Source organism: Taudactylus pleione, unplaced genomic scaffold (genome assembly GCF_031769625.1).
Source record: "Taudactylus pleione unplaced genomic scaffold, aTauple2 ptg000121l, whole genome shotgun sequence".
Lineage (NCBI taxonomy): Eukaryota > Metazoa > Chordata > Amphibia > Anura > Myobatrachidae > Taudactylus > Taudactylus pleione.
The window spans coordinates 14,213,399-14,285,487 of NW_028284523.1; the positions used below are offsets into that span (position 1 = coordinate 14,213,399).

Consider the following 72,089-nt stretch of genomic DNA (forward strand, 5'->3'; position numbering starts at 1 on the left):
GACAATTACATTAAGTTTGTGTTAAGAGTCAATATTTGTAGTGTTGACCCTTCTTTTCAAGGCCTCTGTAATTCGCCCTGGCATGCTGTCAATCAACTTCTGGGCCACATACTGACTGATGGCTGCCCATTCTTGCCTAATCAATGCTTGGAGTTTGTCAAAATTTGTATGTTTTTGTTTGCGCACCCGCCTCTTGAGGATTGACCACAAGTTCTCAATGGGATTAAGGTCTGGGGAGTTTCCTGGCCATGGACTCAAATTTCGATGTTTTGTTCCCCCGAGCCACTTAGTTATCACTTTTGCCTTATGGCAAGGTTCTCCATCATGCTGGAAAAGGCATTGTTCGTCACCAAACATGCATTAAAAGATATATATTTCTCAAAGAGCAATAAATTATAATATTTTTTTAAAGATTTAAAAATAACACATAATAAAAATACCATCATTGGAAAACATTAATGTTAAAACAATGTTAAAACAATGTTCAATACATAACAAACTCCCTTAGTAGTGTTATTAGGAGTACAGAGAAATAATGTATAAGTACTGTATCAATTCATCACATCACTTGCAGCGGCTGTAATCAGCGGCTGAAAAAAAACAGAGGAAAATTCCAATATAGTTAAAAAAAGAAGAATCCGTACTTCTGATCATATAATAATGTGATTAGTAGATTGGGTAAGTACACTTTGTAATTAAGATGCCTGCACGGTCTCAGGGCCTGATTCTGTAAGGATCGTAATTGCACAGCTGCACTCAGGCTATAGATATATGATGTATGCACTCAGGCAGCTTTGCAATTGCCACCCTTAGCAGCTATTGTAATGCACAGGTAGCATCATGCCCCCTGTGCATTACTTAACCGAGCTGTGTTGTTCAACACATCATCCGTTAATCTGTGTACCATCGGCCGGCTGCGGTGACCCATAGGTTTAGAGAAAGAGGCCAGGAAATCTCCGTCACACGACGGAGATCCTGGCCTCTTCCCTCCCCCCAACGGCGGTGACACGCCTCCGTTTCAGGTAACAAAGGCTGTCGCCGCCCCCTCCCTGTCCCTAAACAGCAGCAGACTGTCAATTACTGACAGTCTGCTGCCAGTTTACAAGCGGACTCGCAGACCCATTCTGCACATGTGCAGAACGGCTCTGGTGCCTGCGCAGATTCCCAAACCTCTACCTCCCCCACCCTGTGCCACTGTTCCTTTACCAAGCTGATTCCACATGGTAGGCAAAATGCCAAGATATAACCCCAGACTGGGACCGACAGCCACAAGTGTTCCTTTATAATCGGCAGTGGGGGAGGGAGCGTGCCACCGTCTGAGGTGAATATGAAGAGCAGGATTAGCAGTAAATTAATATTTGGTATATATGAATTTAATATTATGTATACTGTCTAGCGAGTCTAGCCCTTAAGATTTCTTTTTTTTTTTTTTAAAGAAAAACAAAAGTATTGTTCTCATGATCACCAGAAGTACTCATTCACCACCATCTGGGGTTATATCTTGGCGCTGTGCCTACCATCTGGAATCAGCTAGGTGAAAGAACAGCGGCATAGGATGGGGGAGGTAGAGGTAAGCGCTGGCCACTGATATAAGAACTGAGACCGTGCAGGCATCTTAATTACAAAGTGTACTTACCCAAGGAGCAACTTTACTAATCGCATTATTATATTATCAGGAGTACAGATTCTTCTTTTTTCAACTATATTGGAATTTTCCTATGCTTTTTCAGCCGCTAATTACAGTCGCTTCAAGTGATGTGATGAATTGATACAGTACTGATACATTATTTCTCTGTGCTCCTAATAACACTACTAAGGGAGTTTGTCTTATATATGTATTTAAAATTGTTTTAACTTTAATGTTTCCCAATGATGGTATTTTTATTACGTGTCATTTTTAAATCTTTAAATAAATATTATAATTAAGCGCTCTCTTTGAGAAATATAGAACTCTCAGTAGACTCTCTGCCGCTTTGTGTGACATGACACCAAAGCCTGTAGGTGCTCTATTGACATGTATCATATATTTCTATGCACCATAATGGAGGAAGAGTAGGAAAGAGGCTGAAATTGTTCAAATTGTCCTCAGCCAGACATTACACTGGTCACAACATTACTTTTCCTTTAAATGCTCATAATTAATTACCTGTTATCATAGTATATCATATGGCTTAACCATTAGATTCATGTCTTTCAATGTTTAAAATAAATTTAGCCTGTAGAACGCTTTAAAATGATTTATTTGTTCTCACTTATGTCCATTACAAATTTACTTCTTTTAAATTCAGCATAGAAAAGCAAGTGCTATTATTTATGTTAAGTTAATCTCATTAATTTTTAATCACAGTACCAGAAAAGACATATCTTAGTATAAAAACATTTAGGGGCACATTTACTAAAGTGAGAGTTTTTAGAAGTGAGTTTTAGAAGAGATGTTGCCTATAGCAACCAATCAGATTCTAGCTATTATCTTCTAGAAGGTGCTAGTTGAATGTTAAGTAGAATCTGATCGGTTGCTATGGGCAACGTCACTTTTAAAACTCACTTCTAAAAACTCTCAGTTTAGTAAATTTACCCCTAAGTATACACAAAACCATACATTTTGTGAAGTTTTCCTTTAAGACATTGTGCCTGCTGCTGAGGTCTCATGGTCAGGCTTTAATGCTGGCAGAAGCACAGTATCCCACACGTCTGAATCTATGATCTTAGCTGAAAGTGAGCCAACTCTGTACAATTACACACGCGACCATTTACCATCTCTCTCCTTTCAAACAATGTGTCCCTGGCTTGTTTGAGCTGAGTAGACATAACATATCATTTCCACTGACGTAACCATACAAATGAATATTTCATGTGTGGATTTGATACATTAGAAAGTGTTCATTGGAGATTCCAAATGCTATCTTGTTACTGCAAGAACTGACCTTTATTCTGTTCTGTTTCTTTCATTTTGGAACTATTGCTAACAATTATTTACTACTATCACTTATTATTCACTGAACTTATAATTTCTAGGAGGTAAACAAACCCAATGATATTTGTTCTATTTTGACGTCAAATAGGTGGCTATTATTTTTGGTTTTGGTACAGCTCTAACATTGATGCATGCTGAGATTAGCAATAGTAAGCTGTTTCTGTATTTTAATTGGGTTAAAATGTTGTGCTTTAAAAACTAGAACTAGACCAGGGGTTCCCAACCACGGTCCTCAAGGCACACTAACAGTCCAGGTTTTAAGGATAACCATACTTAAGCACAGGTGACTTAATTAGTACCTCAGTTATTTTGATTTAACCATCTGTGCTCAACCATGAATATCACTAAAACCAGGACTGCTAGTGTGCCTTGAGGACCGAGGTTGGGAATCACTGGTCTAGACCTAACCTTATCTTGATAGGCCAGAGGTTCCAAATGTGGTCCTCAAGGCAACCTAACAGTCCAGGTTTTAGAGCTATCCATGGTTGAGCACAGGCGGTTAAATCAAATTGACTGAGGCACTAATTAATTCACCTGTGGTCAAGCATGGACCTCCTTTAAAACCTGGACTGTTAGGGTGCCTAGAGGACCAAGTTTGGGAACCTTTGCTATAAGCAACAATGTTCTGACATATCTAGCATCAGGACCAGTCCCATCTGCTGTATGTTGCAGTACATAGCCCTCAGACATTAAAATATGATAAAATATATAAACCCCAGAACATTTTACAAAGAAGGTAAATTGTGGCTGTAGTCAAAACAATAATTGTCACTTATTACCTGACCACAATTACCTTCTCTTAGATTAGTTTAGCTGGGTGTTGGGTAGTGATAAATTCCCATCCCTCAGACTATGGGGTATATGTAATAGCCTGCAGACATCAGCGAGTCACGTATGAGACTACCCAATGTTTTAAAGTAGCAGTCATTTACAAGGCAAAACCAGGTTGATTTAGCCTTTTAAATGACTGCTACTTTAAAACATAGGGCAGTCTAGTATGGTACTCGCCGATGTCTGCAGGCTATTACATATACCCCCAGGTTTGGATAGGCAGTTTACACTAGATAGTATAAGTCTTGGGTAGTTTAGATTCCATTTAGTCAGGGCTTTCTGTTTGTGTGTACTGTGTACACTTATTTATTTGCATTATTGTGTTTATCCTCCTCGTCAATAACCTTCTATCGGATACTGGTGAACACCTTTGCTGACTTCCGTCCCTATAGAAGGTAGTATCAGTACTGACAGGAGTCTGCTCCTCAGTATTTATTTTCTGTTGCTATTAGGATAAATGATGTTTATCATTCATTTGTGATAGTTTATACATCATTCCAGTAAACACAGGGTTGTCATAAACCATTGTTGTGTTCTCTACCACCTCCTCCTGATCTGTGTCCATTGTTTTGTTCTTACGCCCTCCTCCTCATCTGTGACCATTATTGTGTTCTCCCACTCCTCCTCATCTGTATCCACTATTGTGCCCCAAATCTCATCCTCCTCAACTGTATTATCTACCACTCATCTGTGTCCATTATTTTCTGTTCTGCTCCCTCCATCCCAGTAGATTACTTACCTTCTCTCTTCATGTGTTCCTCTTTCTTCTCAGCTCCTTCTCCAGTTTCATACTCTCGGGTTGCACCGTGGGTTTACTATCCACTCCAAGGCATTCATGTCACATCCCCGACATTTCCGGGAAGTGGAACAGATGGCAATGACAGTGACATGTGGTCAATGGGGGCCAGCTATGGCGGTGCCAACGTGGAACCCTTAATACAGCATTCCCTGATTCTAGCGCGGCATGGGTGCCACCATGTTGCCTCTGGTGACATGACCATTTTGCACCTATCCAATACTGTATTCATTCCATGTGACCACAGCAGCCTATCCGTTCCCACGACTGCCTATTTAAACCCTTTCCTCCCATCAGCACATGGTCAGATCGTCTTCACTTGTAGTTCCTGTTTACAGTTGTCTGCAAACATCTCCAGTGGTTTCTGAGTCTCAACGCTGCTGGGAATTCACCTGACACTCTGCAGCTATGCTCCTTGCTCACTGCATTACTGTGAGCTTTCTTCAATAACCTGCTACTGTTCAGAGTACCTGTAGCTCAGCACTGCTGTAGGTTTTCCTCATTACCTGCTATTGTTCCTGTGTACCTGTGTTCTAGTACAACTGGGATCCATTCTCTAATCTGCAGCTCCACCTGGGCCTCAAAGCCTCAGTGCTGCTGTGGGCTGCAGCTCACCATCTAAAGACATTCCCTGTATTTTCAGTGATGCACATAACTTCTCCTCTTATTGGGCTACTCACCTGTGGTGCTTAGGCAATTCTAAATACCAGTGTGCTCTTGCCTGCTTCTGTCAAGTTCTACTGGAAGCTCTTTCTTTCACTGCTAATCAGCCAGCAGCATTCATTCCCCTGGGACAAGTACATGCATTCCTTCTGCGGACATCCTGATATCCTGTATGTAGTTAAACCTTAATTACCCTAGTCTGCTCTATGTTCAAGTCTCACATTATCATCACAAGTCCCTGTACTGCAAGCACAGTATAGTAGTTCTACTGATTTACCTGATCTCACCAGCAGGGGCGCATGTCATAGCGTGTTCTTTTACAGTATTATGAACAGTCTGACTGGCTGAATTCTGCCTGAGCTAGGATACAGCAATATGTGGTGCTTAATACTGTGATATAATTTATGTCATAGTATTAAGCACCACATATTGCTGTATCATCTCACCTGCTCATTACAGCTCCCTGCCTAAGTTCCCAGTTGCATCTCTTCAGCTACCATAGCCTCACTGAGTTCCAGTATTCTGCATCCAGATACTCCAGATCAGTCCCACTCCAGCTCAGCCTATATACTCCAGTCCGGTCCCATTCTGGTTCAGCCTGTGTAGCATACTTGCCGACTTAGTATTTCTTCTTCCTGGGAGAAGCCAGGGGAGGATAAGCAGGTGCATGGAGTTGGGGGTGGGGCCAGCCGCAATCACGTAAGCCTCACCTCTAACGTGAATTCACTGCGGCAACACATATTTTAATTAAGGGGCGGGGCTAAATTACATGATTTTCATGCCTAGCTCACTAGTGCCTACCCTTCCAGGGGTGCGGGGAAGGTACGCATGGAGGTGGGGTTTCTGTACCCAGAACCCCCCCCCTGCCAGCCGATCACTAAGTGTACTGCTGACCGCAGTGAGTGCGACCTGCACTACACACTAACAAACACACCGCTGCCAGCACCGGGTAGTATGCTCGTACTACCCGGCGGCAATGTGTTTAATTTCGCAGCCAATGAGAGTCAGACAGACTGCTGCATCCACGGAGGGAGCCGGCTGGAGCTCACTCATGAGCTCTGCCTTCCGGCTTCTGCTGCAGCGAGAGATGGGAGAGACTTCATGACGTCTCCCATAGTGCAGAGTAGGCCCGGAGGAGCGGACAGCGGCAGTCGTGCCAGGAGTGGGGATTCAGGTAAATTGTGTTTATTTTTGTGTGTGTGTAAGGGCCATGCACACTGGCACTGCATAGGAGGGCGCTACTGGGGGCACTGTATAGGGGGATGGCCGCTACTAGGGGCACTGTATAGAGGGGGTGGCTGCTATTGGGGGCACTGAATATTGGGACTACTACTTGGGACATTATATAAGGGGCACTACTGGGGCACTATATAAGGGGCACTACTACTGTGGGGACTAATACTGGGGGACTACTACTGGAGGCACTATATAAGGGGCACTGCATAGGGTGAACTACTACTGGGGGCACTATATAAGGGGCTCTACTGGGGGCACTGCATAGGGGGACTACTACTGGGGGCACTAAAAGTGGCACTAAAAGGGGCACTGCAAAGGTGGGACTACTACTGGGGGTAATATATAAGGGGCACTACTGCAGGCACTGCATTGGGGGGACTACTACTAGGGGCACTATATAAGGGGTACTACTAGGCCCACTGCATAGGCGGGACTACTACTGGGGGCACTATATATGGGACACTACTGGGGCCACTGAATAAGTGGGACTACTACTGGGGGCACTGCAAAGGGGGGGCCACTACTGGGGGGAGGGGGGTCTTTAATACATCATGCTGGCTGTATTTATTTGCCTGCTGCATTCTTGTTTTTTAGTGATAGGGGTGTGTGCAGGGGTGTTTCTAGAGAAGAGGGGGCCCATGCGCAGTCTCCGACATGGGCCCCCTCCTCTCTGTCTGGCAGCCAGCAGCGCTCTGAGCTGTGCATGGCCAATGCTGGACTTATAGACTCTGGGCAATAGAGTGCGCCCAGAGTCTATAGAGTAGGCACAGGTCACCGGGAAAAGAATTAAAACAAGAACTTACAGCTAGCTTCATCCCTGTTGACAACCAGGAGAAAACAACAAGAATAAAATCCAAAGGATTCCACAACAGCCTCAAATGCAAGGGGTGCAAAACAGCAAACAAAAAAACAACAAAAAACACATCAAAATTAAAAAGGAAACCAAACAAACAAAAAATATGTCAAATAACTTGTGAAACCGAAGGAGTCATATACCTTTTAAAGTGTCCATGTGGCCTCTAATACATTAGACAAACGAAAAGAAAAATTAAAACCTGTATAGCCAAACATATCTACAATATTAAAAGAGGACTCTCCACACACAATGTGTAATACATTACTTGAATATACATGACAAGAACCCAGATGAACTGAGATTCATCGGAATCCAAAAAGTGACCCCACATTGGAGAGGGGGGAACCTGGTAACAGAATTAAAAAATATTGAAACTAAGTGGATATACGAATGAAAACTCCTTGAAACCCAAAGGACTAAATATAGACATCGAGCTCAACGCCTTCCTATGAAAAATTATTTCTATAAGGTTCACAAACCCAACATCAGATTTTTTTCCTATCAATTTTCACACTTTAAAGATCATTTTTATATATTGCTTATTTATTTGTTATTCATTTACTTATTTTTTAATTATTTTCTTATTTATTTTTATCAATTATTTGTTTTTAATTTATTCAAATTTTATTCATTTTTATTCATTTTATTTTGAGGGCAATGCTGGATATCTAGAATACAAGCACCCAAACATGTGCTTGCCACTTCTTTAAACAGAAGACCCGGCAGAGGACTTCCATTTTTTAAGCAGACCTGATAACGTATTTTCAATCTCCCTGGTATAGAAAGGGACTACCCACAAGGTAAACCATCCTTGACAAAGTGCATTACAAGCGCTCTTTTCAGTACTTAAATTTATCAAAATCCATAAGAGCTGCTCCTCATACTTAGCGCAGCCTACATAATCACATTTCAATGGGAGCTTGCACATGGAGGACCTCATTCAGAGGCGGTCGCTCGTGAGCGATCGGTCGCACCCAAAGTGATCGAGAATATGCAAAACGAGTGCTCAATCGCAACGCACATCGTAATCGCGGAAACACCCACAACAATGAAAGCACACCTCCTATCTCTACGGCCTAATTCAGAATCGGTCACAGGCGGCAACCTACGTCAGCACGATTAACACCTGTTACAGTGTTAATTGCCTACAGACATCGGTTGAGGCAGAAACCATCGCCTGCACTCACAATGCTTAAGGTAGACCCTGGGCCACCTTTAGCACTACGAGCAGTAGCATCGTTATTGCAACGAGATGACGTGTGTGATGACTCGTTCACTAATATATGCACGCCCTTAAAACGCCCTTTTTAAGGTCAACCACGCCTGCGTCCGCACCACCATACCCCCGTTCACAAGCACCTTCCCCTGTAACCACCCACAAACGGCACGAAATGTCAATCACAGCTACGACCTCGTAGTGACTAATGAGCAAGAGGATTGCAGTCGGAAAGACAGGCTTGCGCACGCGCACTGCCATGTACACGCATGCGCAGTTGAAAAAAACATCACTCGCTACGACCAAACGCTCTGTGCGACCACCTCTGAATGAGGTCCAGAGTGCGTGTTCCAGCTTGCCTTTGTGATGACCTTTCACAGGGCTTTTTGCATCCGTGAGGTGGTAGCTCGATCTAAAATGATCCTTCCCCAGTTATTGCTTTACCATGTGTTTATAGTCTATTTTATTTTGTGCTGGATTCTTCACTCTAATACTGATCAGCTGGGGCATGGCCATTGGTTTCTCTGCATCCCTGTGCTGACTCCCGGATGTGCTCGGTGCGCCTGTCACAGGCATATGTGCTGGCCCGGCCACCAGTTGAGGCTGATGCATATCGATGGCTCCCCGGTTACTGTCTTTTAGTTTCAATGGGTCTTTGAGTTCATCTGGTTGCTCGCTTTGTCCCACCAAGATTACAGTATGTATTCGTTCAGGATAGGCGCTGCCACTGCTGTTGTTTCTTGCAGGCTTTCACTGTCCTAGATCCAGGCTCTTGGCCGTTGGAAGTCCAATGTGTACAAAGACTATGTATGTTGATTCAGGGGGATTTTGTTTGCTTCTTCTTCATTGTATATTTGATTTGGGTGCATTATTACTGTTAGCCACTGTTCCTGGTGGGGGCCCCGAAGGGATTTTGACCTTTTTGCCCTAGCTAAAGTAGGAGACTGGCTATTGGGCTCCAGGCAGGTTTTTACCTTGGGCCATCTACCCCCGCCCCCCCTCCTTCTAGGTTAGCTGTTTTCTTTCTTGTTTTGTTAATGCCTTTCTTATTTTGTTCATGATTTGGAGTTGGTCACTCAGTGGAGGCCTTGGTACTCACTGATTTGGAGGCTAATTCAGCAGTGCACACATGTGCAAAACCCATTCTGCTAACATGCACGGTAGCCCTTGAGGGGCGGGGTGGGGGCAGCCTGCATTCCCAGAAACTAGGCACATCTGCCCTGTTTTCCGGGAGTGGACAGCCCAGAGACTGCGTGGACTACACAGTCTGCTGGGCTCATAAGCCAGCCAGCCTGAGTAAGCTGAGGCTTACTCAGCTTGCCGGCCACCCGGCACCGTCCACCATCGAGACCATCATCCATCGCAGTGCTGGAATTGCAAATGCAGCAGGGGGTGTCATACACCTCTAGCTGCATTTGCTTGATTGCAAGGATTGCATTGCAAAGCTACCTGTGTGCATTGAAACTCTTTTTATATGACTTGAATTATGGCAGCCTTGATCATTGAAGTGTCATTGTGTACTCAGTTGGAGCCAATAAAATGTGTTGCAGCACTGTTATGTGTACTTCTTAAATAGCAGCAATATAGTAAATAATTATAGCTTAATAATGATTGTATCTCACCAACTCTGTAGAAAACAGACTACATGTAGCTCCCCCTCTGAAACAATGGACATAGCTTCATTGGAATACTTGCACAAGTCATAGCTCCATTCTGGATTTTGTCAATGGATACTGTAATACTAGTGCACTTTCCCAGCAACTTATCTCTGTCCAGTTCTGTAGGCTCTTACTATGTCACATTTGTGTTAGGGAGATCTCCTACTTAGGATCTGGAAGTCAAGGTCCTGGGTTGGAAAATGAACCAGAGTTGAGGGGCCTGGATATATGTCATCCTCATCCACAAGTACCGGATGTTGGCGAGACCTGACCAAAGGCACGGAGTCTAACCTGCCGGGAGGTGTTCACCAGTGACCCCTCCAATTGGGATTTGGGTTTAAGCTGCACCCAGCAGACAGGTTGCGGCCCTTTGGTCAGGTATCCGGTACAATTGGGAAATGGAGGAACACAATCACAGGTGAGACACAAGAGAATAGTACTAGTTAAACTAAGCTGCGTATAGAGTGCGCTTGGTGTAGACCCTGAGGCAACGCTAGCACAGGAGAGGAGTATCGAGAGATGCTACTTTATGAAGGTACTCGATACACTCGCTGTGGCTTTAGACTCACTGTCACTGAAGGATGGTATCATGAGATGGTACTTGTTGTGACACATTACAGTGATACTTTATGACTCTGCGGGTATCACACAAATATATACTTACTGTACTTGATTTGTGTTTGCAAACCCCTTCCTTCCCTCCACCTTTACAGTCTTTCCAAGCATAACGAGGTGCAAGTGCCTAATCTGCATATGCAGAACAAATGTGCATAACATATGCTAAACAAATAGATGTATACAAGATTCCGGAGCACACAAAGAGGAACACAGTGCACAACACATATTGTAACAGTTCCCCATTCCATTCTGAAAGGGCTAAATTATTATTATTGTTAGATTATTCAAGGTACAGTAGTTATCTTACCTTAACATTCAGCAGACAGGCACCAGGATCCATGCATATATAAATAACTTCTATAATGACACAATGTGCTATAAGGGAACCCGTACTGTCATGGCATTATGTAGTTTAAAGACTCTCAAAGGAATGCTGTGATAATCCTGTGTTGCATACTGTATATGATTTATACAAAGAGTCACATTTTTAGTTGTTGTTCCTACCTAAAGTTGCAAGCATTAGTTGTCTTTAATAAGAAATACTGTGAAAATCCATGCCCAGAAGTAAGTGGAAACCTCAAAAATAGGAGGAAATTGATAGCCTGTCAATGACAAGAGCTCTATTATCTCTGCATTCCAAAGTAATCCTGCTCCACAGTATCATGGGAATAAAATATTTCACAAGACAACAGTCAAAGAACACAAAGTCACTGCAAAGGAAAGGAACAGTAATGAGCTTCTGTGCAACATAAGTGAGTCACTAAAGATCAACAACCTGCAGACCTACAAGTGCTAAAAAAAAATCACTCTATAACCTATAACCACTATGCAGTAAATTAAGACAAAGCTGGTGACATGTCCAATTAGCTCTAAGAGGTAAATTTACAAAGAATCATGTTGGTCACAAAACACAGGAATTTACTATGGAAAAAAAAGGGGTATTTTCTGTGTCTTTAGAGGTGACCATGGATGATTTTTAAGGAAAAATGCACCTGAAAATACAACTAGAAATGAATACACCATCCTCTGAACACTGCAGTACTTTCCCTAGACAGGAATACAACACGGGAATTTACCAAAAATCTTAATTAGAATCACGTTTTGAAAATAGAACTTACAAATAGATCCTCTCCTGAGTAGCGTGTCTAGCAGAAACATACACAGATCCGTGTGATCTGTGTATGTTTCTGCCTTTTGGGGTTCAATAAATGGATTAATTTAAAAAAAAAATATGTACACACACACACACACACACACCTACCTTGAAGCATAACCAGCCCGGGATCCTGAGCCACTCCTGGTTCTAAAAATATGGGGAGAAAAATGTGTAGGTTCCCCCATATTTTTTTTTTATTGCAATTTTACAATAGACAAAACATCTTGGACAGGCTGTCAAACCTATATATTACAATGATATGTCAGGGGTTGGTTTTTTGGGACCCGGGGTGGATACAGGAGGGGACACAGAATTAGAATTGTAGAAAAACTTGGGTTGTTTAATGAATGGAATGGTAGACATGAAAAAAACAAGTCCAGGGCAAAAGTGGAGATGGGTCAGAGTCAAATTATAAGTCCAGCAGCAAACAATAAAATCCGGAATGAAGGTAACAGGAGTGGAGCGATAATGTTTAGGTATTTCCAGAGGGAAACAAACTGTAGACAGGGCTCAATGCGGTAAGAAGGTAGTCTGGCTGGTGAATGGGATTACAACAGTAGCAGGAGGAGGAGTTGCTGGTAGGTGCTGGGAATCCTGAAGCTACTTGAAAATGGCAGGGAGCTAGGCAGAACCGAAGTCAGCTGCATAGAGGAGCTCAGATAAGTGTGACCAGACTCAGCTGTACATGTTGCACTGGCAAAGTAAGGAAGCTGTGAACTCTCTTAAATCCCCAACAGCCAAGCGTGATTGGCCGGACAAAACAGCTGACCTTTAGGGGATTGGTTCCCTAGGTCACATGGCCCAATGCAAGATGGCGGCACCCATAGAACTGCAGCTTGGAAAAACTGTGCCACACTCCTATGCTGGGATGGCCTACCAACAAGGAACCACCAGATGCACTCTGTGCCAGTCTCCATACTCCAGCACTGCCTCCGGATCACCCACGCCAGAGTGCCCTAACTAGCAAAGACTGACGACTTACCGGTAAGGAACCCCTGGTTGTGACAGTACCCCACTCCTTTCGGGTGGCCTCAAGACACCTTCTGGACTTGTCGGGATCGTCCCGGTGAAAACTATGCACAAGAGCAGGAGCATGGATGTCATCCACTCTGATTCAGCAGTGCTCGTCTGGGCCATAACCCCTCCAATCCAGAAGGTACTGCAAATGTCTGTGCCGGAAGTGAGAGTCCACCCCATGGTACCCCATGGTCAGACACTATCTCCGTTGGGAGCTCATGCAAATGGAAGATGTGGAGGATAAAAAGACGAGCCAGCTTCGGAGCCGAAGTGGTTTATAATGGACCATTTTAGAGAACTGGTCAACCACCACCCAGATGGTGGTATACCCATTGGAAGGAGGCAAGTCCATCACAAAATCCATGGATAGGTGAGACCAAGGACGGGAGGGAACCAGAAGAGGTATCAATTCTCCAGCAGGTGCGTGATGAGGAGTCTTGTGCTGGGCACACTGGGTACATGAAGTGATGAACTCTGCCACTTCAGATCTCATAGAAGGCCACCAGAAGGAACATTGCAAGAACTCCAGGGTCTTATGAGTGCCCGGATGTCCAGCAAAGCGAGATGAATGTGCCCAGTTTAGAAGATGTTTTCGCAACTCAGGAGCTATGTATGTTTTCCTGGTAGGAGGCTGCAATTTAATTGTGGCAAAAACATTAGAATTCAGAATGGGGGTCTCCCGGAGTAGATCCAGATTATTGTGTGTAGGAAAGGAATGGGGGAGTGCATCTGCTTTCTGGTTGATGGATCCAGTACGATAGGTAAGGGTAAACTTGGAGCAGGCAAAGAAGATTGCCCAACGAGCCAAGCGAGGGCTAACACACTGTATGTTCTTCAGGAAGCGTAGATTTCAATGGTCCGTGAAGACAATGAAGAGATGTTTGGCACCTTCTAATAAGTATCGCCGCTCTTCAAATGCCAATTTGACTGTAAGCAATTCTTGTTCTCCGACGGCGTAGTTTCTCTCTGCAGGTGAAAATTTATTTGAGAAAAACCCACATGGGTGGATCTTACCATCTTTGAATCTCTGGGAGAGAACAGCACCAATGGCCTCTGATGAGGCATCAACCTCCAAAAGAAATGATCTGTCAATGTCAGGGTGTTTCAAAACCGAAGCGGATACAAAGGCTTGTTACAGAAGCTGGAAGGCAGACTCAGCCTTGGGAGGCCATCGGAATGGATTAGCACCTTTGCATGTCAAAGCGGTAATTGGGGTAATCAATGAGGAGAATCCCTTGGTGAAGCTTCTATAATAGTTGGCAAACCCGAGGAGTCTCTAGATGGCTTTCAAGGAGATAGGTCGGGACCAATCCAGGATTGCTTGGACCTTCTGAGGGTTCATCTCAAACCATAACCAGAAATAATGTATCCCAAGAAAGTAATACTGGATACACTCTTTCAGTTTACAGTAAATATGATTCTGTCTCAGTTGCCACAAGACTTCCTTGACATGACTGTGATGTTCCTGAAGAGAGGATGAAAAAAATTAAAATGTCGTCCAGATAAACCACCACCAAAACATACAACAGATCTCTAAAAATCTCGTTCACGAACCCTTGGAAAATGGCAGGTGCATTGCAGAGCCCAAAGGGCATAACTAGGTATTCGAAGTACCCATCACGTGTATTGAACGCAGTTTTCCATTTTTCTCTGGCCTACATTCTAATAAGATTGTAGGCTCCTGTCAGGTCTAATTTAGAAAATATTATTTATCCTTTAACTCTATCAAAGAGCTCAGTGATGAGGGGTAGAGAATATCTGTTCTTAATTGTAACGTCATTCAGTCCTCTATAGTCAATGCAAGGTCTGAGAGACCCATATTGGAAAAAAAAAAGAATCCAGTATCGGCAGGTGATATAGAAGGTCTTATAAAGCCTTTTCTCAAGTTTTCTGAAATGTATTCTGACATGGCACTGGTCTCTGGTACCCAAAAAGGCTAGGTTTGCCCTCGTGGAGGAGTCTTACCTGGAATTAACTCAATAGGACCATCCCAGTCCCAATGTGGAGGCAAAATATTGGCTTTTGTCTCAGAGAACACATCCGCGAAGGATCGATACTCCACAGGAATCTGTGACTCTTCACAGATTTGTATCTCTCTCACAGGTCAAATCTTGGGTAAGACCTCTGACACTCCTCACTCCAGGACATTACTTGCATGGCATTCCAATTGATCCATGTTTGTGAAGCCAGCGAAAGCCAAAAATAACATCATGTGATGCAATGGGTATAATCAGAAAGCAGATTTTTTCAGAGTGTAAGGCTCCAATGCAAACTAATAGAGGTAAAGACTTCCTGGTCAAAATTCCATTAGAAATGGGTCCCCCATCGATGGAGGTCAAAGTGATGGGAAGACTTTAATTATCACAGGGGACCTGAAGTTGATCAGCCATCTGGGAGGTTAGGAAATTTTCTGCGGCACCAGAATCCAGAAGAGCTGACACAAAAACGTGACCATGTTTAAAGTCTATGGCTAAGGATAGCTCAGAGTCTTTTCTTCTTTTAGGGGATGGAAGTATTACTCCTAACTGGGTGTCCCCGGAGTTAGTTAGGAGCGGGAGTCTTCCAGCCTGCGGGTACAAGAAGCCACAAGATGTCCTGCTTCTCCACAGTACAAGCAGAGATTCTCTCTGCGACGCCTCAGGCATTCTTCTCTGGAGAGATGGGTACGGTTGACCTGCATAGGCTCTTTACTGGTAGGTGTAGGAGGGATAGGAGCAGATGGGGTAGCTGGGTAAGATCTAGGATGGTCGGTCTTGAGCTTCTCGGCTTGACGTTCCCTAAAACAAAGATCCATTTTGTTACACAGGGAGATAAAATCATTTAACATGGTCAGGCAGTCTCGAGTGGCAAAGTCATCTTTAATACGTTAAGAAAGTCCGTGCCAGAAGGCTGATGTTAGGGCCTCCTCATTCCACATTAGCTCGGATGCTAATGTTTGAAATTGAGTGACGTACTGGCTGACAGGACGAGTGCCTTTATTCAAGTGCATAACAGCAGATGCTGCAGAAGTAGTTCTCCCTGGTTCATCAAAAATCCTCCTAAATGAGGTCAGAAACACTGAATAGTCATCCAGAATGGGGTTAGAGCGTTCCCAGAGCAGGAAAACCCAGTCCAAGGCTGGGCCGGATAACAAAGACACAATATATGCCAGTTTAGTTTTAGAGGTAGGGAAGTTGGAGGGCTGTATGTTGAAATGTACATCACACTGATTTATAAATCCATGGCATAGCTTGGTGTTCCCATTGAATTTACTTGGGGTAGGTAGATGTAGACGAGGAACTGCTCCTGAAGTTGAAACCACCGGTGTGGGTACAGATGTAACTGCAGGGGATCTAGTGAAGGTCAGTGAGGCCTGCAGGGTGTCTTTCCGGTGGGCTACTTCCTGTAGAAACTGAGCCATTTGTTGCTGTAATGTCTCCATGTTACCCAGTCTGGTAGCTATGTCCTGAAACAGAACTGTTCTAGACTCCTGTCCATTGGCCGAAGCCATTAGACCAGTGCAAACTGTCAGTGGGTGGTTTTTTTGTGCACCCGGGGTGGATACAGGATCGGACACAGAATCAGAACTGTAGAAAAACTTGGGTTGTTTAATGAATGGAATGGTAGACATGAAAAAATCAAGGACCTGATTCAGACCTGCTCGCTAGCAAGCGAACGCTCGTTGCTGGCGATGTTTTTAAATGTGTGCATGCATATAGTTCGCAGTGCACGTGCGCAAACTAGTACAAGCGATTGGGATGCACTCGCTTGCCCAGCCCAGTTTAATGAGTGACAGGAGAAGCCGTTTGTGGGTGGTAACAGGGGCAGGACAGTAGTAATGGGGTAGTGGAGTTGCAGACGCAGGCGTGCCTGAGTGTTTCAACACCATTTCTGGGGCGTGCATAATTAACCGGCAGCGTCATAGTACACGTCACCTGGTTGAATTATACACTAAAGTGCTCGCAGTGCTTGCGGTAGGGTACAGTCAACCGCAAGTGTTGCAGTCAGATCCGATGGAACACGATGTACCGATGGTTGTATATACTTCCTGGAGATGACGCATGCTAGTGGGCGGCTAAAGACAGGCTAGGGGGCATCTGAAAACACAAAGTGATCGCTCGCCAATACATAGTGTGCGTGCTTATACCTTGCCATGCGAGCGCCTGCCTTGACCTCAGTGGAGAGAAAAATTGGAGATGGATCAGAGTCAAATAATAAGTCCAGCAGCAAATTATAAAATCCAGAATGAAGGTAACAGGAGTGGAGCGATAATGTTTAGGTATGTCCAGAGGGAAACAAACTGTAGACAGGGGTTGATGCGGTAAGAAGGTAGTCTGGCTGGTGAGTGGGATTACAACAGTAGCTGGAGGAGGAGTTGCTGGTAGGTGCTGGGAATACTGAGGCTACCTGAAACTGGCAGGGAGCTAGGCAGAACCGAAGTCAGCTACGTAGAAGAGCTCAGATAAGTGTGACCTGACTCTGCTGATACACGTTGCACTGGCAAAGTAAGGAAGCTGTGAACTCCCTTAAATCCCCAAAAGGTGGAGCGTGATTGGCCGGACAAAATAGCTGACCTTGAGGGGATTGGTATCCTAGGTCACATGGCCCAATGCAAGATGGCGGCGCCCATAGAACTGCAGCTATTAACACTGTGCAACACTCCCATGCTGGCACGGTCTACCAACAAGGAACCACCAGATGCACCCTGTGCCAGTCTCCATACTCCAGCACCGCCACCGCATGGCACACGCCAGAGCGCCCTAACGGGCAAAGACAGTGGACTTACTGGTAAGGAACCTCTGGTCATGACATTATAAACAAAAGATTAATTTGGCTTGTATAATTGACACAGGTAAAGTTGACTAGGGTTAACAAAAACATAAAGTAGCAATAGAATAGCTAATTTCTGAAATTTCAAGCTAACTAATCATATAAATGATATAGTTTATAGAAATGAAATGAGGGTAGAAGAGTCCACCAGCTGCTGGTGGAATGAAGTAACTCCCATCCAATAAATTGGAGACCAATCACTAATAATATAGGGTATGAATGAAATGGGGAGGAAAGACATAGTACAGGACGAGACAAGACACCCAGAAAAAAACAAGAGGGTATTAATAGGAGGGGGGGAATTATGAATGGAAAGGAAAGGGAACAGATGAAGGTTAAATAACATGTAAAAAGTTACATAATCCAAGGACATTGAGGAGCCTGCCCAGGAGTAAGTTACCTCGTGTAGTTCAAGAAACTTCAATAATGATATATAACAAAGGAAATATTATTACAATGCCACATCAGTGACAATAAGTATTGTAGGTGTGAATCCTCTATGTGTTAGTGGGAGGAAGAATCGCAATCTGGCTACATATGTTTAAGTAAGTACCAATCAGTTGATTCAAATAATTTGAATTCTCACCTGGGTCAAATTACCTAAAGAGTCTATATAAAATCCCCACTTCCGGTAAAAAAGCTTGGCACCTTTTTGTATATCGGGAATAGTGGATCTCATATCAAAATATAGTAATTGCAACATTTTCTGCTGAAATTCAACAACAGAAGGGGCAGAGCGTGTTACCCAGTGAATTAGTATGGACATTTTGGCTATAGTAACAAAGAGTGTTAGAAGAGGTAGGAGTTTCTTCTTCTGTTCTCCTAAAGTCCAATTAGAAAAGTTAGATAGTAGGCAGGCTAGGGAGTCTGGGCTAAGGCGGAGTGAAAAAGTATTATTTATGTATGATAACAATTTACGCCAGAATTTCTTATTTTTGCCACAATCCCAGAAACAATGTAAAACTTTAGCAGGGGGAAAAGTTACATTTTGGGCAGGAACCTGACTCTGTATCGATCATATGCTTACGTTGTGTGGATGAGATATACATTCTGTATATAGTGCAAATATGTACTTCTTGAAGATAAAAAGACTGTAGAATTTTTAGAGTAGATTCATAATGGTCAAAAAGAGCCTAAGCTGAATCAAGGTTAGGGATATCTCCCTTCTAAGACTGATATATTTGTTGTCTATATAGATTAGAAGGATTATCAACTAAGTCAGAGGAAACATATTTCAGGTGGTATGAGTTATGCAAGAGAAATTTAAAGAGAGACTCTAGTGGGACAGGTTGGGTGTCTGAGGACATGGCTGGTGGTAAAGAGGAAATATAGTGGTGTAGTTGAAGATACACATAAAATTGTTGTTTAGGTAATTGATATGCTTGCTGTAAGTCTGAGAATTGCATTACTGAGCCTCCTGGATCCTGGACTTTTGCTGTAATTCATAAGCCTTTGTCTCTCCGCTGTAAGAAATAAGAATTGAATGTGGGAGAAAATGCTGGGTTTCCCCACATAGGAATAAAGGGTGAAGTACGATGATTTCTTCCCAATTTCCTGTTGATCTTAAGCCACAAATAATAAGTGTTTAAAAAACAAATGTTAGATTGTAGGTTTTGGGGGATATCAGTGGGTTTAGTTTATAAGAAGGCAGCTGGAGAATAAGGTGTAAGGATATCTTCATCAAGATTTAGGTCAGTATAATGTCAAGAACCCATTAGCCAGTCTAAAATATACCTAAAGAAAATCGATAGGGAATAAGATGCTAGATCCGGGACACCTAGACCACCTCTCTTGCGTGTTGCCATCAGTTTTTTCATAGCAATTCTAGGCCGTTTATTCTACCACAGAAACTGTGACATAAGAAAATGAAAGTGTTGAATATCTGGCAAAGAGACTGCAGCCGCAAAAAACAGCATGAAATAAAATATTTTAAGGAAAACACTTTTAAGAGCTTCTACACGACCCAGCAATGAGAGGGGTAGAGCCCTCCAGGAATCCAGCAAAGTAGACGTTTTGGTTAGAAGTGGATTGAAGTTAACTTTATATAATTGGGAGATTTCAAAGAGGATATGTATCATGATTCACGGTTATCGCAGGGGTAGTGATCAGATATACAAAGTACTTGAGACTTGTCGAAGTTGATACGGTAGTCCAAGTTGGATCCAAAAGAGGATAAGATATTCAATATAGTGGGTATTGAAGTATCTGGTTTAGTTACAAACAGAATCATGTCGTCTGCAAACAGGACTACTTTCAAGGAAACTGAACCAACCAACACTTCATGAAAGGAAGGGGATAAGTGAAGGGATATAGTCAAGGATTCAAGGGCTAAGGCGAAGAGGAGAGGGGAGATAGAACAGCCCTGTCTCATTCCTCTATTTATAGTAAAAGGAGCTGACTGAAATCCATTACAGGATATTTGTGATTGAGAATTAGTGTAAAGAAGATTAAAGATACATACAAAAGATTCAGGATAAACAAATTTAGTGAGGGTTCGAAAGAGGTGATACAAAGCGATAAAGTCAAATACCTATTTGGCATCTAGATATATGATAGATCCTCTTTCTCTAGTGTCAGAAGTTGATAAAGAGTGAAGGGCAGAGATCTCCTAACATTTAGGATTCCCCCATATTTTAGGAACCAGAATGGCACTCCCAGAGCCGGTCTTGGTTTTAAAAATAGGGGAAAAAAATATGCATGGGTTCCCCCTAATTTTAAATCCAGCACCAGACTCAAATCTAGCCGGGGTGTAATGCGACAGCCAGGGGACCCTTTCACTGGGTCTCCCCGGCCAAAACATTAACACCCCAAGCTATACTGCAAAAGCTGGGGATCTCAGGGGTGGTAAGAACCCCCCAATAAAGGGGTCCCCCCCCTCCCGGACACCCCAGGCTTGCACTGAAGCCCGGGCTCTTCCCTGCCCCTCTGGACAGTGACACACTCATTCTGACACTAGTGTTGACTAGCTTGGGGTGTTAATGCTTTGGCCGGGGAGACTTGATGAAAGGGTCCCCTGGCTGTGGCATTACACTCTGGCTAGATAAAAATAGAAGGAACCCCCCATATTTTTTTACCCTATTTTTAAAATCAGGACTGCCTCTGGGTGCCCAGTGCTGGTTCCCAAAATACAGTGGTCCCTACACATTTTTTTACCTGTATTTTTAGGACGAGGACTGGCTCTGGAGCTCAGGGCTGGTTATGCTTTTCGGGAGGAGAACATAATTTTTTGTAAAATGTAACCTTTTAGATACACACACACACACACGCAACCTGCACATATCCCAGTGATATGTGCATGCTGCTTGTTCGGGAGGGAAACACAGGCAGGAAACACGGGGATTAAACATGGGTAGGAACGATCACATACACCATCGGGAAACATGAGCCTGACAAACACGGGAGCTTGGTAAATTCCCGAATTTATTTTTAAGAAAAAACTCCCGATTCTAATCATTCCTACTCATGTTTAAAAATGGACAGACATGGGTCAAACACCATTCTTAGTAAATTTACCCCTAAGTGTAGGTTGTGTTAACGCACATGTACAGTATTTTTGTTAGTCTTAATTTACCTTTGAAATAATAATCTTACATTATAGCAGAATGTTTCCAGTATAGTTTGTATTTAAACTAGACGTTGCTTCTTACAGAATGACAAGAATATCTCTAGGACAATCCGTCTCCAGAATTTCTGGGTTCTCTCACAACCCACAGAACTGGTGATGTACTTATAGGGATTTGCACTGAGCTGTAAGCCTCAGTAATATGCAGCTGTAAATTCCTTCAATACTAAAATATTTTACTAAGGTGTCCTCCCCCCATGCAGAGCTAAAGCTAGTATCTCTTACAGCCTTTGATAAAAAACAGAGGGATGGGGTGTTGTACGTTATGTTGACATTCAAAAACAGAGGGAACATAAATTATAGATGGAGGGTAGTACATTATGTTGACATGGTTGTAATATTGACATGAATCACATTGACTGCTCCTAATGTCGACATTTACATTTACATATCAACAATGTTTTTTTTTGCATCATTTTCTCCCTAATGGAAACCAAAACCCGATGTTGATAGTCTGTCAATGTCAAAATTTTGCATGTGTCAACACTAATGATCTTGATATTATAACGACACTGATATCATTAATTGTGAATGTTGACATTATGATTGGAGACACTCTGAGTGCTTACTGATTGATTTATGGACTTGAAGGATTTTTCTTTGACTAGAAACATACCAGAGCTGGACCTAATCTGACTTTAGGTGGGATATCATCTATGTCTATGTTTAGAGTAGGGATGTGTGCCGACCCCCGTGTTTTGGTTTTGGATCTGGATTTGGTTTTGGTTCAAGTGTTTTGGTTTTGGATCTGGATTTTATTTAAATATAAAATAGATAAAAAGTTTTAAAAACAGCTAAAATCATGTAATTCATGCAATCCAAAACCTGAAATTCTGATTTAAAATCCGAATTCCGAACCGCAAAAAGATCAGAACCACGACCCGGCTTTACCCGTTCTCCTCAGGAGATTAGAACTGCTATTCGGATTTACCCGGATTCACAAAATTCGGGTGGATTCGGATTTTTGGAGAACCGAACCGCACATCTCTAGTTTAGAGCACACTCTTATGATGTTTATATTGCCCTGGTCCCCGCAAATAGGACCCAAACATTATGCAAGAAGTACTTACAGTATACTCTATATCATTAGAGACTTCCCACTCACTAGACTGGACTTTGAGCCATTATATCTAACAGTCATAAGTGCCAAATGTAGTTTAATACAATGCTGCTTCACTGATAATTTGAAATCACTGGTTTGGCTGAAAACCATAGTTATTGCATCTTTTTGTTTAATGGTTTTTCATATTATCCCAGATGATTGGCACGCCTAAGACCACCTTGCCAGGATGCCAGAACCAAACAGCCAGATAGAAGATGCCCACTTTCCCTTAGCAACGCACGTCATCTCCAGGAAGTGTATGAAACAATCGGTAACATCGAGTAACATCGGACCACTTGTGGCTGACCATGCACTACCACAAGTACTGCGAGTGTTGCTGTGTGTAATTCAGCCATGTATGCTGACGCTGCGTCTTTATTATGCACGCCCCTGGAACGGCATTCAGACGCACAGACACGCCTGCGTTCGCACCACCACATCCCCATTTCTATCGACCACAACCTGTCACGACCCACAAATGACACGTCCTGTCGCTCATGCTTGCGGTGCATCTGTGTACAGGGGGTGACCGCTTCACGATCGCATGGACTAGTTTGCGCACTCGTGCTCCGTCTTATATGCATGCGCAGATTGCAAACTTCAGCAGGCTACGTGCGAACGCAGCCTAGTGAATGGGTCTGAATCAGGCCCTCTGTCCTTCGCAAGTTGTAAGCAACGGCTATGTCTTTTTCCACAACCACATCTGCGTGTTATGCTATTGTCATGGCCAATTAAATCTAAACTGAGATGCCCAGTTGCAGCATCTTGAGACAGTGCTTTTCCATCATGTAGCATCTTTAGACGCAACATCGGAGATTGCACCAGTCCTATAGCAGGTGCAGTTTCTCTGAGTATGGCGTCCTGTGTGAGCGGCTGCGTGTCTCTGGACGCAGCTGCTTTCAGTGGCACACTGCATTAACTTAGCCACCCCACTGTTACCTACCAGGAATGCCCACTAAAATCCACTGACTCTGCATTCATTTCTGAACTGGTCTCTTAGCAGTATTAATCTGGATGCATGTGCTGTCCGTGCACAGACTTACAACATCGGCCAACTGTACGTGGCACTGATGTCCAACTCTGAATCAGACCCTAAAAGACAAGTCCTTTAACATCTTGCTGCACAAGTTGGACACCTAGAAGTTTAAAATGGTAAAAGACTCACTAAATTCCATATGTAAAAAGCCCTAAACCCTCCTTGTGCTTAGTCCTGTACCATATGTATATTGGGCAAACTACTGACATGGGAACTCTGAGTGCTAAACTATCTTCATGTTTTTAGTTTCATTAAAACATTTAAATTGCATTTTTGAAATCTTCCCACACCATCCTCCAAAGTCTAAGCGTTTCATTCAGAGGGAATTAATTGAGGACATTGAGATCACTCGTTCAAGGTCTCCAGGAAGTAACCCATGTAAATCTCTTCTATCTCTTCCTTTAGCATGCAGATGTGTACAGTAAAGATGAAACACGTTTGGCTTGTGAACTAGCAACTGATTACTTTTTTTCTCTGAGCTTCTCCCCTCCCTTTGGGCTTTCTCCGTCCTTGGACTCTCTCCATTCGCCTTTCCAATCGGCAAGCTTGCTGCCTATCATCAGGTTCTGTCCTTCAGGATAACTATAAAGATAGGGACACTGCAATGTGCACAGCCTCTCCAGCAAGGAAGGCCGGACTGCACATCCCCTAAAACTATGCTTCCTGCAACACTCAAACTGTGCTGTGGAATCTCCCACCAGCATCTCCGGAAACTGACTGGTACGGTAAAATCAAAGTCTCTTAGCAGAAGCATAACATTTTTTTTAAATGCTTTTTTGACATTTTAGATTATTTTTGTTATTGTACTTTCTGTGCTAACAGCTATCTCAGTTTAAGACTTACAAGGCAAAAATAATATTATTATATTTTTTTTACAATGTGATAACACTTGGTTTTAAATATGTTTTGTTTAGGTATTTCATAAAAATATATTACTTTTTTTGGAGAATAATGATACAGCTAAAGTTATTTAGAATAATTAGTAACTCACATTTCATTAATATAGTCATATGAAGGAAGTTTTTTCAGTGAGTTTGTTATTGTAAATCAGGCTAAGCAACATGTATATTCCCAGCAGCTGGAGAACCACAAGTACCAGCATGCCCAGAAGCTGGAATGAAATGTAGGTACTTGAGGTTCTGCACGGATTATTACAAAGTTTATTAGCAGCAGCTTGAAATGCAGGTCATTGCAGTTAGTTTCTCTGCTATTGAACTATTACTCTCTGCACAAGCTGCCGACTAAAGACTGTAAAGTCACAAGTTCCTTGTACTTGCTGTAACTCATGTCTTTCAAGATCATAGGCCAAATTTAAAAGGATGAGAGTTTAGACAATATGAGAGTTTTCTCACACTTTTTAAACTTGTACTAGAGTCTGGGAACATGCAAAGTCGCATGTTTTTCAGACTCAAAAAACTCTCGCAAATTAAACTCTCATCCAGAAGTTTTCCCAATTTGAAGATACAACTCGACCAATGTAATAGTGTGAGAGTTTACTACTAAACGCTTACCCTATTACATTTGGCCCTATATGTCTAAAGAGATGGTTGTACCATTGAACTGTACAAAATTTTGTCAGAACTCATATAGGCATAATGCATATTAATTGATCTTAATTGTCAAATGGTAATATCTTGATATACTAAATATTTACATTTTCCCCAAATATTTCACTAGTGAGATCTCTGGGAAAATCAAAGTTTAAACATGACTTGTATACTTGTATTTGCAGCCATTGTGCTTAGCCATCAGTTTAATTTCTCTGCATAAGTAACTAAAGGGGAGGTATCAAACCTTCTAAAGAGGGCAAGTGAAATCATTGTTTATCATTGCAACCTATCAGCTTCTACTTATCATTTAGCAAGTATATTCTGTAAAAATAAACATACACATGCATAAGTAACAATTTTTGAGAAGAGAAAAGTCATAGTGACATGTAAACCGTTTTCTCTATTTACTTTAATGATACACTGAGGGCGAATATTGTCACTTCAGAATATTGTGGTTTTCTAGTCAAAACCATGGTGTCCCCTCTGTAACTCTGCCCTTTTGTGGTAAGAAGGGAAATACATTTCAACAGGTACAGTATGGTGGAATAAATTAATGTTATGAAGTCCCATCACCCTAGTCAGTACCATGGACAGGGACTTGAAAGACAGGTTAATTATGTTACAGCTGACATTTTTTCAATGCCATGTAACCATATGTCAATCTTATCATTTGGCATTTCTTTACCTTTCCAGCAATTCCTAGTTTGCTACCACCTCTATGGTCTAGTATTATTATTATTATTAGTATTATTTTATATTTTGGAGAAAAATATAGCACTTTAGGTTGGAAAATGGAAAAAATAAAAATAACAAGGGGTCTTTATATATGAATTACAGGTTCTTACTAGCACAGCATGTGTCATTTTTTTTGCCAACAATATTTTTTTTATAATACTCTTTAACTAAAGAACTTATTTTCTTTTTAATGAGGGCTTTTCAATGTAATATAATTTATTTGTAGGTTTACAACGTCCTGCTGTTGATGCTTTTGGAAAAGAGATGTCAAATTTTATATTAAAAAAGACTCACAAATGCTTCCCGAATATTCCACATTCTCTGCAGAGAATCTTATGTATGAAATTAGGTAAGTCACTCCAAATAGCATTAAATGAATAGTCTTTAATGATTGTGTTTTATATGTCTTAAACGGTAACATTTATAGGAACCTAGGGGTAAATTTACTAATGTGAGAGTTTTTAGAAGAGAGTTTTAAAAGTGATGTTGCCCATAGCAACCAATCAGATTCTACTTAACATTTAACTAGCACCTTCTAGAAGATAATAGCTAGCATCTGATTGGTTGCTATGGGCAACATCACTTTTAAAACTCTCTTCTAAAAACTCTCACTTTAGTAAATTTACCCCCTAGTAACCAACATAAAAGTATTGTATGCTGAATAAAATTGAATAGTACATTATAGTAAAATAAAAGCAGTGGTGGGCAATCTGACATACTTCAAGGGCCACATTTTCTATATATGGACACAGAATTGTGCATGTTTCTCCAGCAGAATTTAGCCTTATGTGTTCTGCCCAGTACTCCCATTATCAAATCGTTTTCTCCTAGAATTATGCTGCTATTTTATCCCCAGAAATCTCCCTTATTTGATGTCAGTCATATTATAGAACAGAATGTAGCACTGGTGGAACAATTCCTTCCTGACCAGAAAAATTACAATATAATACATTCCATGCCCAGAGGCATATTTATCGGTCAGGCCACCCCTAAGAACAACAATACTGTGCACCCACCCTTCCCCTCTGTCCTCAGGCTCAGTGGTCACAGCAGTTAAGCATAACTGCATAGCCGCCCAACTGCAGTGACAAGCGGCTCTGCATACACCACATGATAGTGTCACTATAGTCTCAGGCTCTACCCTCGTCATGATAACCAGAGCCAGCTGATTCAGAAGCTGAAGCCTCCCGGAAGACAATGAGGCAGATAGCACCAACCTCTCCTGCGCCTCCTGCAAGCAAATCGACGCCAGTGACCCCCCTCACCCCACTGATGCTGCATGTAAAAATGATCAGCAGCTCTGATGCAGGGGGTGCCTACAGTGCTTCCCCAGCAGGTGGCACCCCTAGGCACATGCCTCACTTCCCTAGTGGGAAATCATCTACTGGACTTAACCCTTAATGTACTCTACTAAGTTATATCTTTCTTGTAAAAAAGGAATCAAATGCATTTTTATATTTTGTTAGTGAATTTGTCATCCCCACCTTATGTGATTTAACAGCCTTGCTACCATTACAGTAAAGCACCCCTCCTGTATAATATTCACTTGGAATGGATTGCCCTTTTCCTCTGTAAGGATCTTAGTACAAATGTCTGTTAGACAAATCTTTCAATTAACCTCTGATGTATGTATAGACATTAAGCCATGTGTTTACACCAAAGTAAACAAACCTAGCTTTTTAACCTAACTTTATAATTTTAACGATTTTATTAGATACTATGGGGCATATGTATCAAAGCGTGATGTGAGATAAAATTGTGAGATATATATCACCAACCAATAAGCTCCTAAGGGATGCAGTTGGGAAGCCGGCTGACATTATACCGACAGCCGGCTTCCCGACTGTCATATCCCTGCGAGGCTAAAATGCCCGGTGTCTAGATGTAGACGCCACTCATTTCACCGATGCCGGGAGACCGGCGCCCGGCATTCCGATTGAAGGGATGCCGGGCACCGCGAGCGGACAGCCGCGCGCGGGGGGGTTTAGGTTTAGCGCACCCGGGGGGGACTTAGGGCTAGGCACCCCCCTGGGAGGGTTAGGTTAGGGGGAGTGAGGGTTAGGGTTAGGCACCCCCCGGTGGGACTTAGGGTTAGACACCCCCCCGGGGGACTTAGGTTTAGGCAGCGGGGAAGGGGGGGGTTAGGGTTAGGCACTTGCAGGGGGGATTAGGGTTAGGCACTTGGGGGGGAAGTTAGGGTTATGCACCCCTAAGGAGGGTTAGGGATGGCGGTATTTCTTACCGATTCCGCTCCTAACTATCATTTTTTAAACACAGCCTGCAAAATGTAAGTTAAGTTAGAAGCTGATTGGTTAATCATATACTGTATATCTCACAAATTTATCTCACATCAACCTTTGATACATATGCCCCATAATGAGATATCCTCTTCTTACTGTAACTCTCTCAAGTTCTCATATGTCCTTTCTACAGTGCCCAAAACCATATGCAAGAAGTACTGTAGTAATATTAGATTTGCAGCCAATGTCTAGCACTTCGAGTCCATTAGTAGTCTTTTTCCATGTCAGTGTTACGCAATTGTCTTACATTTATCATGTAAGAGGCATAACTATTACTACAGGCTAGATGAACGTCCTACAGTACATTAATTTATATACAATTACCTGTGTTTTATAGGAATTAGTACAGTTCCTGACCTTACAGAGACTGCAATGCTTTCCAGCAGAGAAATGTTTTATGTTACTCAAGCTGAGGACACATTTCATATAGCACTGGCAATGCTCCAACAGGAAGGCTGGCAGGCTGAAATACACCAGGTAAGTGTACAGGAAATGAACACCTTATTGATGCACTATAACCCCTGTAATACTATGTTTACTGGACTGTAGTAGTATAATCTCCCCGGATAAAATAGGGACTTGGAGATGGTCTTCCACAAACTGCATATTATAATATTATCAATGGTAATACATATAGGGCAGAATACAGCAATGACAGACATGTGGTCAAACCCCCAAAAATGCAGTTTTTAGGGATTTGGATGCAGTGGGTAATGCCATCTCAAGATGGTGTTGCACAATAGAAGCCTATGGTTTCTATTCTCAATGCACAGAAGGACGCCAGAGAGACTTCTGGGCCATAGACCTGAGAGTCCCTTAGCTCTCTCGGTAAGAGCTGTCTTTTGTGTTTTCCTTCATGCCTGCCGACGTAATTAACACTGGCATGCATGCAAAGAGTGATGGGATGCATTGCATGCAAATTTTGATGCGGCATGCATCCTGCCCATAATACTACACAGGGCATGCAATCTTAGGGTATTATGAGGTATTGAAGTTAGAAAATGTTCTTTTATAGCAGGTTTAGTTTACAAATAATATAGTTGGTTAGTATACTGTAGGGGAGAGTTATCAAACCTTGGAGAGAGATAAAGTGGAGAGAAAGAAAGTACCATCCAATCAGCTTCTAACTATCATTTTACAGGCTGCGTTTGAAAATGACAGTTAGTAGCTGATTGGTTGGTGTCCCTCTCCAAGCATTGATAATTCTACCCAGTAAGGTCACATCACCAGAATAGCCCACAGACACGCATACCATTAATACAATGATCATTATTTTCTGCAGAAGAATGGTGACTGGATTCTTAGCAAAACATTCCCGAAAATAGGAAAAGTATTTCGTGCGGAAGCCATAATAGACTCATCCCCTGAACACATCTACACTCAGCTCTTTGAAAAACTGGATCAAATGGATCAATGGAACCCGAGCATCAGTAAAGTGCAGGTAATAAGGTAATAATTCTTCTGCTTTGCCACCAGGAGGAGAGTGTACTCCATTCTGAATTAATGAGACCACAAAACCCGAATTGTGAACCCTCTGTATCTGTGGATTAATAAACCAATTGCAGTAAAAAGTTGTTGCAGTTAAATTTTTACCTAGGCACAATGGAGGCTGCCATTTTGTGGGAGGGAGCAAAAATTATTGAAAATATAAACTACAAATTCACTAGGAACCACTGACATCAGTAAAAGTTTGAATCTGAGCAGGGCCCTATCTAAATGGAGTATGCATGTTTTCCAAGTGCTTGCACGTGTTTCATCTGGATAATCTATTTTCTGCAATTGGGCCTGATTCATTACCAATCGCAACTGCGAATTCGCATGCAATTGGCTGATTGTTACGTTCTGCACAGGGGCGTTTCTAGAGAGGACACAGGCCCCCTCCTCTCTGTCCGGCGGCTGGCAGCGCACTGAGCTGTGCACGGCCAGCACCGGAGTTATAGACTCTGGGCACTAGAGTGCACCCAGATTCTATAGAGTATGCACAGGTCACCGGGAAAATGGCTGCGGTGGCCATTTTCCCTGTACTGCGCATGCGCAAAACGACAGGAAAATGGCTGCGGTGGTTATTTTCCAGTTGTCTTTAGAGCGCCGGACCCCTGCTCTGATGTGGGACTCCGGAGACGTAAGTATGCTATGGGTGCAGGGTGTGCCATGCGGGGTCCCCCTGCACCCACTATAGATACGCCCCTGGTTCTGCGTATGCACAAACCGGCCATTGTGATCAGGACTGGGACCGCAGTGACTACGCAGACCCATAGCAGAGTGATTGACAGGAAGTGCCATTTGTGGGAGGTGACGGGGGTGGTGGTTGGTGAAACGCAGGCGTGCCAGTGCGTTTGAACGCTGTTGCAGGGACATGCATAAATTATCCACTGCGATGCCTTACAAAGCCAGAGCACTTATAGCGTGTGATGAAGTTATCAATTTCTGAGTAAGGTCACACCTTGTGCAAGTGTGTGTGAGGCTGCAATGGTCCTCGATTGTACCAATGGTTTCGCAGTCTTGCTAGACATTACGGATGTGTGTAAGGCAGTGGTTCCCAAACTTTTTTGAATCATGGCACCCTAGAGTATCACCATTGTTTTCATGGCACCCCTAAGTTTAAGTTTGTTATTGAGAGATTCAGAAGTAGTACAGTGAAGTAAACTGTGCTTACCTGTCATCCTTAGGGTCAGTTATGTGGTGGTGAACAGGTTTGTGCTTCTGTTTGTCCACATATTTACATTACATTGACCATAAATAATTTGATTTGATTTGTTGCTGGACCACCAGGGTGCCACGGCACACAGTTTGGGAACCACTGGTGTAAGGTAAAGTGGGCATGTTAATGTTATGCAACAGCATATCGATCGCAAAGGATTAGCATGCTATCACAGTTGAACTGCGTGCGTAATCACTATTGCAATCACAGTTGCGATCGGTAGTGATCAGGCCCAATGTTCAGAAATTGGTTACTGGTAAAAGTGGACCCTGGTGCTTGTTTGAGGCGTAGGGAATTAAGCTTGTTTGACAATGCAGCTATAATTATGTTACCCTGCATAAGTACAACTGGAAGAAACAAAATACATCCAAGAAAATATATAAGGTGACATCCAACTTTGGCACTTTGAAGGTGTCAGAAAATTCAAGCCTTTTTGTGGTAGGTAAAGTTTGAGCAGCTGCAAAGCCAATACATTCTATATACTCCTGTAGCTAATATAAATACTCTGCACCCATAAAAGTAAACTACATGGTGTGCCCCCAAACCACTACTCCCCTTGAATAATGAAAACATTTTCAAATACTCAGACTATATAATTAATAAGCAAACTCCTATGAAAACCAAGAATAAAAGTGAAAATTTACAAAAGTAATTGTACTGTATAATATTTTAATAAAAGCATCTTTGCAGGGTCTGTACTTTGTGTTTCATAGATGACCCTTAGGGGCCTATTTATCAAATAATAATTGCAGGATATTCCCAAAAAAACACCAATTTTTGGGGGTTACCTGCAAATATTAAGGCTCCCTCCATTTCTGACAGCAACCGCAGCCCCCTAGGTTTCTAAGGAAGCAGCTGTGTTGCCAGATTTACCAAGCTCAGGAATGCGTTGGACTTATTCTGTAGTAGTTTATGGGCTACTAACTCGCAAAATTTTCCCCTTCCCCAGTGACACATGTGCCAGCTGACTGCCGCGCATGGGACCAGAACTAGGAAGAAGTCTGATAGCATTATATTATCATACCACTTCCAGCTCTTCCCTAGGATGGGCTCTTTTCGGTGCCCATCTCCTGGCAAGAGGATTTTAGTCAATTTGTTTGAAGATATTCATCTTTACTTTGCAAATTTGGGCAAAAAAAATCACATAGTTATTAAAAATGCAGAGTGTGATAAATGTGCCCCTTACTGAGCCAATAATGTATTGCTTCCTAAGAAATTCATGGGCTGCATCAACTGATTCAGCCCTCAAAATGGCTGCCTCAACTCTGCATACAATACCTGTGCTTTTCAACTGTTTATTGAAGATATGATCACTGCATTGAAGTCAACGACTTGCATGTGCTTATAAGTGTAAGTAACACCCTGATCGTTCTAATTCCAACAGATCCTTCAGAGAATTGGAAGAAATACTCTACTGACTAGAGAAGTGACTGCACAGATTCCTTTAAATATAGTGAGCCAGAGAGACTTTGTCAGTGTACGACATTGCTGCAGGAAAGGATCATCTTTATATCTTATTGGAACTGCAACCCGTTCTCAGTTAATGCCCCCACAAAAAGGAATAATAAGGTACACAACTTTCTTCCAGACTGGTGATATTTGGAATTCCCAAAACTTGCTGAGTTATATCCATTCAGTATACAAATTGTAAAAGTGTAAGAACTACACTATAGTTTTGATTTACTACAAACCACATTTCAAATGCGAATTGTAGTGTAATAATTCACCTAAATTCACATTGTGAATTTAGGAATTATCACGAGAAGGTATCAACATACTCAAGCAGGGACAGAGCTTGCAAAAAATCCCTGTCCCTGTGAATCATCATTGCACAATTCTCATTGTATTTCATAGTATTTTGCAACAAATACAGTGAGCGTGCCTCCGTACATTCGCTGACAGCGGCAAGTGCTACCCCACCCCCTCTCCTCCGGTCAGCAGGCCTACGAGCTCCTTTGATCCTGTTCAAACTGAGAAGCCGGTTAAAGCACAGCTGACTGGGGTCACAGTGCAGGAGCCCCGGTGACCGGCTGACTGGAGGAGAGAGCTCATTGATCACTGATCAGTGGACCCCTGGCTGTAGGTAAGTGTTTGAGGTTTTTTTTTTCACTATTTTTGTTTTTACAGTGATCAGCTTGTGGTCTGTTTAGACCACAAAGCTGATCACAAGGGGCTGGCTCCTGGCACTGCTCTGCCTGTCAGAGCGGAGCAGGAGTTGGGGAACTGGGGGGAACCCTGCTTAACGCCGCTCTGTATTCCTTTTAATAATTGACAATTTTAGTGCCTGGTGAAACTAGTGTTTAACAGCATTTTAAAACTCACTTACTATTGATTTGATTTGGAGACAGCCGACAACAAACTGTCACAAAACTAATATGCAAAAACCTAAATGGTAACAGCTGCTGTCTAGAGCTTCTTGTACAACTCAGTACATGGAAGTCAAAAATTCATCAGCTGCTGCTGTTCTTCTGAGTTCACAGATTAGAGCACATATGTGATTCGAAATTGTGAGCAAGTCAAGATTTGAGGTGGTTCATGGTTTTGTGCCACTTTGGTTTTACAAAGAATTACTTATTTAATTTCTAAGCTATATTATGTTGTTGTTTTCTGGACACATAGGTATTTGGCAAAATATTTAAATAGATAACATTTGATCTCATGTCCATTTTCTATGGAAAAAGAAATGAAATCACAGAAAAATATACTTTGCCATAATTCTCCTATGGCTCCATTACATAGTTAAAGTAACCTGGGAAGAATACCCTGAAGTGTATTAGTTTAGATATCTCAAATACAGAGATTACAAATAAGTGGTATTTTTAATCAAGGTCAGAAATGGGGTTTGTTTGTTGTATTTGTTACTGTAATTTACCATCATGGTCTGGAGTTGGGGGCCCAGTATGTTAGCTTCCCTATGTAAAAGGTGTTAAGCTCACTATACACATGCTGATTAAAATTGACAGTTTAGTTAGTCCTTTTGTCATATTATTTCTATTGTGTGGTGTTACTAGTAATATGTATGTCTTTATTTTGTCTAATGTGATATTTTGTTGTTTTATTATTTACCTGCATGTAGTGATTTTGTTATTGGCTTCCCTGTTTGAGTCTGGTTTTGAGTCTATTTCAGAACCAGCAGTCAACAATGGGTATCGATTTTGGATTGCCACAGCCTTTGTGTGTGTACTGTAGTTATTTTAAATTTGTCTGGGCATGGTGGCGCTTATTGTTCCACAAATGCTGGCATGCTGAGGCAGGCTACCTAGAACTTGTAGTCCATCTGTACACACAATATTATTATCTACTTTATCAGTGATACTTCCGCCACCAGGGAATTAAGATGCAGGGAATAGCTTTCAGCCCAGGGCTAGCTGTTCCTCGGGAGGGGGGAACCCATTTTATTTGGGGTCCCTACCTCTGGTTAATGTTATGGCAGGGGAGGCCCCATGCTGTGTCTCCCTGCTATTTCATTATCCCCATTATCCACACAGCTGGTTCAGCTGGTTGTTGGCTATTGGAAAATAGGGGGAACCCCACATCACTTTTCCCCCAATTTATACCAACCCAACCTGAGAGTTCTGAGGCTGGTTAATGATTGGGGATAGGGGGGGAGTGGCATGAATATTTTTACATTTCAACCCTAATGAAGCCTGCACAGATCATAGTGATCTGTGCCTGTCTTCCAAATTTGTGCAGGCCTAATGTTTGGGTGGGTTTGCCATTGTTTTATGGATAGGTTTTGGTCAATTTTAAAACCAACCATTAGTAAATCTACGGATCATATTCTGATGTATGTGAATTAATCAATTATTGTTCCAATGTTCTAAAGTCAGGTATTTGGTCAGTTTTTCAATGATTTTGCCTTTAGTAAATGGTCAGTTTCAAAACCAACCAAAAATCAGACCAAAACCCACCTCTAGTAGATATACCCCACAGAATCATATAAGAATGAGGAGAGCTTAGTACTATGACACCAAAACCTGTAGTTCTGCCAAATTGTCAATATCTTCTGCAGTATCTACCTAGCCTCTTTTGTGCTTTTTACATACAGTGAAGTACGTTAACATGTTACAATCTTTCTGCAGAGCTGAATCCGGTCTCACCTGCATTGTTCTCAGCCCCCTTGATGGCGACAGTAAAAAAACTCAATTCACCTGGCTTCTGAGCTTGGACTTTAAGGCAAGTTTATGCATGTATATGTAGAAAGCTAATAATTCTAGAATAAGGTAATATGACAGAAAAACTAGGGGTGTAGGATTGTAATGCTACATTTCTGATACACTGTAGGTAGGCTCAGAGCCGTAACTAGACTTTTTGGTGTCGTGTGCCAGAGAGAGCATTGCTCCCCCCCCACAATTTTTAAATAAGGGCATAGTGGATAGTGCACCTGAAAAAGGGCCATGGCCTCACGGAGAAGGGCCAGGGAAGGGTGTAGTAGGTATTACCGCCGGCCGCATGTGGCGGTAATACCGACAGCGGCAGCCTGACAAGGGTGAAGATCCCGATCGTCCCTAAGGTAAGTATTGCTAACCTAATTCCCCCCCTAACCCTAACCCTCCCTTAGGGGTGCCTAAGCCTAACCTCCCCCCAAGTGTCTAACCCTAATCCCCCCCCCTCTAAGTGCCTAAACCTAACCCCCCTTCCCCGCTGCCTTAACCTAAGTCCCCCCGGGGGGAGTTTCGCAACCCTAAACTCCCCCCGGGATGCCTAACCCTAACCCCCCTTCCCTTAGCCTAATCCTAACCCTCCCCAGGGGTGCCTAACCCTAAGTCCCCCCGGGAGCCCTAAACCTAACCCTCTCCCCCCGTGGCTGTCCGCACCCGGCGCCCTGCTTACCCTCGTTCGGTACGCCGGGCGTCGGTCTTCCGGCATATGGTTAATGACAGGCGTCAAGTTTTCAACACCTGTCGTTAGTACCACACCGGCATATAGACCATCGGCTTCCAGACTACATCCCCCAGGGAAGAGTTAAAGAGATAGGGGAGGCCAGGAGATACTGGGGATAAAAGAAAAGGAAGCTACAAGTGAGAATGATAATTAATAGGAAGATTTACAGGCCCAAACAGTGCCCCCTGCCCTGTGGTGCCCTTAGCCATGGTACTGGTTGCACTACCCTAGTTACGGCCCTGGGTAGGCTATTGTTCTCTGTTATTAGTCATTTCTTACTCCTAGGGCAGTATCTTTAATAGGCTTCAATTTATCACTTTCCAGCGCTTAGTACATCTGCCCGTGTGAAAAATAATATATAATATATAGTTTGGTAAAGAGTATGTGCCATGTAATTGCACCATTAATGTTTTTAAACTCAGGAATATATTTTTCAAGCAGTGAAAAGCGTGGAGAAGTTGCCCATAGCAAGCAACCAATTAGCTTCTACCTTACTGCACTTGATAAATGCTATTTCAAAGCTGATTGGTTGCTATGGGCAACTTCTCCATTGGTCCACTTGTCCACGCTTTTCACTGCTTGATTCATAAACTCCTCAGGTAGCTAGATAAATTCTTATATAAAGTTTTGAAAATGCTGTAGTGGCTTTCCAACTTTACTTTCTTAGTAGAGCATACTTACCTACCCTCCCGATTTGGTCGGGAGCCTCCCGAAAATCGGGTGCCGCTCCCGGCCCCCTGGAAAGGTAGGTCTCCCGGTCCCTGGCGATCCATCTGGCTCGCCGCCGCTCCCCCCACAAATACAGTATTATCCCCGTCAGCGGGGGGCCCGATGACGCGATTCGCGTCATCATGGCCCCGCCCCTTGCTTCACACTGCCATTTATCTTGGCATTGTGAAGAGGGGATGGGGCCGCGATGATGCGATCGCGTTGTCACGCCCATGCCCCGCCCCCATTGACTAGTCATAGTCCGGGTCATGCCCCCTTCTGATGGGACACGCCCCTGCTGAGGATGCCCGACAGCTCCCTCTCGGAAGGAGGGAGCTACAAGTCAGCAACTCTGTAGTAGAGATGATTGATAATGTTGAACTGGTTGAAAATGTGATGATGGAATGTCACCAGCTTCAAACTATGAACATGCTTGCAGTATGTAAGGGTCAATAGATCCCAATTCAAATTTGAGATTTGCATTTAAAGTTTGCATTACAATTGGTGATTTTAAATAACTTTAATTGAAAACACTATTTAAGTGGTTACTGTGTTCAAAGTTCATAATTTGCTATTCCGATTGAAAGTTGGCGATTACAAATCATTAACATGTAAAAATGTAGGGCTCTATTTACTAAGCTGTGTTAGGAAATTAAGTTTATGGTGATAAGGTACCAGCCAATCAGCTCCTAACTGCCATGTCAGAGGCTATGTTTGAAAAATGGCAGTTGGGAGCTGATTGGCTGGTATCACTGTTCACTTTATCTCCTAAAACAGTTTAGTAAATAGACCCCTATAGCTGGAATGTGATCATGCTGCCACGACCATGTGCATTTTGGCCGAAACAGCATAGTCTGTGGTTAAACCAGCTCCAACATGGTCAAACCTGTTACATTTTCTTAAGTTTAGTCTGTTTTAATCTAAAATTCAAGGCATTCCAGCTAATTCTCAAGTTTTTATTCCTGTTTCGCAAACCATTTTATACATCTCTACTTCCAGGTGATGCAAACACACGGTACAAAAATACCATGTGATTGTGTTCATGGCAAATAAAGAATGGACAGCAATGTGACCACACCCCACGTCATGGTATCAGCATCCTTACAGCAGCTAGGTGCTTCAAGAAGACTTACCTGTGTTCTTGTAAAGGTGCGTCTGCGTACACACTAGACGATTGGCTCCATGAGCAACATTGTCTAGTGTGTCCCCGGCGGGGTGTGCTCAGTGTCGTTAACGACACTGAGCACAAACACTGAACGATATAATGAACAATATCGTTCAGTGCCGGGCTCCCTCCCTCATTCCCGAACATGCAACAACCTGACAATATCATCAGGTTGGCCTGCACGTTCGGGCGATGTACAACAAAGACCAGCGACCAGCGGGAGCGCGCATCGCTGGTCGTTATTGTTGATCGTTTTTGCGCACAAACTGAACGATATTTTGGAAGACTGAACGATAATGTTATCGTTCCGTCGTCCAAAATATCACCCAGTGTGTACGCACTTTAAGTCTTCTGGTCGTTATAGGAGAATCCGCAATCATGGTTTTATGCGCATTTAACAGCTTCAATTTAAAAACAAAAGTCTTGTGACTGTGATTTTCTAATATAAGGCAAATTACATATTCATTTTAGATGTCTTTTAAAATGTCAATTTTTTTCCCCATAATTTCATAAAATACATAGTAAAGAGAAACCAGTTAATAATCTTGCATTTTATTCTAATAGGGTTGGATACCCCAGTCTGTTACAGAGCAAGCACTGGCACAATCACAAGATGATTTTATCACACATCTGAGGAGACACCTATCTTCAGCAGAGAAGATCTGATGTACCATTACACTCTTTCTGTGTTGTTTTTAATACTGAGTTTGTGTGTACAGTATATACGAGGGCTGGTTGAAAGTAATGAGACTGATTTTTATTATTCAAAATCAAATTACTCCACAGGATTTGAACATTTTTCTTTTTCAAAGTAGTGTCCTTCACATTTAACACATTTTTGCAGCGTTTTAACAACGATTCAAAGATGTGCAGTTAACTGTTTTGTGACATCACTTTTAGTGTTGCAGATATGGCATTTTTCACTTCATTATCTTTTACCCAGAAATCACAGGGTGCTAAGTATGGGCTATATGGAGAGGGTTCCAGTGCTGTCACATTAATTTCAGTCAGTGCTGCCAATGCAACAGCAGCAACATGTGGTTGGGAATTGTCTTGGAGCAAAAACCACTGTTTCTTCAGCAAATGTGGTCTTTTCTTCCTCATGGCTCCACGCAAATGGGTTTTCAGGACGTCTGCATAGTAGTCACCAATCATTGTCCACGGGGAACCCAGTGTTGTAGGATCATACCGTGCGCATCAAAGAACAGCAGAAGCATGACTTTACATGCCAAAGGAATCACACAGAATTATTTAGGTGGAGGCGGATTTGCGGATTTCCATACACTGGACTGTTGTTTGGATTCCGGATCATAATGATGAATCTACGATTTGTCACACGTTGGGAAATCCAGTTTCCTCTCCGGAATTTGAACAGGGTTCTTGCACAATTCAACTTGTCGTCACATCTGCTCCTCTGTTAGATTTCTGGGTACCCACCTTGCACACACGCGATGCATTTTCAGTTCCTTTGTCACAATATGCTGAACCCGTTCAAATGAGATGCCAAGTGAAGCCGAAAGTTTGTGTGAAGTTAACCTTCTGTCATTTTGCAACATCTCCACAGCTTTGGCAATGTTGTCATCTGTAACCGTGGTGGATGGTCTCCCAGAATGCGCTACATCAGTCAGTCGCGTATTACCCTCTTTGAAGTGCACCGAAATACTGCAGCATGGCTAATTGTTTCTCCACCGTATGCTTGCCGTAACATTTCATGAGTTTCATTTCCGCTTTTTCCAAGTTTAACACAAAATTCAATCACACATCTCTGACATAATCTCACAGACACATCTTCCTCATCCGCCATGACGAGACATACGAAGATCTTCCACTCACTGTGACCAAACAAAGACTACGGCAGTCCAACCGCAGGTTCAGACACATCGATGTACGAGCTTCACAATAACCAGGATAGCGTTGCCACGTCTACCTATGGGACAGAAAACCAGAGACCGTCTCATTACTTTTCAGTATATAGTATATTTGTTTATGTGTGTAACTGCTTTCATTAGCTCTAGTTACCATGCCATCTGTTTGATGAACTATGTATAAACTAAGACTACAAATTATATCTCACACAGAGCAGCTCTCCTAAGACACCGGGGCATCTGCAGCTGTGAGCGCATTCACACAGGCTCACTAGGGCACACCCAGAAACCAGCCCCGACTTGCATGCATTTTTCTAACCATCCCCCGCTATCTCCCCCAAACGCCAACTACTTGTCACTCACTTTGCAGATAAATCCTCTCTGCGACCACCTTTGTTATTCCATCTCGGCTCCTGTGCCATGTGGCTTTGATGCATACTCAGTGGCAAAATATTGCTCCAATGTGTCCAACATTGACATGGCGTCCATCTCTGAATATGGCCCAATTATGGGAATTGTTAACATGGGCTGCCTAAGCAGTTGTACATACTCTATTAGCTCTTTATTTTCCCTGCAGCTCAACTGGTAAAGTAGCATATATGTGCTCTGCAGTCTGTGGGAACTCTAACATATACTTATACATTGCAGGAAAGATTGTAGTGAGGAAAGAAATGTATTTTTTAGTTGTTTCTACTAAAGTAGTTACTCTATTATATATTATCTAGCTTCACCAACATTGCAAGTTTCCTGCACCTCTTCTAAGGAGCACAATTAAATCTATCATAGTGGCTAAATAGAGACGCTGATTCAAAGTTGGGAGCAAGGAATTAAAAAGGAGTAACTTGCACCTAGGAATTACCAAACCCTGTTGTTATATTTTCTTCATTCAGAGTAGAGCACTGACCTGAATGTATCTCTCAGAGGCAAGTGTGTGATGCCAAGGCACCGAAAACATAGTGAAATGTGCTATTTTTTTGCAAATTCTCAGAGTTTGCTAAGTAATAAGGTTCTACTTGAAATATATTCAGCATTTTTTTAACAAAACCTACAGTATGCCATTGTTTTTCAGCTCATAACATGATATAGTTTGAGGATTTCATTATTCAGACACAAGTGAATAAAGTACATGTTTCACTGGCTTAGTGATCTTCACACAGAACAAATAATGACTTGTTAGGAACATAAGAGGAACTGAGAAACCCATCACTGAAGAAGAGCGTGATCTGAAAATAAGCGTGAACAAACTTGATCTAATGATTACCCAAACTTTGAAGGATTGCATTGAAAATGTGATATGCACTGCAAAGCTGTACTGGATTTTCCAAGTGAACTCGATTTTTAAACATTATGGGCCAAATGTAATAGGGTGAGAGTTTAGAAAAGTGAGAGTTTCTGACACTTTTTAAACTTTGCCAATGTAATAGAATCCAAAAACAAAGTAACAGAGCGAACTTGCATATTTTTTTAGACTTAAAAAACTCTCACACTTTAAAATCTCATTCAGATGTTTTCCCATTTTGAAGATAAAACTCAACCAATGTGAGAGTTTACTGCTAAACTCTCACATTTTCTAAACTCTCACCCTATTACATGTGGCCCTATAACTTCCAGATCTCTCAACTTTTTGAGCACAAATATGACAATCTCAAGATCCGGTTTCGGAGAAGTGTATAAGTGGATGGATTGTCGTAGCAGAATAAACAAAAAATTGCAAGTATTCACATACTTGCCCTATTTACAAGTAGGGAAGAGACTGCACCCTAAGCATATATAGGTTTCTTCCAAGCCAATCAGCTAATCTTCAGTAAATTTGTGGAGAGGGAATACAGCAGGTTAGGGCGCAGCTGCTGTTCTCTACCTGTAGACACTGTAGACTCAAGTCACCAATACAAGCCAGAGACGGTGTCAGACAAAATATGGAGCTTTGCTGAAGAGCAAGGTAGGGGCAATCAGAAAAAAATACCCCTCTATTGGGAGACCTGTGCTTTACAGGATTAGTCAATGAGAGTCGATGGCTCTCCAACTGTTGTGAAACTACACATCCCAGCATGCCCTGCCACTGTTTAGCATACCCTAATAGCCAAACTGTAGCAGGGCATGCTGGGACTTGTAGTTTCACAAAAGCTGGGGAGCCACAGGTTGGCCAGGCGTGGCTTATAATTACAAAATAGTATGGAAATGGAAATAGGGAACTAGATTTATTATTGGTATTAAAATTTGTACTGCTTTAAAGAATGTTAAAATGTATATTTTGGGCACACTGCAAGTTTATATTATACTGACCAGCATAATGGATTAGCTTTCACAAATATGACAGCCTATAAATTGACTGTCTATAAAACAAGCCTATATCTGTACACCCATTTAAAGCATAATATAGGCATACAGTAGTTTGTCACATGATTGAGTTATTCAGTATTTATTATATAAATTTGTATATTATTATTAGGAGTAATGCACTGCCACTCCCTACTGTATATTTTAATGGATATTTAAAAGTCACCTTGGCTTTCTGTGGTACATATGCATAAAAGTACTCAGCTTGCACCTTCGAGCCAATATAGTCAAAGGAACCCTTCTGACTACCAATATCTTTATATATCTGAAAGGGAAACATTATCCTATATTTAGTAGACAAACAATAGTAGTCATAATTAATAGGATTCCTGAATTATGAAAGCCTAGGTTATAGAGTTTGAAGTGCATGTTTCTGTAAATAACTGTATTTATGCATTTTGTAAGTATTTGTCTTTGCTTTTACAAAGATACATTGTAAAATTGTACAGCTTAATATAAATAAATATACATTTCATATATTGAATGTGTTGGTGGTATTTAAAATATATTTAGCTTTATTTGAACATGATGCTGTGAATGATTTAGAATTATTTCCAGAAAATTATGTTAGTTTTGTTGAATTTAAGCCTATATAAAAGTGCTGAGTTTCTATAAAGATTAATGCTCATCCATGCAGCTTTTTCATTAAGTTATAGCTACAGATGTGTCCTTATACACTGTGGCTTCATCTGCGTCAAACAGCCCCTCTCGGTGTGCCAAGCACCAGACAACTGGGCTGCGCCAAGTGTCTCATTCACTCAAAATATGTGTCTTATTCACACAAATAAAGCAACTAGAAGTGACAAACCTACTTAGCTAGACTGCACTGACCAGTTCATGTGCGACATTTGTACATCTGTGTGCAAATAAGTCTGAAACGTATACGAAGCGCTACAAAATGGCGGCAGTGACTTTTTCTCACGCCAGTTTCATGTGCGACATTTGTACATCTGTGTGCAAATAAGTCTGAAATGTATACGAAGTGCTACAAAATGGCATCCGTGCCTTTTTCTCACGCCAAGTATTATTGTGCTTCATCTGCATCTTAGTGCTTGTGTAAAACTAATTCCTTTATGGTTAAGGTAGCAGCCCAGCATCTCTAATACACTTTGAGTGGAGTTTTGCTGTGTCTGCAATGCAAATAAAATGCACAATTTTACGAAATAGATGTTACGCTACAACGCTCTGTGTGCTCAGCCATGTGGTGTTTTGAGGCTAGGTGTATGAGGGCATATTTGTAGTACGATCTGCATATTGATCTTCTAATTATAGCAACCACAAGTTTGCTTAATCTGGCTCAGTGCCATCTTGTGGCATGCTGTAGAACAGGGGTAGGTAATGTTTGGAACTCTAGCTGCTGTGGAACTACACATACCCAGTGGCGTAACTACAGTAGGTGCAAGAGTTGCAGCTACTATGGGACCCGGACTGACCTGGGGCCCGGCCCTCCCCCTGCACCTATGGTGACAGTCCTCAGTGCATGGCCCCCCTGCGCATTCCCCCCCACACCCTCCTCACTGCCCTCTCCTTGACTTACCTGATCCATGGTCGCATCCTCCCCTTCCATAGTTGCGTCCTCCCGGTTGGCTCCGCCTCTGGCTCTCCTCATTGACCGATAAAGGGAGGAGGCATAGCCGCCTTTGCCCAGCATCAGTTAGTGAGGAGGAGAGTTTAAGCCGGCCGGTAGAGGCGGTGTGCCTGCCCTGCGCAGCGCGACCATGGAGCAGGTAAGTTGAGGAGAGGGGAGTGAGGAGGGTGTGGAGTGCAGGGGGGGGGTGTGGATGGAGGGGGGCTGGGGACCTAGGGGGGCCTGGGAAAATTTTGCTATGGGGCCCCCCTAGGTTTAGTTATGCCCCTGCACATACCATTCCAAAAATAAACAGTGGTAAGCTGTTTCCATTATTATGGATTTTTCTTTGCAATATACAGTGGCAAAGGCACTGGGAATGCAGTGAGTGTGGCTACTATGAGGTCTGGCAATACTTGATCTCCCCTTCCTCTCGGTCCCCAGCTCCCCCTGATAATCTTTTCTGCTATGCTTCATATGGGAATCGGTATGTAATGCCGGCTGTTGGGATGGCTACTGTCAAAATACTGACAGCAGTATCCCGATAGGGGTCTGGTAAGTATACCTACTCTCATCTCTTCTCCCCCCTTCTCCCCCTAACCCTCCCTTCTTGTAGTCTAAACTTAACCCTCCCCACCCCGCACCCTAACCCTCCCTGTTAGTGCCTAAACCCAAGTCACCCACCTTCGTGCCTAAACCTAACCGTCCCCCCTTAGTGCCTAACTCTACCCCCCCAGTGGTGCCTAACCCTAATCCTCCCCCCTAGGGCTGCCTAACCCTAACCTCCCCCCCAAAACCTAATGCTAACCTCGCTATGCTACCTAAACCTAACCCTCCCCCCCGTGGCTAATGCTAAGTGCACCCCGGACTTACCTCATTTGGGCAGTCGTCCTCGTCCTCATAGATTCTGGCATCAGGATTAAGATAGGCATCTGTATTTTGACACCTATCTTAAGTCCCTTGTTGGGCTTCCCCCGTCAGGACTTAGACTGGTGGCATCGCAACCGCTGGTCTCATAATTACATCCCTTCATATAATCCAGCACCTACACAGTGGATGAATGCACTAAACAACTCATGCACAGTCTCCATTCTTTTGAGAACAGAACAGTGAGTGCAGGTTTACTATGGAGTTCAGCAATGCACTGTTCCTGAAAACAAATAATTGAAATAATTGAAAATCCTATTAACAATCTACAATTTGCTCAGTGTCATACAGTCACAGTCACATTGCACAGGATGGAGTGAGCAGTGAGCCTTTGGAATTCCTCTTTTCATATTGCACATACCATCTCTCTTTCCCTTTCCATAACATGACATCAGATCAACTTTGTGTGGGATCCAATTCCTTATTTGCATTGGAAAACTTTGCACCTATGCAAAACAATCTGTTTTAGTGCAAAATATCCATTAGCACACAATGTTGCTTATCTATAGTTAAAAATTGAACAGTATCATAATTGGAAAGGTGTAAATTTATACAATATGTACAGTACGTGACTACCCATCAAAGCTCTGTGGCAGGCCATCTGCATCGACCTAAAACCCTCTGCAGAACCTTTTTTTCTAAATTGTTCTGACTTGGCATAAATAAGCTGTTGGAAATGTTTTCAATACTTGTTCCACCTGTCAAATGGTACCTTTAATTAATACCAAAATGCATCAAGGAGCCTGAAGGAGCTTTTTCACACTGACCTGCCTTGTTATACTACCACTATCTGTGTGGATGTTGATATATGCTGCTTGCACCTGCCGCTGGTTAATTGCAGAGGATTGTCCCTAAAGCTGTTCTCACTATTGGAATTGATCCAGAGACTGCTGGCTTTTCATCTCAGGAACCATCAGATCATATTACAAGCTGCACTATAGCAGCACACACACACACTCACAGTTACTGGCAGCCTACTGTTCATTAGACAGCCCAAGGAGATTTGCACTGGAGCAGTGTTTCATGTTACCTCCAATAATTAATGTTATTCCTGCACCAGTGATATTATGTTATCACAGTCAGTGGGTTATGTATTTATAAATTACTCAGCTTCTAATCAGTCAGCTTAATATGCTTAGTAATTCCTTTAGCTGAGGTGCCACCAATCACTCCATAATATATTAGTACAGAACACAAGAAGAAAAAGAGAGTGTTTAATATGATGCACTCATTATTATTCACATAACCCTAATTTTTTTATATATATAAATCAGTATAGCTGTTAAAATTATAATATTCTTTATTAGTTTAGTATTAGTTTAGTTTAGAGATAATTTAATGTATAGATGAATATACATTCACTTATAATGTAGATAAACTTAATTGATGAACATAGTAGTGACGTAATGGCCCTAACGGTTCGACATTGGGAGCTATACACGCTGATAAACAGAACTCAATAGAGATATGCAACCAATGGAAACCTATGCGGCAATATGAGGTTTGAAAGAACCAATATGCTACTGACCTGGGGGATAAATGAGGACGGACACCGGCACTCGGGCTGAAACTGCCTTGATAAAGCAGCCCAGGCGAAACGTGCGTTGTCGTTTCTCAGTCATACCGCTGTGCAAATTTAATTAATTCCTGGATGGCTTGATTAAGATTAATTGTATACTGCACGGACTGTAGCTAATGGTTCCCTATGTAGGATAAATACATTGTGTGATAAATACAATTACGCGGTCATGGAGACAAAAGGATAATTTATACATTCTCATAGTGAATAAGATCAGAGGGAACAATCGAACTCACTGATCACTAACCCTCTGTTCATACTCTTACAAAAATAGACAGCAATTGGTACTATTACAATAAGAGTTATACAGTTTCTAGTTAGATCGATACAAACTATTGAGAAAGTAACAATCTGTGACATAACCATAACTACAGGGAAACCTATTCAGTGCAGGATTAATTGGTTTTATTACAAGTGGCATATGGTTAATAAGCCTGCATCTGACAGGCAGTTTACACTGTAATATTATAAAACCAAATAATATTGGAAGCCAATTCCTATGAGCGATACATATAAATAACCAGCGGTATAGAAATACGTTTTTTTAAAAACACTAATTGGTTTTTCTTTCTTTACACACTATTCTTTGATTGTGTCAATTCATGTAAATTTTAATATTTCGCCTTATATGTGGAATCCTGGAAAATACATTTTTAACAAGAAACTAATAAAGAATATTTTAATTTTAACAGCTATACTGATTTATATATATATAAAAAAATTAGGGATATGTGAATAATAATGAGTGCACCATATTAAACACTTTATTTTTCTTCTTGTGTTCTGTACTTTCATGTTACCTCCCCAAGCAAATAATTGGGAGGTGTTTCATGAGGAGGTTTCTTTTATAGTGCATTTCAGCCAGGAAAACCCAGTACTGTTGTGTATATGCAAATACTGACTATTTATATACTGAGATGACTATGCCCACATGTTTACAGTGGCTATGGTGCTATTTGTAATTATTGAAAGTCATATGTATGTTGTGTTATTATTGAACTGATGTTCAGTTTTTATGTATTGATATATTTTAATAAAGTGCTACAGTAACAGCCTTGCTGGGGTTGTTTTTGAGTTAATACAAGCACAGACATATGCTACTCTTTTTCCTTTAATTCTTAGAAAACCAATTATACCCCTTTTAGATATAAGACCCAGTAAATTGCCTGGTCTATCAACACAGCAAATTCCTGGGTCTCAGCCCAACCCTGGGAAAGAGCAGAGTCGTGGACCCGGGACTACTTCCCGGGTTGTTTGCATTGACACATAGCAAAAACCCGGGTCGATGCATGTTCATGTGCAAAAACCTGGGTATTTGCTCTATTTGTGAAAGGGGTATAAGTTTAAATTAGGATGGCAGAGAAAAGTTCACCAGCTCCGAGCACTTCAGGGATTTCTGTGAAATGTTTTTAATCAAGGATAGCAGAGCAGGTATAAAAAATAAATTCAAGGATTTAACATTTAGGCCATAATATAGTAGATGTTTTTGTCAAATACTTGATTTCTTTTTTTCACAGTTGATGTAAAATCATATATCCACTTCAGTGGATGTTGCGTAATTCAAAAATCCATACTGTGATACTGTATGTCCGTCATGCAATAAATTCAGTAAATTTCAGTTCACAAAAGTGAAAACTGCTAACTTTGTAGGTACAGTATGATGCAAATTAAGAAATAAATGAAAATATTTGTGTTATAAACACTGAGGGCGTATTTATTTCTGGATGAATATGTCCATAATTGTGCTTAAAAATGTATATTTTTCAACTTAGAGGATATTTTGTTTCTGGAGAAAAATAAGCAACATGATAAGAACAAATTGGAACCATTCTAGACATTTGATTATTCATTTTACCTTACTTTTTTGCAAATTAAACAGTACTTTCACAGTTAAAATACTGTTCCATGATAATAAGGCAATGTTTTTATGTTGTAGATGAATGTTGTCCCCTGAGGTGGACATGTGTATACCTTCTTTAGTTTTCTAATTAAAAAAATATATATATGTGTTTTTATAAGCCTCGAAGAATAATAAAAATATTGCATTAGTTATCATAATTCATATACAAAGGGGTTAAGTTGTCAAAAATATTGTGAAGCTGGGCCTTGGTGCAATAGATAATAGCAATGTTTAGGTGGAGTGGAAAGAAGAAATGTATTACCTGGAATTCAAACAAAGAGGAGAGGGAAGATTCTGGAAAGTTTTACATCATACAGAAAAACTGAATTAAAAGGTTCTCATTCTTAATGGGTTCTGTAGATCTTTACAGATGTTATGTGCTCTAATTCGGGATTTAACATTGAGCATAGATCTTACTTTTTGACTTGCCTTGCCACTGGGATGCTTAATCTTATTAATCACATTATTTGAGCAACAAGTGGTAACATCTCTATGTTTACAACTAGTACTTAAATGTAGGCTTGCCATATCATCCATATCATCCCTTTAATTTGGGACACAAATGAATTATATGGATTTTGTGCTTGCTGACTTCGTCTCCAAATCACTAGGTTTTAATCAGCCACAGAATCTATGTCATTCAAATGTGTCCCAAATTAAAGGGATGATTTGGCAAGCCTACTTAAATGGATGTTGAATTGTATCAACCAGTGGCGTAAATTCATCCCAGATGCCCTGAGGCAAAAGGAGTGGAGCGGGAAGTTGTTGTTGAGAGGATGCGCCGTGGATGCTGCGTGGGTCCAAGTGGCTAGGGCTGCTGCCAGGGAGGAATAATACAGAGAGTTGTGGGTGAGGGGGGCACCAGACATGTCACACTGACATAAGAAGCTGTGACACGAATGAGTTGGGACAAGCTATAGATAGACAGAGGTGGCAGCTGATGGTCGTGCCATGTATTGGGCGGCCATGACAGTACACTCTGGGTACATGGTTACAGCCCCAAGTGGGGTGAATATATTGTGGGCAATGGAGGAGGTGCCCCTTCAGTGCTGGAGTCCGGCGGCAGGCGCCTCCTTTGTCTCCCATAGTTCTGCCCCTGGTATCAACCTATGTGATCACCTGTTAATAAGAGCTAACAAATGATTTCAAAGTGGGGACTCCCTTCTTTAAAATACAGTGTTCACTGAATTGGTATTAGTTGTCACCAAGGCATTTCCTTCAGGTTATAATTCATCTTAACTTGCTAGGGATATTATATTCAAGAGTGAATAAAAAAAAATTCTCCCTTTTAAATTACATATAATTGACATCCCTATAAGTAGGTTAACACATGTCAGAGTAATAATCTGGATGCAATAATTTTGATATATATTTTTTCCCCATCGCTGATAGAGATAAAATAATATTGCAATTCATTACAAACAAACTTACGCATTTCATTTTTTGTTTCTTGTGTTGAATAAGCAATAAAACAATTGTGTAATAGATGTGTAAATCACCTGTGGCCTTGAGTGGAATTAAGGAGTCAGGAATGTGACAGCTGCATATTTGATACAGTATATTTGTGGAGAATGCAGCTTTTGTTTCTTTCTCATCTCTCCAACTCGCTTGTAGAGTAGTTTCAACTTTTTCTGCAGTTTCTCCCATCTTCAAACCGCTTGCAGATGAAAGAGTCAAAGTTTCAACCAATGTTGTTAATATGTATCCTTGTAAAACCAGCTGAAACCTAACTTATACCTCTTTTTCACCAAAAACCCAGGTCCGACCTGGGTTTTTGGACATAGTTCCAACTCTGGTCAGACCCAGGTCACCCATTTACACTGCACTTTCAATCTGGGTTACTCTCAGGTCAGCCCTGTTCACACTGAACTCAGGTCTGCCCTGCTAAACCTGTGAGATCATAAAAAGTGGAAGGTGAATGCCCCACAACCACCAATCAGCTCATTTTAGGCATGACCCAGGTCAGATAACCCGAGTTGCGTCGTTTACACTGCACCATTACCCAGGTCCATCCTGGGTCCTGCCCTGGTAGCTACCTGGGTTGGATTGCTGGGTCACTTGACCCGGGTTATTTTTCAGGGACCCTTTTACACTGAGCTGCGACCTGGGTAGACCCAGCAAAAACCCAGGTTTTTGCTCTGGTGTAAAAGGGGTATAAGTCACTCTGGAATAAACCAATAAAATAAGTAAGATTTTCTTTTTTACCATAAAGTGAACTTATAGAGAGTTATATTCAGTTGTAACCTTTCTGACGTTTCCAGAGATAAAATAATAATGCTGGGAGCAATGTAACTTTAACTCATTCATGTCTGGCGGTTATGTCTGGGGATGTGGACCTAAAGTTGTGGTGCCATTCATAAGCCCATACTCTTTCTGTTAGCGACCAGTGTTGAGACCAAGAACCTTAAAGGGCTATTCCTGCATCTACAATCATAACACACAGGGCTCAAAATTAACTATAACATAAGTTTTAAATTGTATTGTTATAATCATATCAAAAGTGATTCTTATTTATTTATTAATTACTATTTTTATGTATCATTATAAGTCTTATACTTCATGAGGGGTGAAGTGTGTTCAAATGATTTGCAAATCGAGATAAAGTACAGCTTCTAAAAACATGTAACAGTTTAATAAATGACACACAATATATGCGAGAGGTCAGGTGATATACTGTACTAATAAGAATTGACATGGCCATAATATCAACTAGCAATCTCTTAACCACAACAGATAGTGGAATAGTTCATTTAGAATACTGTATTTGAGATGAGCTATCCCTTTGTTAACTTATTCTCACATTTTCCTATATGAAAACTGCTGATTTGCATGAATATGACATTTGAGATCTTGGCATTGACCATGCATTCAAAAAAAATATTGGGGGATTGTATGTTCTATATGAACCATTATTTTGTTTAATTTAAGCAGTTATCCTTGCAGAGATTGGATGAGGTACTGTATTATAATTTATGTGATAAATAGCAATATCAAAACCAGTTGTTCTCAACTTCAGTCCTCAAGCACCCCCAACAGGTCATGTTTTGTGGGTTTCTTTAACCAACAACCATGCACTGGGGAGTTATGGCCCCCATACACCAGCGATGCATTGCAGCGTTCCTGCAATCCAAAGATGCGGGGTTGCAGGATCAATGAAATCCAACATGTTGGATTTCACTCATTTGCCGATCATGATCAAAATATGATCATCATTAGCAAATTGGTGAAATGTATCATGGCGAGTTTCATCGAATCTCCGATGGACAGTGGAACATCGATGGCCGCTGGTCTGCATTTTCGACCGGCGGATCAGTGTTTCCAATCCGATCGCAGGATCGCGCAATCCATTGTTAGGTGTATGGGCTCCTTTGCTGTATTTTGCTGGGTTGGTAATTATTCCACCTGTTTCCATAGACAGAAATCCTCAAAACATAACCTGTTAGGTGTACTTGCAGGTTTCGATTATTGATTTTTTTTTTAAGTATTAGTAAATGAGTGATTTAGCCCCCAGAAACAAAACATCAATGTTGATCAATTTTGAAATCTATCAAAATCAATTAAAATTGACCTTTAGTAAATTTACTCCTATGTATTATATATTTACATAGGATATATTGTAGCAGCTATTCCCAATCACTTATTTCAGTTCTTCTACTTTGCTTTTTTCTTTCTTTTTTCATTTTACTGTTTTAGAAAAAAATATAAAAAAATAACAAACATTTAATCTAATAACAGGAATATGGTTCATGATACGTTATACACAGTTTTTAAGCAGTGGAACCTGTTCCACTTGGCAATGGATGAGTTGGTTTGATATTTTTACTGGTGCGGTGACTCCCCTGACATAATGTATCGATGGACATTATTTAATAACTGTGATGTAGACTGACCTGTCTGTATCAACAGTATGAAGTATTACACTTGCATGCACAGAGGCCCCTTCTCCACATTTCTTTCCGAAGATCTAGGATAAGAGGCATATTCATTATCAGGCCGATGATTAAATATTCAACTCACTGCAAGTTACAATGGTGACAATTCTGTATTGCTTCAGTTTAGGGAAAGCTGCTCCAAAAAGCAACTGTCCCGTGAGTCTTACCACTGTACCTTTTACCGCTATTTATTAGCAGTTAAAGTTTACACTGCCAGGAAGTGTGAACTTAATTGACGCATACACACAGAAATGGCTGCTGAAGGCGGAGTGGTCCATTCTGATCCTTTTGAGGATGAGTGGGAAATTTGTGTCCTATCTGACGCTAATGAGGATGTTGATGATCTGGTTTGCATAAATCAGCCACCAGTGGCAGCAGTTCTTACTCATGATAAAAAGAAAGCCAGAAAAGCCACGTCTTGGGTATGGAATTATTTGATTCTAAATTCTGACAACAGTTGTGAAGGCATCTGTTCCATTTGTAAAGCCAAAGTTAGCAGAGGAAGGGATGTTAACAACTAGGCACCTCCTCCCTGTTATGTCATTTTCAGCAAGTTCATGCAATTTGTCTGATAAAATTATAATAATTTGTAAATTAAAACAAGCAGTCCAGTATCAGCTACCAGCAGATTGGACCAGCTCATGCAATCTACACCACTAATTGAAGGTAGTCCTTCCAGAAAATGTTTTGTGGGGGCCCAAACAAACCAAGGAGTTCAGCCATGGAAGTGTCAGTCCTAGTCGCTAAAGTGCTTGGTTTGTTAAACTGTGCTTGTCCTTTTTAATATCCCACATAAGAGTGGATGGGAGGGACAATTCCATCTTGCACCTCTTTCCTTTACATTTTGCACAATTTGGGGCATTGCCGACTGACATTATTATAGTTTATTAAACTGCCACCCTGTCTGCCACTGCTGTGTGGCAATGTTTCATAGATGTCCTATCTTTTCTTAAACTGACGTGTGTTTGTGCCGCTGCTCTGTTGCTTACTTTAGCCAGCCAGCACGCTGCAGCCTTTGGCCTATATTGGTGAAAAATATTGAAATCAATATTGTGAGCTGTGAGGTGGTTAAAATTGCCTAGAAATGGATTCTTGTGGGTTTTCGATTCTATCGAAGTCCCTCCCACAGTGATTTGGCCGCCATTTCATACTGACTCCAGTCTAGGTTGACGTGTCCAGTGGCTGCTGTGCTGTGTTCATCCTCTACACCTCCAGTGGCTGCTGCTGTGCTGTGTCAACTGCAGTCCCTATGTCCAGTTGCTGCTGCTGTATCTATTCACTCCCTGTGTCCAGTGTCTGCTGTGCTGTGTCCATCCTCTCCACCTACAGTGGCTGCTGCTGTGCTGTGTCCACTCCTGTCTGTGTCCAGACGCTGCTGCTGTTTCCATCCAATCCCTGTGTCCAGTGGATGCTGTGTCCAGCCTCTCCACCTCCTGTGGCTGCTTCTGTGCTCTGTGCAGTCCAGTCCCCTTAGTGTTAAACACTGACTGTAGTGTTAATATTGGCTGAGCTAGATTTACAGTACAGACAGATAGCAAATCATTGTTTATTATTTTTATAGTGCAGTAATTATTATAGTAGTCACACAGTGGTGCTTCACTGTGACTCCGCAGTCCACACCCCACTGCGATATATGTGTTTTTGTTCACCTACATATTAGGGATGAGTGGGTTCGGTTCTCAGAGAAATGAACGCAGCCAAATTTTGTAGATCCGGGGCGATCCGAGCAAAGCTCGGATCTCCCTGCTCGCCCTAGATCCCTCTCCCGAGGCAAAACCTTGAGATCTGCTGTCGGATCTCGAGGTTTTTCCTCAAGCGGCCATTTTTTAAAATCCCTTTGCCTGCAATAGGCAAAGCGCTGATTGGCTGATAGAGCCGTCTGTAATGGCTCTCAGCCAATCAGCGTTAAGCCCATTGAATGCAGGAAAAAAACAACTAAAAGAAGATGGTGCTGGTTCCAGTGGCCAGCACCCCCATTGCCGACACACCAGTTGCCCACACCACCCGCTGCCAGCACCCCCACTGCTGACACACCAGCTGTCGGCACCCGCACTGCTGACACCACCGGCAGGCCCTCTGTTGACACCACTAGCTCCCCCATGCTGCAAACACCGCCAGCACTTTGCATTGAGAACCCTCTGCTCTGCCGACACAGTCAGCAAACCTGCACTGAGGACACCGCTGGCACCCCCGTTTTGCTGACACCACCAGTACCCTGCACTGAGGACACTGTTAGCACTCCCACACTGCCATTCCATGTACTGAGGATACCGTCAGCAACCCCCGCACTGCTGACACAGCCAACAAACCTGCACTGAAGGCATCGCTGGCACCACCGCATTGCCTACACTGCTGGTACCCTTCACTGAGGACACTGCCAGCACCGCAGCACTGCCATTCCATGTACTGAGGACACCTTCAGCACCCCCGCACTGCTGACACAGCCAGCAAACCTGCAGTAAAGTCACCGCTGGCACTGCCAACAATGCTGGTACCCTTCACTGAGGACACTGCCAGCACTGCAGCACTGCCATTCCATGTACTGAGGACACCGTCAGCAACCCCTGCACTGTCGACACAGCCAGCAAACCTGCACTGAATACACCACTGGCACCCCCACTCTGCTGACACCGCCGGTACCCTGCACTGAGGACACTGCCAGCACTGCAGCACTGCCATTCCATGTACTGAGGACACCGTCAGCAACCCCTGCACTGTCGACACAGGCAGCAGACCTGCACTGAATACACCACTGGCACCCCTGCTCTGCTGACACCGCCGGTACCCTGCACTGAGGACACACCACAGATCTGTTGCCGACACACCTAGGCAAAACACTAGAAGAGCCATCTCTTGGATGTGGAATTATTTTCACCCAAATCCTGACATTTGTGAAGGCATCTATACCATTTGTGAAGCCAAAGTTATTAGAGGTACGGACATTAACCATGTAGACACCTCCTCCCTGTTACTTCATTTGCAAAGTGTTCATGCAATTTATTTACCAAAATTATAATAATTTGTAATAACGAGCAGTCCAGTATCAGCTTCTAGCAGTAGACCAGCACATGCAATCTCAATCTCCATCACCAATACCCTCATCATCAACCTCCTCCTTAATGATTGGAGGTAGTCCTTCCAAAAATTGTTTTTTGGGTGCCCAAACAAACCAAGGACTTCAGCCACAAAAGTGTCAGTCCTTGTTGCTAAAGTGCTTGGTTTGTTAAACTGTGCATGTCCTTTTTAATATCCAACATAAGTGTGGGTGGGAGGACACATTTCTTTTCATAATGGGCTGTATATTTGGGGGGCACTTTTTTGCTTAGACACACATTTTTATTTTATTATTGCTCTAATACCTGTAAATTACTACACATTTTTAAAAAGAAAATAATAATAATATGTTAATAGCCAAGGATTCCCAACAATGGTTAGAGAACATGTCACATTAGGTCATATTAGGAGGCTGACCTGCTAGCCATACTACTCCCCTCCTTCCTCATAAATTTTCTTCATCAATCAAACAATTAAATGAACTAACTAATCAATCCTTTCTTCCTTTACCTGCTTTCCACTACATACATACTTTACATCTATTTCCCTGCACTGCCCTCAGGCCTCTTATCTAGCTCTTGATTAATGAAAGCCCACTGCTGTTGTTCAGCTTAGTCAGCCTACTAGCTTGGTGCAACCTTTTGGCCTAAACTAGATAAAAACAATATTTTCAGGTGGTCAAAATTGATTCTAAAAACCAAAGCACAAAAGTTAATCCAGATTCAAAACTAAAACACGGGGGTCGGCGCACATCTCTAATGGAAAATACTGTTTTTGTATGTGATAATGAATCGGCCCCAATGGAGGTTGGGAGAGTGGGAGAAACCAGAAAGTGTCATAGTTGCCTACATTACACACTCCAGTGAGGAAGCGTCAACACTACATGTAGAATTTATATGTTGATAAGAACTTTAGTCAAAGATTATTGTGGGTAGCGATAGGCTACAAATTAATCTGACACCATGCATGAAGATGCTTAGTAATGTGAGGCTTGAATTTCAATGTGGTATAGCAATATAATGAAAACTGCTTCAATGATTTATATGGAGTAATAATTATACAGATTTATACAAAGCTAAAGAAAACTCTCCATAACCCCAACCTCTCCAATCCAGAAAAAGCTCCACAACTATTTTTAAAAACATTGCTCATCACAACTTTTCTTCTCCCAAACTCTCACATTTTCTTATCCTAATCAGCCCCTTATTAGAATTAGCTAGATAGGAGTCAACACTTTTCATTCACTGCTAGACCATTGTTTATATTTATATAGTGCACCCATATTCTACAGCGCTTCACAGAGAATATTTGGCCATCCACATCAGTCCCTGCCCCAGTGGAGCTTACAATCTATATTCCCTACTACATGCTCACACACATACACGCTAGGGTTAATTTTGTTGGGAACCAGTTAACTTACCAGTATATATTTGGAGTGTGGGAGGAAACTGAAGTACCTGTAGGATACCCACACAAGTGCAGAGAGAATATACAAACTCCACACAGTTAGGCCCATAGTGGCAATCAAACCCACAACCTCAGTGATGTGAGGCAGTAATGCTAACCATTACACTATCTGTTCTGCCCAATGAAAAATATACAGTAATAATATTAGTGCTAAGCAACATATGTATATATCTGAAGTATTCAAAGTACTAAAAACATGCTTGGTAACTTATAACTACAGTATTTCTTGTTACCTCCACAGGTCTAATACATAATTGTTAATAATAGGGACAGTCATTTTTGTGCAGTATTATCTAACCTTAAATATAACCAAATAGAACATTATGTAGGAGATGGACATGACACTTCAATAGCCTATGATCACACTTTTCTTTGTGCAGGGTGCAGCTCATGTATCATAGGGCCTGATTCAGTGCTGTACACTTTTGCACAGCAGATGCGTCTTTGGAAATAGCTGCTGTGCAAAAATGTGGTAATGCTTGCAGGAAGTGTCTGAAGGGTAAAGATGCCTTCTGCCCTGTCTAAGATACGATGTCTGCGGCAAAAGATGCAGGATCAGATCAAACATCGGGTTTGCACACATCTCTGTATCAGGCCTATAGTTCTAGAGTATGGGTTTGATTCAGAGTTGAGAGAAAAACAAAAAAAATCTCTGCACCTTGGCAAAGCCATGTTGCACTGCAGGGCGCAGATTTCAAATTGCAGAGATTTATGTTTGGGAGCAGAATAGAAGGGGGCAGGGGCAGTCAGAGTGGAGGGCAGGGCTGACGTATATGTGTATATATACTTAATGATATAATGTCACTGCTTACTACAAAAGACTTTTAGCATGAGTCTTGCTATATACTGTAAAATACTTTATGAAGATCCTGCTCTATGTAATGAAAATCTGTAATTAGTAATGTCTCCTCTATTTTGCATGGGATTTCATTGGATACTTGGATTAGCTTCTTCCAATGGTCCTCAAAGATTGTGGAACTATATACACTTCTACCTTGCCTGATCAATAAATAACAATTTGTACTGTATATTTGTGCACCTAAGTAAATCTATTTAGAGAACTGTAAAGAATTGTACTTTATTGGATTTAACATCTAGCTCACCTCAACTCATCAATCTTATAGAAACTATCTCTCTCTACCCAGTCTCTTTCTCCAATTCCACCATATATATCTCCTGCTCTTTACCTTTAATCTACTTGAGTGACTTGTGTACCATCTTATGTTCTTTCTTCTAACTCTATTATCAACTCTCTGCAATCGGGCAAACCGCAACATTCCACTGAGACTGCACTCACAAAAGTGATCAATGATCTACTTACAGCAAAATGTAAGAGTCTCCTCTCTATACTCATCCTCCTGGACATCTCTGTTACTTTCACTGCTACTTATCATTTTCTTCTCCTACACACTATTTACTCCATTTGACTTTCTGACTCAGTACTTTCTTGGAACACTTCCTATATATCAAACATTCCTGTAGTATATCTACAACTGGCACATCCTCCCTCTACTCCCACTGTGTGCAGGGCTCCTGCAAGGCTCAGTTTTCAACCCTCTGATCTTCTCACTCTGTGCATCTTCTCTTTGGGAACTTATTAGCTTGTTTGGTCTCCAGTACATCCTCTAAGCCTCCCTCTCTGACAATCACCTCCCCTCAAATCTCCCTCATTGTCAAAAACAACACAAATTCTACCAGTCTCACAAGCCCACTGCCTTCATACCACACTTGATTTTGGCATCTGTTTGATACCTTACATCCCTCTCTCTTCTAGTCTTATCACTTACTACTATATTATTGTCAAAATTGTCCTTACCTTCTGTTATCCACTCTCTCATTATCTTTTTTCCTTGCCTTCTTCAAACTCTTCCTACGTGGCACTCCCCTTACATATTTATGCTTGCTTAAATCTATCTTTAATGTTTTGGCAAAATGTATCTTCCTCTCTTGTCGCTCCACATCTGCTACATCACTTTGCAAATCTCTACACTGATTATTGATGAACCTCCAGAATCCGATTCAAATTGCTCCCCATTACCTACAAAGCATCAACAACACAACCCCTTCATACCTCTCAAATCTCATTTTAAAATGCTGTTCTTTTTGCCCTCTTAGATCTACCTGTAACTTGTGCCTCATCTCTGGTAACCACCTCTCACCCACTTACAAGACGTCTCACATACTGCTACACTCTTATTTGATTCACTACTGTGCCAGATCAGACTCTCCCGCAGCCTTCACATATATAAATGCTCTTTGAAAACCCATCACTTTTTCTGAGTTTACCACATTTGGTCCTTTTATTTCTGATAATGTATATGCTTTTATTTTGTCTACCTTGTACAGAATATACCTGTTTTATGTATGTCCTGTTTTCTCCACTGTAGTAGTAGTAGTAGTAGTAGTAGTAGTAGTAGTAGTAGAAGTAGTATCAGTAGTAGTAATAATAATAATAATAATAATAATAATAGCCCTATGAATTATAAACTGTATTCTGTATTTTGCATCTCTTTATATCATTTTGTGTGATACATTGTTATATTTGCAAACACATTACTATAATTTTTTTAATATTTATCCATTATCACTTTTTAACTCAGTGAAGTGATTTTCTGATTACTCTATTTTTATTACAGTTAGTTATTTATTTGGGTGTTTTTCACATACAAGCTACATTTACTCAAATATGTTTAAAGACCCTAATTTTACTTCTGCATTCACTAGTTACATTTATATGCATACTAAAGAAAGGAACTGTAACATAACACTAATAAAATGTCTTAAAATTACCTAGATTATTATGTGATATGCATGCCAGATAACCAATTTTAATGCCTAATATAAGACAAAAATGATGAGCAAACTTGTTTATAGAAACTGCTGATTTTTCAATATTCAATTTTCAATTTATCAAGTTTCATGGCTTATTTTATAGCTCAGCCTTATCTTCACCAAAGCAATCACACGCCTCATTGATGTAACATCAAAGTGCATTTTCTCTACAATCCATTAACTCAATGTCACACATCTAACCTCTATCTTAACTTATTTAAAGTAAAAAGGCTAAGATAGATTTCAATCTATTCTTTGTTAGAAATTAGAAACATAATTTTACGCTGAAGCTCATATACATGATTTCTTAATAGATGGCTAATGTAAAAAAATGATAACAACATCAGGCAAGCTTTGTTTTATAGGCATTGCGAGTATATGTAAATACTTATTGTAAAACAACATTAACAACTAAAACATTGAATAACTGACTACCATCATTGAGAATGTTGATTACGCAAAACATACACATTCATTAAACTGCTTGCTTTTAAAGGGCCTATTCAGAGTTTCATGCAAGTCCATTTTGCAGACAGATTTTATCACTGTGCATGCTCCATATTTGTCATGTTTGGGGTTGTGAGATCTGAGTCAGGACCTGTGGACTGGGCTGATGGGGTGTCAGAGGTATAATCATGGGGTGAGACCCATGTGGTAAATGCCTGGTGCCTTCAGAGAGGTCAGTGACACCTGGATGGCTCCCAGTCTGTCCCTGGAATCAATTAAGTGGAACTCAACCCCTTATCCTGAATATTGAGATATGGGGCCAGCACCAGTGTTTGCAAATTCAGGGAACAGAGCAGTGACTAATATGGGTAATTGGTAGCCCATCTGGAATCTGCTAACAGATGCTGCACACTGATTCAAAGAGCTGGGTCACTGGAACCTAGATCCTCAGAGGAATCTAGATCCAGCACCCAGTCCCCAGCAACCAGAGTGACCACTGGATCAGAGACTCAGCATGAACCCCATCACTCTTAGAGAAGATCCTCAGGGCAACAACCATCATTGATAACGGTTCCGATGGTATACTGAGTAGAGGGACTCAGAGTAGGTCAGGAGGTCAGGAGCTGTGATGCTGAGAATTAGCAATTGAATTGCAGAACAGAAAGGTCATCTGAATTTGTAGTCCAATTAAACCTTAAAGGACTTGCTTGTAGTCAGGATTGCTGTAGGCAGTAGAGGTGGGACTTGGGCACTTGGAAGCACTAGGAAAGCCTGTATAACTTCAGATTATTATGTGGCTGGAAACAGAAAAGTCCGGCTTGGACTTTACTTGAACTGGATTGGGACTGGAGAAAGCAGACATAGAACTGGAGTGGAACTGCAAACTTGAACCGGAATGGGAATGGAGTTAACAGCAGCTTAGCTGGAGTGGTACCACAGACTTGAACTGGAATGGGACTGGAGAGAGCAGCAGCCAGCCAGAGTGGAACTGCAAGCTTGAACCAGTATGGGATCAGAGAGAGCAGCAGCCAGCCGGATTTGAACCACAGGCTTGAGCTAATATGGGACAGGAGAGGATAGCAGCCAGCTGGTGTGGAACCACAGGCTTGAACTGGAATGGGACTGGAGAGAGCAGCAGCCAGCCAGAGTGGAACCACATTATTGAACCTGGATAGATCTGGAGAGAGCAGTAGCTGAGCTGGACTGGGACCGGTGCTTGAACATAAGCTGGTTAGATGCAGGCTGGAAGCATGATACAACACAATGGTGCAGAGTGGATGGAGCAGCAGGTTCTAGTAGCACAGGTTCGGGCAGTGGAACAGAGGTAGCATTTACTCACTAGTGGCAGGTACAGGTGGAGGAGGCAGTCATGTGAGTGCAGGAGGCAAGTAGAGACTGGATACTAGTGCTGAATTAATCAGAATCAACAAGGCTGCTCCGATGACCCTCTTGAATGAAGTGACAGAGTGACACACCTTGATAAAGCATCACTAAACAAGGTAAGAATGACTAAGTCCTGGTTTTGTGACAGTAACAAAGTTCACAGAGATGCATTTTTCAAATGGATCTTTTGCACCAAGTATGCTGGCTGTTTAACCAAATGTATAGATAGTGGCAGCGCAGTCACATAGATGCAGGCAGCTTGGCATACATAGAGGCAGGCAGCTTTGCAATTCCTTCCTTGCAAATATGCAAATGCAGCAAGAGGTGTCTGACACCCCCATGCCACATTTGTACACCAAAAAGGTAAATGCAAAATGCGTTAATAAAAAATGCACATTTTGTATAATATGCAGAGCTGCATGCTTATATGCCTGTGATAGTACTTATTATGAAAAATATGTACTTTTTGTAATTTTCTATTAGCATAACATAAACTATCTTATTCTATCAGCATGTCTCTTTGTTGTATTACAAAGGGGAAACTCATTGGGGATCTGTAAGGAGCAAATCTATTGTGTTAAGTTTTTCTTTTCAAAGGTGACTGAGACCTGGGGGTATATTTACTAAAGATCAATTTTGATCCTAATTATCAAAGGCAGGTGTGAGATAACAATTTGCTGAAGCCAGCTATCCCTTTCTTAGCAAGTGGTAGGTTTCCAGCACCCATACCAATACACTATTCAGTCCCACTGGGATGAGAGGTACCGCTGACCCCAGTAGGGTGAAATCAGCCTACTCAGTGTATTGAAGAGGAGCACACTCCCAGACTGCAGTAATTTGGATACTGGACTGTTGATCTTTCCCGCCACACAAGGTTTTTAGTAGAGAACCAAGTCCACCAGCATACCAAAACTCTGACATACTAAACTTATCGAAACCAAGAAATGCTTTCTAAAATCGAAAAAATTGCCTTCATCCTTGATGTAAACTCCATTATTATGAAAAAAATAAGAATCTTGGTAACAAATTAAAAGGTGATGCACCAACAAACCCTCCAGCTCCAAAACATGCTCAGCCAGTCACTTATTAACCTTCTTCAGAGACTGATGTATGACAGCCTCACACATCCTACAACACCAAGAGAGGTGGGTAATGATAGAAGACCGCACTACAACACAATCAGGTCATAGCTGGACAATCACCTTCAAGTCACGAACTACAGCAAAGTCCATTGACATAAATCATTGCCACCCAGCTGCATCGCTAACACGAAAGAGGCCCCAACTGAAAAAAATATTAATTCTGGACAGCAAATTATCCCACAACATACCCTGTAACCCAAGCCAACTAAATGCCCTAAAAAATAAATAGGTCTAGAAACCAGGAAGCCACCTGCAACATATAGAAAACAATATGTGAATAAAACAATGGCAAAGGAACCGGAAGGAATGTGTGGGAAAAGGGGAAGGGATAACTGACAAAACCCTGCAGGATATTTTGAATTTGGGACAATACACATTCCCTCAAGACCTTCACCCCAGATGGTGATGTATGGCCAAAGCTCTCAAATTAAAAAAGAAAAATGGTACAATGCCAAATAAATTAGAGATCAAAAACAAGTATACTTTTTATAGACATTAAATTACCATCTCCCAAGCACTTTAATTTCATCGATTGAAGCATTGAAAATTGTTTCACCAATCCAGACAGAATGGGTGCCATACTCAGAGGTGAACATACAGAGATTCAGGGGGCAGGCATGGAAGACTGACTGAAATTGAAATTAAGTAATTGGAGAGTCATTAATGTGCATTAACCATGAGCCAGATAAAAGGGGATGATGAACCAGATACAGGACTGCAAGGTGGACTGGACAAATGCTGGAAGCACAACAGGACTTTAAAGACATCCAGTGACCCCAAGCCAAGTGGTTGGTTTTTTAACTCTGAATCCTCCACAACATAATGTTCCACAAAGAACATGGGCACGTAGCAAAGGAGGGCAGCAGTGAGTGAGCATGCCACCAGCTTGCTAATGCAAAAGGCTCCATGAAGGCCATTGCAAATGCAAGACTAAATAACAAACTTCAAAGCAGAGGCACACAAAAATTGCAAACTCTCAAACATATTGTCGATCATCCATCAATGGGACCATCCTGGACCAACCCCTAAGGGCTTTTTGGATAAAAAAAAAACAGTAGTGGCATCTCTTTGGCCAAATAATTTTAGAAATAAGGAAATTGCAGAGACGTGGACATATAGAAGCTTGCTACAAGAGATTAACCCCTCTGGGACCTCTGGCAAGGCAGCAGACACCTTTTGGACTTCTGTCAAAGGGGACAGGCACCTCTTGAATGTCTGGCAAAGTGGTGTACACCTTTGGACCTCTGGCAAGGTAGCGAGCACCTCTTGGGCCTCTGGCAAGATGACAGACACCTATTGAACCTTTGCTAAGGCAACAGACACCTCTCTGACCTCTGGTAACCTGTTGGATCTTTTGCAAGGCAGCAAGCACCTCTTTGACATCTGGCAAGGTGGCAAGCATGTTTTAGACCACTGGCAAGGCAGCGGACACCTCTAGTACCTCTGGCAAGGTGGCGGACACCTCTCAGACTACTGGCAAGGCAGAAGTCTTTGGACTATGAAGCTGGGCAGAAGTCACTGAACTTTGATGCTGGGCAGCACTCACTGGACCTTGAAGCTGCACAGCAATCACTGGATGTGGCCAGAGCCTGACCACATGTGGCTAAAATCACCACCCCAGGACTGAAGGGGTTAATCCTCATTGCATGGCACCATCTTTAAAGGGACAAAGTAGGTGCAGGACGCCATGTACTGTAGAGTTATGGGTGATATTGTATTTTATCATTCATTGTGCTGTGTGCAGTTGTGGAAATGTACTTTTAAATGTACAGCCTATGCACTTATAAAAATTTAAAATGTATTGACATTTGTAGACAAACGGCTTTTAGACATCCTCACCTAGGGATTGATATGGTAATTGCCCTAGCCTGGTAGTGGAGGGTCGGATGTTGACTGAAGAAGCCTTTCCTTTAAAATGCAGGCTACGGAGACACCTGTGTGTCTGTGTACAATACCCAGAAAGTTTGGGGAAACCAATTTATTGGATTAAACTTCCTAAGAAGAACTGGAAGTGTTAAGACAGGGAAAGCCAAACTGGTTTTATGCATTGTTCCTCGAATTTGAAAGAATTAATGCAATTTATCAGTCCCTGTGAAATGTTATATTTACAGTTTGAGAGACAGTCTATGCTATGTTTGTGTACTTTAGGAAAGCCAAATGCTTTTGGGTGGTAACAAGAAAATGTAGTTAATTTCTGTGAAATGTAAGACGTGTTTATTTATGTTTTGTGAGATAGCATGGATTGGCATTAGAGGAACCAAGGGCGGACTTACCCCCTGTGGTAATGTGTATTGCCTACTGACAGGTCTGGACCTATAACTACTAGCTTGTCCAGTCTGAAGGACAAAATCCAGATTAAGACTAGTAAAACCCACAGAAGTTCCTTTGCTGCGTACTGAAGTCAATAAGGCTTGACCTTCATCTTCTACTTGGCAACCCTCAGAGATAAACAATTCAGTGGGGCCAGATGCAGCATACAAGATGGTAATAACTGTGGTTGGTGGTGCGAGGTGTTTCAGAATATCAGGCATAATACTTAGCAATTGTGCTAACTGCGTGTATAGTAGCACCATTTTCAAATGCAGCACCTGCAATGAAGAAGGTGTCTCCAAATATAGAGGGGCTGGCCTTAAAAGTCCACTGTTATTTTGACGTGAAGCTGAAACAAAATACTCTGCAACAGGCTCCATTTTAGTTAGGCTGGACATTCTGTTATATTCAAAGCATGTGCTAAAACCAAATACAGATTCTAGAAGAAGATGAAGGTGCATAAAAGGTTTATTATACAGAGCACATGTGAATGCAGGGTATGCAGAGTTTTTGAAGGCTGGAGAATACACAAATAACATAAAACACAGTCAAAGGCTTGCAGGCAGAGAAATCCAGAAACTGTATACTGATGTGACTCGGCAGTGAGCAGGCAGATAAAAAAAAGTCACAGTTTACAGCCTACTATATGGACAGGCTGCAAACCAATGGGTTCGAGAGCTCAGGCAAAGAGCAACAGCAGACACAGGCACATCAGACAAAAAAACTACCCAAGAACATAACACATGATGCTCACTGGGAGTTCAGTCATTAGTAAAATGGAGGTCTGCAGAAAACACTTGGCAAATATTTTGAATGCTGTGTTATAGAGCAGGGCAAAAGTCCAGGATAGCACTGGTAACAGACTTGAAGTATTTGACACAATGAATCAGTACAAGGAGCCCAAACGCAGACAGTCCAAGACAAGCAGGACCAGACACAGAAACATCAATGACCAGTAGCTAACTGATACAGAGAGCAGGTAAATACCTACACCACTGGTGTAACTAATCAGGCACAATTAACTCCTAAAGGTAAATCACATCCTTCCACACAGAGGACCTCATTCAGAGTCGGTCGTTGCGGCCACATGGTCGTACGCCACCGATGTTCGCCAAAATGTGCATGCGTAAATTTCGCAATGCGCATGCGCAACTAGCTATTACGATCAGAAATTGCTCTCTCCTGCAACTTGGCCAGGTCGTTAGTTTGAGTGACAGGATGAGGCATTTGTGGGTGGTAACAGGGGAAGGTGCTTGTGAATGGGGTAGTGGAGGTCCGAACGCAGGTGTGCCTGACTATGCAAACGGCGTTTTATGGGAGTGCATAATTAACTAAGTAGTGTCATGGCACATGTGACATGGGAGGTTTTTACACTGACTTGATCGTAGTGCTTAAGAGAGGGTATGGTCAACCTTAAGCTCTACGACCAGCTCCGATGGCTCCCGATGGTCTTGATTAATCCTTATATGCCCGGAGATGACGTGTAATGGGAACGAGAAGGGGGCGTATTTTTAGTCTTACGGTCGCATCCTCCCCTCGCTCGTCCAGCTAACGATCCCATCTTAACGACGCAACTTGCGAGCGCTTCATTTGCATATCCGGCCCCTTTTACCTTGCGACCGTGTGGCCGCAACGAATGACTCTGAATGAGGTCCAGAGTTCTAACATCATCCTGTTTCTGATAGAATTTTGCGTCATACTGAGACTAGGAATTACTGCAGGAAGACTTATAACAACTGTGGATCAAATGAAGATACTGACTCACATCAATATATCTAACCTTACTAAACCCTTCACAGATCCTGACATGCAACTCATGCAATACAGCCATATTAGTGCAATGGACTACATTGGCTGGTCTCACATCACCATCTACACTGTTGCTGCTGCTAGAGGACCTATTGCTCCCATGATCTCACTGCTAAGCATGATCACAGCTGGCATGCTTGTGCCTTGCACGCCACCACTAGAAGTTGAGGAAGACACTTCCTCAATGCCACTTCACGATCAACAAATGACTCACTGATTGAGCCCTGACAACATTTTTGACAGCTGAGACCCCACGGCAATGGAAACAGTGACCATTGGCCATTCAGCAACACTGTTATCTGTAAAAGAAGAAGAGCCAGCATCTTGCAAATCATCACTACCCGTAGCACCAAGAGCAGAGACAGGATGTGAAGAGGTCATGTCAGGAGCAGAAAAGACACAGAAGGAACAGAGGGTAGAAGAGAGAGAGTGAGTCCACAACCTGACCAGACCATGGATGCCAACTGGGCCTGCATGACAATTGCCATGTGCAGGGAGGAGGGAACTCAGGTACCAGCTGTAGTTGAGGGCTGCTGTGTCAGCAGCAGTGTCAAGGCACCAACCACTGGCACTAGCATCTCAGCAACAAACAAGGTATCCATGGAAGGCGGAGGTTCCAAGAGCTTGGACACTACCCTCACGCCTGAGCCCATCTGCCTAGGAAGCTGCTGGAGAGCTAATAGTAAGACCAGACAGTGGGGCTCTCCTGCCTGAAGTACACAAGCCAGCCTGTGGGCCAGGTGCCAATGAACACTGAAGAAGGCCCTGTCCTCTCACCATTAGCATGCAGACTGACAGTCGTGGGTGGCAGCAAGGGACACAGCAGCCACTGAGACCATCTGGGAATCAGCAGGATGACTGACTAAACATTGTAAACCCTTCCACAGATTCTCCACAGTGATTGGAGAGACCGTAGGAGGTCCTCACCACATGTTACGCAACGAGCACTGATGACATGTGATGGAAGTTACGGCCAAGACTGTAAATGAAAAAGTGAAAGGAAGAAAATGAAAAGGGTATTAAAGCTCAAATAAGAGAAAAACAAGGCAGAAAAGAGGTGGAAAGAAATATGAAAATGAGAAAAGGCAGAAATAAACACATTTAGGGCTCATTTTAATTAGGTGTGACTTCCCTAGTGGTATGAGTAAGTGCAGCTGTATGCTACACTTAAGGTATCTCTGGACTTGCAGCTTTTCGTTTGCAGCCCAATAGGGCTGCATAGAAAAATGTTCAAGTTCGTGGGGGAGATTAAACTGCGAGGGGAAGGGGCTAAATTGTGGTGCTGTTTCTGGCATTTATATACTATTGCAATGGCAACTCATCCCCTCTGCGGCTAATTGGATTGAACTCTTAATATCACAGTGAAAATGCACAGTATTTCCCTGCTCAAGATCAGGACTCAAAGAGGCAGATGAAATATCATTCTTCCACTGTAAGTCTAAGCCACGCCCCTTATACTAACCACAACCAATCCTGACTTACATTAACCATTACATTAGACCACAGGTTCTCAAACTCTGTCCTCAGGACCCTAAACAGTGCATGTTTTCCAGGTCTCCTCACAGAATCACAAGTGAAATAATTAGCTCCACCTGTGGATCTTTTAAAATGTGTCAGTGAGTATGAATACACCTGTGCACCCGCTAGGTGACCTCGAAAACGTGACCTGTGTGGGGTCCTGAGGACTGAGGGCCTGATTCAGAGCCGGACGCTATTTGCGGACGGTCGTTCCAAAAACGGGTCCGGCTATTTAAATTGAGCGCTCGCTCATTGCGGTTTGTTGACGCCTCTATGTCTGAGCGAGCGAACGAAAAATGCGCTCGCTATTTTGTAAAGACGCCCCTTTGCCATTCGCATCACACGTCATCTACGGTATTTATTTGATTAATCGGGTACATCGAAAGGCATCTGAACTGCTCGCAGTGCTTGTGGTAGGTTTTTCCTACCGCAATCACTGCGAGCAGTTCAGGCTAAAAGACAACCAAGTGACGTGGTGGATGACGCTTCTTTACTAATTATGCACTCCCATTAAACGCCCTTTTTACCGTTAGGCATGCCTGCGTTCGGATCTCCACTCCCCCGTTTTCAAGCACCTTCCCCTGTTACCACCCACAAACGGTACATTCTGTCAATCAAATTAGCAGCCCTTCGCTGTTTTGCGAGCGCAAGATTTCCGACCGCAATGACTGGTTTGCGCATGCGCATTAAGACCCATACGCATGTGCAGTTGTGCAAACATCTCTCATAGCGAACGAGCGGCCGCTTATGAGCAGCTCTGAATCAGGCCCTGAGTTTGAGAACCACTGTCTTAGACTAATCCCCGAGGGCCATAACTAGGGCTGTGCGGGTGGTGTGCTATAACACCTGTATGTGACTTGTCGGTTGACTAAAATGGTGCCCTGCAGTTACTAGCGCTACTGCACAGGGCCGGATTAAGGCTTGTAGGGGCCCCGGGGCAACTAAGTTGTGGGGGCCCCCTCCAAGCCACACGGCGCCGGGCCTGTTTCTACACCCCCACAGCCCCTGTACCCCCCCAGCGACGGTGCATACTAATCCCCTCCATCCCCAGCAGCCACACGGCGCCTGTGCCTACTTACTAATGCCCCCCCCACAGTCACACGGCATCTGTGCCTACTAATGTCGCCCCACTCCCCGCAGCCACATGGCGCCTGTCCCGCTCCCCCCCTCCAACATCTCTCTTACCTGATGTATCCCGGCAGAGTGGCTCCTGGGTTCCCTCGTCAGCGTCACGGACACGTGTCACATGACACTGATGAGGAGACTCGGGAGCCGCTCAGAGTCTGTGTTGGATGCAGCAGCACTGAGAGTGCTGCTGCATGTATTAGAACAGCCGCGGCTTCTGTGCCCGGCCCCCATCCGGGAACAGGGGCCGCTGGACACCTGTTCTCGGCAGGGTCACATCGACCCTGTGTGGGGGCCCCTCTATGTGTGGGGGCCCCAAGACGACCGCCCCTGTCGCCCTCCCCTTAATCCGGCCCTGCTACTGCATATCCATCTGCAGCATCCAAGGGATGCTCAGGACAGACACCCTGCAGCCTGTGGAGCTGCCTGGAGCATTCCGGCACTGCATTGCTTACCGGAGCCTGGGCATGACATCATGATGTCATGGGTTTAGGAAGCAGGGCCATCACAGGGCAGCATAGAGCACTGGTACAGCACTGTCTGTCCCTGACTAGAGGCTTATGTGCTGCCAGCTATATGAACCTTTGTAATTCTACTAATAACTGCAGGGTCATCATGTAATATGCTGGTAGGCTAGTGTGAATATGTGTACTGTGCATACCCAAATCAATTCTTTAATGTTTAACTCTAAATTATCCTCAAAGTGAGAAGCAGCATATGCTTTAAAGTGGAGAAGTATAGTTAAATAGAGAATAGGGTATATTGTAAATTGTGAAAATGTATAGCCTACAATTCCAGAAAGTAATGAATTCATGGTGAGGACCATATTGAAATGACAATTATAAAAAATTATCCTCCTCAGCTGGGATTTTGCGTGGTTGCAGAAGATGTGCTGATAGTGCTGTTTCACTTCTGTATTCTTTCTTATGTTCCATGGGCCCACCGTATGTCTCAGCGGCCCTTTTACGTTCATTTTAGTGTTTTACCGATAAAACGGTTGGAATACTTCCACAAGCGTATTCCTTCAACTATCCGACATGTCGGTCAAGACCATAAATCTCGGCACCAATTTCCAGATATTGTGCAGTGTGTCTGCATTGTCAATAATCTGCTCATATACCCTATGATTTTTCCTGATTAGCTCATCATCTCTGTGGATGTACATATGCAAATTCACTGTGAAATTGTCCAGATATTTAATTTTAATTGTATAGTGTGCGGCACAGATATCGGAGCCGTGATTTTGCAGAAAAATCGTCCCAATTATCGGTTTGATCAAAAAATCGCATTGTGTGTTGCTAGCCTAAGCATTGTAGATTGGAGATCTGTTTTACTTGTCCCCTTTCTCTTTCCGCTGCCCTCCCCACCAGTCTCCTTCTCTCTTTTCCCCAGCTCTCTCAGTCTTTCCCCAGTTAGTTTTCTGTCTTCTCTCAAAGTATTCTTCAGCTCAGAAGTTAAAATTGTCAATAACTAAACATATATGAAATGTTACAGTGCTTTATCAGGTATGACATGAATTTTGTGCAGAATTAAGGGCCTGATTCAGAGCCGGACGTTCTGACAAGAGCGCTCGCTCTGAATCTGGCCCATCCTACCTAAAATTGGAGCTTATGCGAGCGGCCAAAAAGATGGCCGCGATGGTCAAGACTGCCGCAAGCCCGGAGTGCTTTTGGCTCTATCAGAGCCAAAAACGCTCCCACTGACATCACTAGTGATGTCAGTGGGGCCAGACCCAGACGATAGGCGTTCCCATGGGAACGCCTCCATCTGGGCAGCCACGCCCCCGGCACGCCCACCAAAGGGGGCGTGCTGTCAATCACCATCGACAGCACGCCCCCTTTGGTGCGAGACCCCGAGTGACGGCTTCCCCGTCGTTTGCCGGGTCTCGCGCATGCACACGACGCAGCAGCCTCCGTCGTGCGCATGCGCATTTGGGTAACATCGACCCGCTTGCGAGCGTACTGCGCTCGCGAGTGGGTCTGAATGAGACCCTAAATTCTTTACATTTTCTCCAAGCTGATTTTAAGGCTGAGACCATATAATATCCTCACACAAGACACTGATAATATTTGTGCATATAATTGATGTTTTTTTAACTGCGCATGAATTTAAGTAGAGAAAAAAATCACACAACATATGCGTCCCACGGTGTGTGCACACATTAGCAACTGAGATGCACGGTCTCAGAAGTGTATTGGGTGGTAACTGTGAGGTGGCTATTCACACACATGGAGATGCACTGTCTTATGGACGTATTATGGTAGTGTCATGGGCATGTTGCATAACTAATTGCGAATTAAGGGATTGATTCAGAGCTGGACGATTGAGCGATTGTTTGCCATCACACATGCATAAAAGCCGCACTGCACGTGTATAGCGATAGCATTGCAATTATGGAAGCAACCCAGAATTCAGCGCACATTGATTAACAGGTTGTCAGCGTTTGGGGGTGGTAACAAGGGGTGGTCTATAAAACGCAGGCGTCTGTCCGTTTGAACGCCGCTGCGTGGGCAGGCATAAATTAGCCACTGCTATTGCATACACAGCTCTGCATGTCATAAGAGCTCCCAGGGCTTCCGCAGGTCAGACCTGCCTAAAGGGCAAGATGGCTGCATCGATGCTACTGATATTTACACGGTAAGTGATGTCTTACGCATATGAGAAGGCAGCAGTGGGCGTACTTATGCTCAGTTAAGCTCTACAACCATTAGCATATTTTCCCAACTGCGATCGCAGTAGCGTGCGTCTCTGAATCAGGCCCTCAGATGCATAATCGCTTACATTAGAGGCCATACTCTGACAGAGATTCTGCACCTAGAGCCATAACTAGACTTTTTGGTGCACTGTGCCAGAGAAAGCATTGGCGCCCCCCCAATTTGTTAAATAGTGAAGTGGGCAGAATGAGGAGAATACCTGCGGCGATCGCGGGTCTCTGTGAAGGGGGCGAGGCTTAAGATGTGATTCTGCATGAATCACAGCATTTGGCCCCGCCCCTATGTAAATTTTACCCAATCGCGGCAGTTTTGCCGTGAGTGGGTGGGGCTTAATGATGCGAATCATTAGGCCCCCCCCTCCATCGGCCCCCTGCTGCTTCTCTTACCCGGGCTTCTCCCGGGAAGAGATTATTAAAGGTAGGTAAGTATGCCTCATGGGGAAGGGCCAGAGAAGAGATAGGGGAGGCCAAGAGATGCTGGGGATAAAAGAAGAGGAAGCTACAAGTGAGAACGATAATAAACAGAAAAATTGACAGGCCTGAAACACC

At 42.5% G+C, this 72,089-nt stretch overlaps 1 protein-coding gene across 1 annotated transcript; it reads left to right on the forward strand.

Moving 5' to 3' along the window:
* Positions 1-24,246: 24,246 nt before the first annotated feature.
* LOC148524181 (steroidogenic acute regulatory protein, mitochondrial-like) lies at positions 24,247-38,299 on the forward strand. The gene is made up of 7 exons (XM_088472234.1): positions 24,247-24,310; positions 26,102-26,224; positions 28,513-28,652; positions 29,458-29,616; positions 32,261-32,445; positions 34,959-35,052; positions 38,198-38,299. The coding sequence occupies exons 1-7, from the start codon at positions 24,247-24,249 to the stop codon at positions 38,297-38,299; spliced, it is 867 nt and encodes a 288-aa protein (XP_088328360.1).
* Positions 38,300-72,089: the final 33,790 nt, after the last annotated feature.

What these genes read in the sequence shown, in the direction of transcription:
- LOC148524181 (XM_088472234.1), top strand. Translation starts at nt 24,247, where the DNA reads ATGCTTCCTGCAACACTCAAACTGTGCTGTGGAATCTCCCACCAGCAT. An exon ending in AATCTTATGTATGAAATTAG is followed by an intron (nt 26,225 to 28,512) that starts GTAAGTCACTCC and finishes TGTGTTTTATAG; the next exon opens with GAATTAGTACAGTTCCTGAC. An exon ending in CCACAAAAAGGAATAATAAG is followed by an intron (nt 32,446 to 34,958) that starts GTACACAACTTT and finishes ATCTTTCTGCAG; the next exon opens with AGCTGAATCCGGTCTCACCT.